Consider the following 72,089-nt stretch of genomic DNA (forward strand, 5'->3'; position numbering starts at 1 on the left):
AGTTTCCCTGTTAGTTATGCACAGTGGTTCCAATGAGCTGTGAACAAAGACTAATACAGTCACAGAGTAAAAATAACTGGCAATAATGGTCCATTTTAAGCAGTGGGTGAGCAGGCTGTTTTTGAAAAAGAACATATGCACTCAAAAATTATGTACAAACTCTTCACAGATGCCCACCCACACCTGAGGTTCAGATCAAATCATGAAAAATTTACAGGAGATATATGGATATACACAGGACATATTTAGAAGATATATCTATATTAGGGTGCCTGGGTGGCCCAGTCAGTTAAGTGTCTGACTTTGGTTCAGGTCAGATCTCATAGTTCATGGCTTCGAGCCGCATTTTGGGCTCAGTGCTGACAGTTCAGAGCCTTGAACCTGCTTCAGATTCTGTGTCTCCCTCCTCTCTGCCCTTCCCCTGCTCACACTCTGTCTCTCTCTCTCTCTCTCTCTCTCTATTTTCTAAAATTAGAAAATTTAGAAGATATATTTATATGTATATATCTTCTAAAAACAGCTGTGAAAGATGACCAAAAATGCATGTTTTTTATCTTCTCATATTTGTACTATTGCTTTAAGAAAATCAAACTTTTAAGTAGAAAATTTTAAAGACTAAAATTTTTGCCATGTTAATCTCATCATTATCTTATCTTCTTATATTATCTTTATCTTATGTTTAAACCTCATATAACAGGGTCTTGATTTTTCTTTCTTTTTCTCTTTTTAATATTTGTTTAAATTATTTTAAAAGTAGGCTCCATATCCAATGTGGGGCTTGAACTCATGGTCCCAAAATCATGAATCACATGTTCAACTGCTGAGTCAGTCAGGAGCCCCCCGGTCTTGATTTTTCCATCCAAACAATTACAGTCTTTAACTTTTATGATTAGGCCATTTATTACTATACATCAATTAGTTAATTTTAAATGTTTATTTTTTTCTTTCATAGTTTATTGTCAAGTTGGCTTCCATATAACACCCAGTGCTCATCCCAACCAGTGCCCTCTTCCATGCCCATCACCCCCCTTCCCCTCTCTCCCACCCCATCAGTCCCCAGTTTGTTCTCAGTATTCAAGAGTCTCTCATGGTTTGCCTCCCTCCCTCTCCCCAAATATTTTCCCCTTCACCTCCCCATGGTCCTCCATTAAGTTTCTCCTGATCCACTTATAAGTGAAAACATATGGTATCTGTCTTTCTCTGCCTGACTTATTTCACTCAGCATAACACCCTCTAGTTCCATCCATGTTGCTACAAATGGCCAGATTTCATTCTTTATTATTGCCATGTAGTTTTCCACTGTATAGATAAACCACATCTTGATCCACTCGTCAGTTGGTAGACATTTATGCTCTTTCCATGATTTGGCTATTGTTGAGAGTGCTGCTATGAACATTGGGGTACATGTGCCCATATGCATCAACACTCCTGTATCCCTTGGGTAAATTCCTAGCAGTGCTATTGCTGGGTCATAGGGGAGTTCTATTGTTAATTTTTTGAGGAACCTTCACACTGAGGGGCTGTACCAGTTTACACACTCACCAACAGTGTAGGAGGGTGCCCATTTCTCCACATCCTCGCCAGCATCTATAGTCTCCTGACTTGTTCATGTTAGTCACTCTGACTGGTATGAGGTGGTATCTCAGTGTGGTTTTGATTTGTATTTCCCTGATGATGTGTGATGCTGAGCATCATTTCATGCGTCTGTTGGCCATCTGGACATCTTTGGAGAAGTGTCTGTTCATGACTTCTGCCCATTTCTTCACTGGATAATTTGTTTCTCAGGTGTGTAGTTTGGTGAGTTCCTTATAGACTTTGGATACTAGACCTTTACCTTATATGTCATTTGCAACTATCTTTTCCCATTCCGTCATTTGCCTATTAGTTTTATTGATTGTTTCCTTTGCTGTGCAGAAGCTTTTAATCTTGATGAGGTCCCAAAAGTTCATTTTTGTTCTTGATTCCCTTGCCTTTGGGGATGTGTCAAGTAAGAAATTGCTGCAGTTGAGGTCAAAGAGGTTGTTTCCTGCTTTCTCCTCTGGGGTTTTGACGGTTTCCTGTCTCACATTCAGGTCCTTTATCCATTTTGAGTTTATTTTTGTGTATGGTGTGAGAAAGTTGTCTAGTTTCATTCTTTTGCACATTGCTGTCAAGTTCTCCCAGCAACATCTGTTAAAGAGACTGCCTTTTTTCCATTGGAAACTCTTTCCTGCTTTGTCAAAGATTAGTTGACCATACATTTGTGGGTCCAATTCTGAGTTTTCTATTCTATTCCATCGGTCTATGTGCCTGTTTTTGTGCCATTAAATCTTTAGATTAAATCTACCCACAGCTAAGAAGTATATCCCTTTGTTATCATATCTACCTCTTTTTGCCTTTTTTGCAGTGAGCATTTTTTTATGATTTCATTTTATCTCTAGTGTTTGCTTATTGTTATTCATGCCACTTTAGAAACACAAATTTTTAAAAATAAAAATTGATAGTGCTTGGGAGGTTGGCACACAACTATATTTAGTCTGTCATCAGAAATTGTGTTACTTCAGTGTAGTGCTAGAATATTCTCATTTTGTCCTTTTCTGACTATTGTCAAAAATTTTACACATACATATGGGATAAACAGATTGCCATAATTTTTCTTCAAATGTCAATTGTCTTTTAGAGAAATTACTACTAAGTACATACATTTTATATTTTCTTTGCTTTTTATCATATCAAGCCACATTTTTTATTGATTTATTTTTTTTGTTTCTGTCTCGTATTAAATTCCTTTAGTCCGAAGAACTTCCTTCAACATCTTCTGTCATGTAACACTTCAGATGATGGATTCCATTTGGGTGGTGGTGGCAATAATGGAATTAGAACAGCAGTCATATTAACTTTCATTTATTTCACTAGACATGTCTTTATTTCTCAGTCAATTTTTTTAGTGCATAGATTTCACATTAGAGTCTAGTGACTTGTGTTCTTTCTGATAGCATGTCTGTTGGAACCCTTAGCTTTATTCTTCTGTACATGATTTGCCTCTTTTTCCCTGGAAGCCTTTAATATATTCTATCTTTGTGTTCCTTCAGTTCAAATAAGATGTGTCCAAGTGTGTTCTGGGGTTATATTAATTCTGCTCATTGTTCTCTGAAATTTTTAGCTCTGGAGGAATTGATACCTTTCATTATTTTTGAAAAATTTTCCACAAATATCTCTTCAAATATTACCATACCATTTTCTCTCCTTCTTCCTTCTGAGATTACAAATATACCAATGTTAAACAGTTTAATCACAAAACTTCTTTATTCTCTGTTCTGGATTTCTACTCTTTTTCTCTTTAGTTTCATTTTGATTGATTTCTGTTAACTCACCTCTGAGTTTACTAGCTTTTCCTCAGCTCTCTGGATTCTGCCGATGAGCCCATTAAAGACAATTCTCACCTCTATTACCATGTGATTTTTTAAAAATTTCTAATATTTCCCTTTGTCTCTTTCTCATTTTATTCTCTCCGCTAAAATTACCCATTTGTTCAAACAAATGTCAATTTTTTCCCACTAAAAGATATTTAATATCTTAATCATAGTTGGTTGAAATTCCCTGCTAGATAGTTTCAACCCCTGAGTCACATATGACTGGCTCTGCTGCTTTCTGTGCCTCTTATTGTTTTGTGTGACTTATAATTTTTGGTTGAAAGCCTAACCCATGTGTAGGACCATAGAAACTAGAATGAAGAGTGTTCATGCTCAGAAGCAAGAAGGGAGAAGGTGAGACAATCTAGTCAAGGTTTGAGCTGGTTTGTTTTGTTGTTGCTATCATACTTTCAGTGTATCACTTTTGTGGTTAGGTTGTAAACAGGACTGCTGGAGACTTCTCAATGATTCTCTTCCACCCTCAGCTTTAGTATTTTTTCTGTATCAGCCTGTGCAAAACTGAGGGTCTCTCTATGCTTTTTCTCTTCCTCCATTGTTAGAAGTTTGTTATTATCTGAGGATTTTAGCCTGGAATAGAGAGATAGGGTCACCCTCTATTGTCCTGGTTCACCCAGCTCTGTCAGGCCTTGCCTCACTTCAGCTCCAAGTTAGCACTTTATCAGTGACTGCATCCCCTGCTAAAGGTAAGGATTTCAATGATCTAAATTCAGGTTGATTCTCTGCATCTCCAGTGGGGTGAGAATGTTTTTTTCTGGGCCTTTCTCCTAGCTGCAATAAGGCAATTGGTCTTGCTGATTCTCTACTAGTAGATTAAGGATTTTGTACCATTTGGAATTTAGCAATGTTAAATCATATTTTTAAAGTGGAAAATTTCCATTTTTCAACATGATTGAATAAAAGCATTTTTGCCTACCCTATTCCCTAGCGAAACAGAATTCATTTAGGAATGTTTTTTAATGGAAAACTTTCTGATTTTTCTGACACTAGGGTCTACTTAAAATCACACCACTTACTATAAGAAAGGAATCTGACAAAAGGAGTGAAAATAAACAAGAGAGAGAAAAAGGGACCAAGGAAGAAGACAAAATAATGAGTCTTTCTTATACCAGTAAAACCTTTATTAATTGGCAGTTACAGAAAAATTCCTGGACCCTCACTGATACCACAATCTGTCAGGGAGGGAAGGACTAAGTAAGAAAACACAGCCATGCAATCTTACCAAATGTTACAAAATTTAGGAGACAACGTTTCAATAAATCACTAATTCTACAGATTGAAATAAATGATTACTGAATAGTACAGTATTATTCTAATTATGCTATGTTTGGGAGGGAAAGGAATTAATATATTATCCCTTACCTGAAATGATTTATGACTTAATGAAGAAAAAAGGATAGATAGAAGATAGTTTGTCTTTTTTATATATTTTATGCATCAAAAAGTTTATTTCATTTAATACACACAAAAATTAGTTCATTCAACAAATACTTATTTGTACTTGCTATACAAGAGGCACTGTCCTTGATGGCAGTTATGTAGTAACAGAAGAAATAGAAATCTGTGACCTCATGGAGGTTGTATTCTCAGTAATGAATTGAATAATAAGCAAACCTCACAGTATTAGTAAATATTAGTGCAAAGAAAACCTAATAACTTAGGAAAGAGTGATAAGGAGTGCTGAAATATATTAAGCATATTAAATTTTAAAAAGTTCATCAGTGAGGTCTTGCTAAGGAGGAGGTAATTTCAACAAAGATATGAAGGAGAAAGCAAATGAGCCTTGTGGATATCTGGGGTAAGACTATCCCAGGCACAGAGGAAAAACAAGCACAAAATTTAGAAGTTAGGAGCAAGCCTGTACACTTTTGGAAGAGCAGAAAAAGACCATTAAAAGAAGAAGATGAATAGAAGTAGGAGATATAATTAGATGCAATAATGCACTTTGGAGGCCAAGGGTTAAGACTCAGGTATAAAGGCAATTTATGTAACTTCTGTAGTTCATTGTAAATACTGTTGTTGTTTTTTTTAACTTACAATCGGACGGAGAGCAAAGAGAAGGATTTTGAGCAGATGAGTGACCAAATTAGCTTCTCTAGTTGAAACTAAACTATAGAGGTAATGGGAAAATAATAAGGGGGCTATTGTGATCATCCAGAGGAAATATGCTGTTATCTTGGACCATAACAGCAATGGTAATAAGTGATAGTATTCTGGACATACTTTGAATATAGTGCCAATATGATTTGTTAATAGATTGAGTGTGAAGTGTAAGGGGAAAAAGGATGTTATAATGATTCCAAGCCCCTCTTTTCCTTCCCTTCCCTTCCCTTCTCTTCCCTTCCTTTCCCTTCCCTCCCCTCCTTTTTTTCCCTGAACAGTGCAAAATTGATTAGGGGAACAAAGCAAACAAGATGGGAACTGAGTATAGGAAAAGAGGAGTCATTGACCCGCATGAAGATCAAGAGCCTAAAAAACGTAAAGAAGGTATACCCACAGAGGTGGCTCAGTGTAGGAGAAGAATCTAAACCTGGCTAGAAAGGCAATTCCAGAAAGGAGAGGTCCAGGCAGAATTCAAGTAGTAGGAGGAGAGAATTCTTGATAAAGGCTATGTGGCATAGGATATTGGTGCCCGTATAGGGTGAAGAGGGTCTCCATACAAAGGACAAAGTTGTGGCGGAGATGACAGATTGATTTATGAAAGAAAAATTAATTAAATAAACACATATTCAAGGCTAATGGAAACCAAGTTTTTTCACTATTAGAGAAGGAAATTACAAATGTGAAAAATATAACTAAGATAACTCCTATGCTATTGGGTTAGAATTGAAGGTATTGGAATGAACTCATGGTTTTCCATAAATTAGATGAGATAGATGAGATGTCCTGTGAGTAGAGACATCTCAAAATGATGAACACATCTACCATTCAGATCTTGACTTCAAAATATCATTTTTCAGTAAATGAGACAGGATGCCTTAAAGAAATTGCTGATTATAGTAACCAGGCAGGTAAGGGAAAGATAAGTTTGGAGTAAGTTATTTTTCCAGAAAACAATGAAGTATTCTAAAATAGATGAATATATTGCCAAAAGAGGGTTCCACTGGCCAATACTAAGACAACGGAATGTTAAAATAAATAATACAGTATTAAAACCCTTATACATACCCATATATGTGTATGTATATTTATATATGCACATATAATTTATAAGTGCACTATATAATATATACAACATATACATATATAACATATAAACATAAATAAATGAAATATAACAAATATAAGTAACAAACATGAAACATAAGCAATAATAAACAATAAAATATTAATATGCTTATATAATAAATATTTTTAAAAAGGAGTGTGATTTTATCAGAGAAACCAGGCAGATACACCTTAAACAAATGAACAAAATGTATCATCAGTAATGAGATAAATTAAAATTGTATTCTATCTTACCTGATGCACTGAAAGAACACAGTATCAAATTAGGTGATATTTCTGCCAGGGAGGCATAACCTAAATCTAATTATGAATAAACATCAGACAATCCAAGTTGTGGAACATTTTACCAACTGGATGGCCTACAGTTTAGTGAAATGGTTATGGCAATGGACCAAAAGCAGTGAATTTAAGTGGGAGAAAATGTGAATCAGCTGAGTTGACTGTCATGGGCATGGGAAACTGACACTTCAGAGACATTCCTCTAGAGAAGTAGGAAGTGTTGTGCTACACTCCGTGAGGGAGAAAATGGCAGGTTCGAGCTTGCTTGGTAAAGATGATACTGTTGTGTATGGAGGTTAGGGTGGAGGCTCTGACTTACTGACAATTTTCTACAATCGATTTTGGAACCATAGTCCTTTATTGAAGTGATTTAGAGAAAGATGAATGTATACAAAATTTGTGTAGTTATACAAAATTCACAATCTCCTTGCAGCTGTGACTGCATTCTCTGAAATACTGAATATAACCAATGGATTTAAGTAAAATTTGCAGCAAAAAAAAAAAAAGAAGAAGAAGAAGAAAGGAAAAACCATACGAGTATGGCCCGTAGGCCTAATCTCATGTACTTTGTTTCCTATGAACTGATCTGTTATCAATTCAATTCAGCACATCAAGAGATCCAATACCTTTCCAAAAGAGTGTATTACCTCATACCTGGGAGTCTGGGAAGCAGGAAGTGGCAGGGGTCACTATCCGTATCCACTCTCTGTCCTTTACAGAATCTCTTCTTTATATTCAAGAATTGTTTCATATATATATAAATAATATAATATATAATAATATAATATATTATATATAAATAATATTTATTTATTTATTATATAAATAGTAATTTATATATAATAAATAATATATTTTTATATTATATATAATATATAAATATAATATATTTATTATTTATTTATTATATAATAATATAATATATAAATAATACTATTTATACTATAAATATAAAATTTATATAAATATAAAATTTATAAAATATAAATTATTTATAATATTTCATTATCCCATGTGTATACCATTTTTGACAGGAAATGGGATACCTCTGGATCAGATTACTGATTACTTTTATTTTTTTATATATATATTTTTTAATATTTTTATTTATTTCTAGGAGAGAGAGAGACAGCACGAGCAGGGGAGGGTCAGAGAGAGAGGGAGTCACAGACTGAAACAGGCTCCAGGCTCCAAGCTGGCAGTCAGCACAGAGCCCGACGCGGGGCTCGAACCCACGAACCGCGAGATCATGACCTAAGCGAAAGTCGGACGCTTAACCGACTAAGCCACCCAGGCGCCCCTACTGATTACTTTTAAAATATCTGGGTGCCAGCTCCTCATGCCCTAATTTCCATGGGGTGATATAATGGGGCCAGGTGCTCCCATCAGCATACAGTTGCACCACAGGAAAGGAACGCTGAAATAATAAGACTTAGAATTGATTTGGAGCAGCTGGCATATCAGCCCATCGTCTGTGGTCACACATGCAACAGAGAGAAAGATAAACCCCACCTTTACACAGAAGGGAAGGTTGGAGGCTGAAGTGAAAGAAAGTAAAATTTTTCTACAACATATTCAAATTATTTGCTTATTAGAGATTAATCATTTTACCGTAATTCTTTGTTTCACATCTCAAAGATAAACGCCTTTTCTACTTTGTTCACCAGGCAGACCACTGCTGATGCAGCATCAGAAATGAGGTTACTGCTCAATAAAGAGCTGCCAGATGAAGTCTGAGGCCTAGGGACGATTTTCAAATGGAGTTCTCCGTGAACTCACTGTATTATAATAAATGCACAACACATGCATGTAGAGAAGGGCCAGGCCCATGAGCCCCACAGCCTGTATATTATGAAGTATGGCCCATGATTCAGGTCACAGTGCAGGGGTTCTAAATCAATGATTCCTGAGACTTACTCCTGAGTCCTTGTTGACTCTCTTCTGAATGCAGCCACCACTGCTTGGACCACTTCACATGGACTCTTCCCTGCTTTGTGCATGTGCAACCTGCAGGCTAATTTTAGTCACACTTTGTATCTTGTACACAGTGCCCTGGGGTTCTGTGCCCGGGTTGCAATCTGGAACATCTGGAGGAACCTGTTTGGTACTCAGACTTGTGTAACCAGAATGGCAGGAGTTGTTACCTGCTGCACCGACCTTGCGTTAAAAAATTATACCTGGGATTTAGTTGATGGAATGTGACTGAGAAAAAAACAGAGAAGCTAATGTCATTGAAAGAAGAATTTATTGTTTATATTCCCAGAAAGAAGGGAGCATGCTAAGCCACACTGGGACTCATCAGAAACACCAGGATGATGTGGAGACAGATGACAGGAGAAGGCAAAGGCATGGTTTGATCTTTATTGGGACTTCCTTGGCAAAGACAAGACAGGACAGAGTAAAGAGTCCAGGATTGGCTTTGTGCAATAGGGGTGGCCTCTAGTTGCCTAGTCTCTGGCTCTGGAATGATTTAGAGCAGACGTAATACTGGCTTGGTGTATGAGTCATGAGATAGTGGGTGAGGGCACAGTCTTGGGTCCATCAGTCTATACATTAAAGTCAGGTTTCAGACTAGTTGTCCACCGTAACCAAGAATTAGCCTGCCTGAGAGGGGCAATCTCTCCCCAGGTGTGTAAAGCCCCAAAGAATGTCAAAACATCATAATATACAGAAAATAAAAGGGATAATTAATACAACTTGAACAATAAATGATAAGAGCAGATGCGTAAATGTCTCTCACTTCTTTATCTCAAAACCAAAAGTTCTAAGATGCTTATCAGCATGTTCCTCATATAACCCATGACATTAAGCACCCATACCTTAGTGGTGTTAACACAATTGTCTCTCCTTGTATTGCTTTCCCTTTTTACCTTCTGCCTTGTCTTTCAAGATATATCCCTTGAACCACATTCCCATATAAACTACCTGCATGTAAGTCTTCGGCTCAAATCTTGGTTAAGTTCAGACAGGTTGGATATATAAGGCTGGACTTGTACTTAGAGTAAAATGGAAAAAGGATTTAGATGTCAAATCTCACAAAAAATCTCTGCTGAATTTTATATGGAATTCTTTATTTTATATAGCTATGCTGCTAAAATTTCACCAATCAGAATCATTTGGATTAACAGTGATTCCCCTTGAAAAGTACAAATACCTTAGGCAAAAACATGTTACTTATTGTAGTTGCTATGAGAGACAAACAAATGAAGAAAAAGAGAGAGATCAAAGAGACCAAGACTTAATCATATTTCTCAGAAACTGAGGCATAATCTACTATCTGCAAACCAATCTGTTTGGGTGTATCAGGCATTCCCACCTCTACGCTATTATCCCTAGGAAAAGAAATGCCCTGGTGATTGACTTGAGATATAAAAAAATAATATAAATTCCTTCTCCTTTTTCTAATAAAATCCCTGCCCTATTTTCAATTCTCAGCTTCAGCACCACGGCTTTCCTCCCCTCCTGAGCTTGTGTAATCATTGGTTGTTTTTCTGCTTCTTTAACAAGAGCATTCAGTCTCTCAGTGGGGAATCCCCCCATGGAAGGAAAGTTCTGCTCAACTCAATGACTGTAGGGTAGAAATGGAAGTATATCATTGAGCTCTGGCTATTCCCTGAGAGGATGGGGATATATAAAATCTTAATTAACCAAATAGCAAGATATTTTACAAAATTTGTATCAGAAATGAGCAAAATATGGAGCACCTGGGTGGCTCAGTCGATTAAGCCTCAGACTTTGGCTCAGGTCATGATCTCACAGTTCCTGGGTTTGAACCCCACATCAGGCTCTGAGTTGAGCCTGGAGCTCAACATCTCAGAGCCTGGCGGCTGCTTCAGATTCTTTGTCTCCCTCTCTCTCTGCCTCTCCCCTGCTCACACTCTGTCTCTTTCTCTCTCAAAAAATAAATAAATAAAGATTAAAAAAATGAACAAAATATTTGTTGAGGATTTTTATGACAATATCAATAGGTAAGAATGACTCTTAAAATATATCAACTCTCTAATGTAATTAGGACAATTAGAAAGTGATTCCTTACATGCACTACATGAGTGGTTGAATGTTAATTATTTTAATTATTTTTCTGCTCTTCTTTCTTTTGCCTCTGCCTCCCATCTCTGTTTCTTTCTCCTCATTCTCCTTTAATTCTTTTTTAATCAAGAATTTCTGGGATTCCCCCTGTACACAGGACTTATCTGCCCAGCTCTGTCCAATAGAACTTTCTGTGATGATAAAAATATTCTGCATGTGCACTGTCCAGGATGGTAGTAGTAGCTAAATGTGGCCATTATGAACCTGAACTGACATTCTAAATTCACTTAATTTTAATTAGTTTGATTTTTATGTGGTCACAGGTGGCTAATGCTACTTTATCGAGTAGCAGCCCAGTAGTAGACAGTGGATATTCACTGAAGCAAACACTCAGTTGTCAACTTCTAAAGCCTTTAACCTTGTCATTCGACATTCAACACATGTTATTGTGATGCCTACAATGTGCCAAGATGAATTTGAAGCACTGGATGGTACATCTAAGAAGAAATATCTAAGGTGATATACAATTAATATACAAGTGCAAATAATATTAGATTCTTTTATCTATTTAAAATGTATATTTGATAGTTTCATATATGTTACATTCATGAAATATTCTCTACATTTAAGATAATAAACATGTCCATCATTCCTAAGAACTTCTGTTCCCTTTGGCGACCTATTCCTTTCGCCCTTCCCTGTATTTCCCATCCTTAATTCCCAATGAAAGCATTTGAGGGTTCAACCACATTGTTACATGTATCAATAAGTAATTTATTATCACCCAGCAGAGATCTTTTCTTTTTTTAATCTTTATTTATTTTTGAGAGAGAGAGAGTGCACGCATGATCAAAGGAGGGGCAGAGAGATAGGGAGGCATAGAATCTGAAGCAGGCTCCAAACTGATGCGGGACCCCAGCTTGCAAACCGTGAGATCATTACCTGAGTTGAAGTCAGTCACTTAATGGACTGAGCTACCCAGGAGCCTCACCTAGCAGAGATCATTACACAGAGAAGAAATGGAGCCAGTAAGGAGATACTGAGGTTTGAGGTAGAATGAAGGAAGTAACACTAAAGTGAAAAAGAGGTAAATAATTGGAAGGTCAGTTAGTAACTAGGTAATCTATTTCATAACCAAGTATCAGATGGAAATAAGACTTTCAGCTTTCATTTGGTGAAATTCATTTGGTCAGTGTAATTTTTTTTCTTCATCTAGTTTGAGTCAATTATTAATCAAAGCACTATGGAAGTTAATTATTGAAGGTTTTATGCTTTCCTTCAAAGAACTCTTGCAACATAATTGGTAAAGAATGACTGAAGGAGTGAAAGAGTGAAGAGTAAAAGGCCAAAACAAAGATATTGGATCAATGTGCAATAAGACTTAAAGACAAAGTTTCTCTAGGGAAACTTGGGAAAGGAAATGAGATTTGAAGTGAACTGTGAAAAGTGGGTATAATTTGGATCCATTAATGAAACAAGAAAGTATTGGAAACAAGATTCTAAGCAATCTCCAAAAGATATATAATAAAAACAAGGCAAGGAAAGTTTCAGACTTGAATTTTATTCCAGATTATTAGTTTAAGGAAAAGTCATTGGGGGAGGTTTGCATGCGTTAACAGATTTAATAAAATCTTTAATATTATTATTGACAAAGTGAGGACAAGCAGATCAAAAGGAAAAAAAATAAACTTGTGAGAAGCAGAGATGTAGAACTTGGGAGAGGAAAGGACCTAGTGAATGTAGAGGAAGGGACTGAGAAAGGAAAGGGGTTGTGGTAAAAAAACAAAACAAAATAAAAAACAAAACAAAAATGCTGAGCAAAGGGGAGATGCACACAATAATGAGTAAGGACTGGACTGCAAGAGAAGGTGCCGGAGGAAGTGAGGAGTCACGGCACTGCTTAGGTGGGAGATGGAAATATGAAGAGTTAGCAACTGTAGTGAGAATAAGCCAGCTACGGAAATGTATAGGAAATAACGGTTGAAGCGGGGGTGGTGAATTGGGCATAGAATCAGAAAATGACAAAAAGCATATGCAGGGAATATAGTAGGAGGGACAGACGCAAAATGGAATGTGGTAAGGGTGAACAGTTTAAGACATAGAAAACAGCATGAGGAAAAACAAAGGGGAAAAGGCTGGAAAAAAAAAAACCCAGCTAACATTTAGGAGCACATGCTTATTACACTGAGCACCTTCCATGGCTTTACACTTCTGAAAACTCACTGAGGAAGTTAAATTTAGTATCCCCACTTTTACAGAATAAAAAAAACCTGAAGCTTACAGAAGTTATTTATTCAGGGTCCCACAGAGAGGAAGTGATGGAAAGGAATTTTATTTTAGGCAAGTTGAGTCTAGATCTTCTATATTATGCATGAATGTTGTGACTCCTTCACTTTGAAAGCACAGAATAAATAATTAGTAAGTAGATGAGACAGGCATTACAGAGTTTTTTTTTTTTTTTTAATTTAAAAAAAAAGACCTGGGGGGGAGAGAGAGAGAGAGAGAGCGAGCGAGCGAGAGAGCATATCACTTTAGTGGTTTTAAAGAAAGAAAATAAACTCATATGAGAGATTGGCGGAGAGAAGAGTTATAAAAATGAAAGTTATTAGTGGGAAAGACCAGCACAATTAATTTAAGGAATAAATAAGTCTGTACATTCTTGCAAACACAATGGAATTTTAATAATATGGAAATTAGAAATGCACCTTAAAAAGATTCCAATTCTATACTTTCTGTCTTCTCTTGTTTAGGTGCATTAGCTGATCCCACACAAAAGACAGCCCACTCACACATCTGGGATCATATGTGCACCTCTGTGGGCAGCTGGTGGACCAGTCAGTCCATTGTAACAGTAAACACAAACTGATGCTCTTCTCATAAGATATCTATTTAACCTATAATCCCAATGAGAGAAAAATGAAATCTACTGTATTTATTTAAAAAGATCTATTTCCCCCAAACTTCTGAATATTTTCAGTTTTTGGTAGCTATTTCATTTACCATATTGCCTAATTTTGAAAATATCTATTGGCGGTGGCTTGTAACGCAAAACAAAAATGTTTGAAACCATAGGACATTAGAAAAACCTGTTTAGTGATGTTAACAAATTAAACCTGGTTTTAAAATCTAAATTTTAATTTACTAAAGCCTATATAAGTATTAGAATATTTTAAAGAAATTTCAGATTTTACAACTTCACATCAACACGGCTCGGGGTAAAGAAAGCATAGCATTCTCTAGATGAGTCATTAGTATTTTTTGTTCTTACTTATTGATTTTTATAAACTTTTATAATTTATTTTATAATATAGTTAATGCCTTTTATTTTTAAAGTTCAAAGTCTACAGGAAGTTATTAAATGAAATAAAACTTACCTTTTCTAACACTGCTTTTTCACGAACATAGCTAGGTTCCCCATCCAGTATTTTTCAAACAAAATTCAGTGCTCACTTCTGCAAATGAAATTAAATATACACAAGTGAATATCCAATGAATGTAAACAATTAAGCCTTGTGGTTTGCAAAAATGGGATTATGTTCTTTATATTGTTCTTTATTGATATATATCATTCTCTTAAAAAACACATAGCTTCTCATCAAATGGATTTCCATTATTTCCAGTTTTATGCTCTCACAGACAATGCAAAAGTGACTTTCCATGTGTATCTTATTAGATTCATTTATGGAGCTACTAATAGAGTCAATTAGTGAGGAAAACATCAGTGGCTTGGGTTTGACAAATAGAAATAAAAATAGTTTGTTGTACTTATTCTTCCTGCCAAAAATGAAGGGTTTATTAAGATTATTGTTTCCTCATAGCCACTAACATGAGTATCAGAAAACTTAAATTTTTGCCAGTCTGTTGTGTGAGAAAGGGTATTTCAATGTTTTATGGATTTACATTTCTGTAATTGTGATTGTATATATAGAGTGGCATTCATATTACCTACTTATGCTTCTTATAAGTTTGAATAAAGAAGCATAAAACTTAATTTTAAACATCAATATTAACTTTTTATTATAAAAAGTGCATGAACTTATATTAATTTTGCACTAATTAAATTAGTACAATTGAACTTTGTTTTCAAGCTTTCAACACTTGAAAAGGAAAATTAAATTTTGTCCTATATCTTTTTATGCCTTTACTATCTTTCTAGAAGCATTGTCTTTGGCTAGATAGAAGTTTTAGTAAGGTTCCAAGTTGCAAGAAAACTTTTTATAAAGATTTTGGGATTTATTTATCACCTCTTTAATTAAATGCTTCTGATAATGTACAATAAAATAAAAATCCAAAAGGGTAACTTTGAGCAACTGTACCTTTATAAATTAGTCTCTAGTTTGTTAAAACTTTGTTATTTTATCTGAATATTTTAATTTGAAAAATACTCAGTGACACTAATCATCAGAAAACTGGAAATTAAAACCATACTGAGATATCATCTCATCCTATCAGGACGGCTATTATCAAAAAAAGAAAAAAGACAACAAGTACTGGTGAGGAGGTAGAGAAATTGGAACACTCACACACTGAGTGAGAAGGCAAACTGAGGTGGTCACTATGGAAGACAGTGTGGACATTCCTCAAAATAATAAAAATAGAACTGCCATGTTACCCAGAAATCCCACTTCTAACTATGTATACAAAAGAATTGAAATCAGGATCTCATAAGATATTAGCACTTCCATGTTCATTACAACACTATTCACAGAAGCCAAGGTGTGAAAATAAGCTAAATGTCATTTGATGAATGAATAAATAAAATGTCACATTCATATACAATGGATACTATTTCACCTTTAAAAGAAAGGAATTCCATGATATGCAACAACATAGATGAGCTTTGTGGACATTATGTAAGTGAAATAAGCTAGTTACAGGAAGACAAATATTTCACGATTTCAATTGTATAAGTTATCTAAAATGGTTAAACTCATAGAATCAGAGTAGAATGATGGTTTTCAGTTGCTGAGGGGAAGGTGGACTGGGGAGTTATTAATTCCAGTAGAGTTCTAGAAGTAGAACTAATTAATGATACCATATTACATATTAGAAAGTTGCTAGGAGAGTAAATTTTTTTTTTTAAGTTTATTTATTATGAGAGAGAGAAAGTGCAAGTGGAGGAGGGGCAGAGAGAGAGAGAGAGAGAGAGAGAGAAAGAGAATCCCAAGCAGGCTTTGTTCTGTCCTGCAGAGCCCAATCCCACGACAGTGAGATCAGGACCTGAGCCAAAGTAGGTTGCTGAACCGACTGAGCAACCCAGGCTCCCCACCAAGAGAGCAAATCTTAAAAATTCTTATGGTAAGAGGGGCATCTGGGTGGCTCAGTTGGTTAAGCGCCCACCTTCAGCTTAGGTCATGATCTCATAGTTTGTGGATTCAAGCTCAGTGGGTTCGAGTTCTGTGTCAGGCTCTGTGCTGACAGCTCAGAGCTTGGAGCCTCCTTCGGATTCTGTGTCTCCTTCTCTCTGCCTCTCTCCTGCTCATTTTCTGTCTCTTTCCCTCTCAAAAATGAGTAAACGTTAAAAAGATTTTTTTCAAGTTTTTATGAAAAGAAAAGAAGATATTTTGTTACTATGTACGCTGATGGATGTTAACTAGACTTACTGTGATCAGTTCACAATATATACCAACATTGAATTGTTATGTTGTATACCTGAAACTAATATAATGCTATTGTAAATTATACCTCAATTTATTTAAAAAAAATTTTTTTTAATGTTTATTTATTTTTGAGAGACAGAGAAAGACAGAACATGAGCAGGGGAAGGTCAGAGAGAGGGAGACACAGAACCCAAAGCAGGCTCCAGGCTCTGAGCTGTCAGCATAGACCCCGACATGGGCCTCAAACTCACGAACCTCGAGATTATGACCTGAGCCAAAGTTGGATGCTTAACCAACTGAGCCACCCAGGTGCCCCAATTATACCTCAACTTAAAAGAAAGAAAGAATAATTCCAAGTCATCTGAAGGAAAAAACTCTTTCTATTGTCTTCCAGACCAAAGACTTTTTTTCACTTCCTTTCTGGCTTTCTAGCCAAATAGGTAAACCCCAGACCCGGTCATTCCCACGAGGCTCAGTGGAGGAGGATCATGCTATGGTCCTACCATGTTAGCCATTATACGGAGCTGCTAGGAAACATGGCCTGTGCTGTGAGTCATTTCTCCAAGGAACTGTATCATTTGTGTCACTCTCTGTTGCCATTTCAAACTTTTAATCACTGGGTGGAGATAAGTTATATCATCTAGAAGAGAAAAATAAAACACACATATGGGCTGGGATTTAATTTCCTAGTAATGTGGAAAATTTTGAGTTACCAGTTACCCTGCCTGCCTTCTTCTGTCCCCCAGCATCCAGTGGACCACAATCATAAGTCATAAATGAATGGAGAAGGCGCCTTGAGATGTGTGAGAATTTTAAACTTTAAAACAGAAAGTAACATGAAATAAAATAAAATCCAGAAGACTCATTCCATGTGCTAAGAAACTGAAGTCTAGTTCAGAGACATATTTGATTTGCCCCAAATCACATATTGAGTAAATAATATAACCAGGCCTAGAACTCAGATATTACAGTTCTTTATCTGGCATGTTTGTTTGCAAGAGACATATCCTACGTTTAAAAGGCTGAAGCGATGGATGAATCAGGAGAGCAAGCTAGGAATGTTTCTGGTCATATGGACCAAGAAACAGTTCTAGGGAACAGATGGGCCTTTCCACCAGCAGAGTGGCCAGATCAGAGAGGCCACCTGCTAGAAGAGGCCACACAGCAACCTAGACAGAAAAATACCTCTGTCAGCCTGAGGAACAGCCAAAATGATAAATGCTTACAAACACAGTCTGTATCAGGAAAACTACTTGTTTGAAGACCTTTTAGAATTTTAAGATTTTAAGTTGTTTCAATTTGAAGCTGCACAAGGAGGAGATAACATTTGCAGACTCTCTCTTTTTTAAAAAATAACACACCTTAACTATATATCAACTTCCATATGATTGAAAGTGTGGGAGTCAATGTAAACGTCCAGGCTGTTTAGGACAGAGTCCTATCAAACAAAGTATTCAGTCCTGAAAAATAACATGGGCCCCTCATACTGTCACATTACTAATAAAAAGTCCTAATAATATAAGATTATAGAGCAGAATAGAAGGAGTCTATGGCTAGATTTAAAGGTAGTTTGACAGATCAGCCAGAGTTTACTTCGGAAATCAGGGACCTGGACCACAGAAATCACAGAACTACTTGAGTGAAATAAAGAAAAATCAAGAGAGTATGTTGTACACCCACAATGAATATAATATCGCATGTCAAATGTACTTCAATTAAAAGGGCGCCTGGGTGGCTTAGTAGGTTAAGCGTCCGACTTTCGCTTAGGTCATGATCTCTCGGTTCGTGGGTTCCAGCCCCGCGTCGGGCTCTGTGCTGACTGCCAGCTCAGAGCCTGGAGCCTGTTTCAGTCTGTGACTCCCTCTCTCTCTGACCCTCCCCTGCTCACGCTGTCTCTCTCTCTCTCTCCTAGAAATAAATAAAACATTAAAAAAATAAAATAAAATAAATGTACTTCAATTTAAAAAAAAAAGAAAAAGGAAAACAAAAAGAGATTCTGAGCATAAAATTTGTGAAAAATTGACATGACTGGAGCCATCTTAAAATAGAGTTGGAGAGGCCACTGTGGAAAAACTGCCTTACTTATCTTTGTTTGAACTGGGCCAAAACCTTTGGACTGGGCAAAATGGCAATTGTTTTAGGCCATTGTGTGAGAAGTTGACAGGACATTGGGCATCCTTAATCATAAATCTGTTGGTTGTGGAAATTCTGAAGATAGAATACTTAAGGATTGCAGACCAGGAATAGTTTCATTTGTTAGCACCAACAGAATAGTCAATCTGTATGTAGCCAAAAGCGGCTCAGTTTTTTCCTGTTTCAGGATTCTTTAGCTCAATACCCAGGATTCATCATCTCGCCGCTAAGAAGAATGAACAGGTAGACACAGAATAAAATGGGCAAGAGGCAAACTTTATTAGAGTATAAGATCAGAAAGTAAGAATAGTATGGAAGCTCTCTTTGCAGAGAGGGAGCATTCAAAAGTGAATGCTCACTGACTATAAGCCTCTCTCCCTCCCCCCCGCCCCCCCCCCCCAGCCGCCAACTTCTTTCTCCCTCGTTCATTCTTGGGTCCTACCTTTATTGGCTAGGTAACTCTAAATGACTAGCCATTTCTTTTTGATCTGCTCTTTCCATTGTATGAAGGGCCATCTATGGCCATACTGTTCTTGAGCATACATTTTATGGTCTACTGCTTATGTTTAGTCAGTTCTTTTGTCAAATTCCTGAGGGAAACCTGACGGGGAGTAGGTGGTGTCTGTCATATTCTTAAGAGGAAACTTACATTTGAGAGAGTTTGGTGCGGTCAGATGGTCCCAGCATTGTTTCAAAAATACGTATTTTCCCCACTCTTAGGTCCTAACCTTTCCTTCTCTGCCTATTTTATCCCATTTTTCCCTATCATTCCGTAGTTGCCCTTTCCTCCTTTGCGTAAAAACTCCTTATTTTCTTCCCACAGGCTTCTGGGTTACTGTGGGAATCTGTGCATCCCATATTGCAATTCTTTAATCCCAAATAAATACTATTTTGCCTTTCATGGTGGCTCTTCATTTTCAGGTTGGCAGCTTCATAGATAAGAAGAGCCACCTCTCTTCTCTATCGTCCTCTGTTGATTCCTAGGGAATGTAACAGAACACCATCCTGCCAGAAGGGTGATTCAAACAATGATGACATTTCACTGTGAAAGACGATGAGACATAGTGAGACAAAACATTGATGGGAGCATTAAGCCTTAAGAAAAATCAGGCATTGATATGCACAAACCTTCAGTGGTCCATTTGTTTTTTTTACAAAGAATAATAGGAAGATTTCTTTTTTCTAATTAGTATACAGTGTTGATCTAAAACCCAACATTGTTTCTTTGGAAGGTCCTTTGCCAATATAAGGGGAAAATAACTTATAAAATAAATGGAATGAAAAGCACTCCTTCAACATAAATGTTTAGTTTTCACTTCTTTTGGAAAGAGACAACCAAATACATATACATATTTTCACTCTGGAACCAAACCTCCTAACTAATGTTAATTAAGCTAAGCAGGATAACAATTAGAAGACTATCATTATTGATGTGTGGTACTGATGTGTTTTAATGCATCATTTCCATTTGTCTTTATTACTTAAGGAAAGTCTCATTTATGCTTGGACACTAGAGAACTGAATATTTTTTAAATTTTTTTAAAATTTTAAGTTTATTTATTTATTTTGAGAGAGACAGAGACAGCGCGAGTGGGGAAGGGGCAGAGAGAGAGAGGGAGACAGAGAATTCCAAGCAGGCTTGCGCTGCCAGCACAGAGCCAGATGCAGGGCTTGAACCCGTGAAACCACAAGATTATGACCTGAGCCGAAACCAGGAGTCAGACGCTCAACTGACTGAGCCACTCAGGCCCCCTGAATATATTTTGCTTTTTTTTTCTTTTCTTTTCTTTTCTTTTCTTTTCTTTTCTTTTCTTTTCTTTTCTTTTATGTTTTTTACAAATAGTTTACTGTCAAGTTGGTTTCCATATAACACCCAGTGTGAATATATTTTACTTTTAAGGGAAACTTTGACTGGTCCAAGTGGTTGGTTGAACAGACTTTTTCACTGAATTCTCACTGAAATTCTAAAGGAAAACAATAATTAGGGAAATCAGAGAAAGATGATTTCTAGCAATATCTAGAAGACATGATATTGGTGAGTTTAACATGGTGAATGGCAAACCACCTATCAGTTCACCAGCCCACCTGGAGATTCAATTGGCAGTTTTCAGAAAGATCTGAAACACAATGAAGGTGCAGAGAATGCAGACAAGCCTAGTCTGAAGCTGGACAGGTGACGAGGGTGTAGCAGGATTCTCACACAGGGAGTCCTGACACTGAGGCTTCTCTTTCCAGGAAGCAACTTAATTCCTGCCAGTACCGGTCAGTTGGGTTCATACTCAAGAACTGAACCCCAAGTGCTATGTGGTGTAGTTTTTTAAAAATATTTTAACTACTTATTTGTCTCCTATATATGATAACACACAAACATGGAGTCTGATTAAGTGGTTTCATGTTAGAAGGTCATGAGGGATGTTATCATGTACATGCAGAGCCAGGTTACCTTGAGGTGGGTTTTTTTGTTGTTGTTTGTTTGTTTTATTTTAATTTTCTTTGAGGGGGAGGACCTACCACAAGGGAAGAAGGGAAAAGGAGTTTAAAGCTCACCATACCTACGTCTTATGGAGGTGCATAGATGCTGATATGTGGTCCATGGGCTATCATACCTATCTTGCATTTGGCCCAGGAAGTATATGAGTAAATGAAACCAATAGCAAATATTTACTTTAAGGAAAAAAACAAAGCAAAAACAAACCTAACTGTATACATTTAAGCTGTAAAGAATACAATATAAACAAGGTAAGATTACATCACTGCCTACTATTGTTCAGTACTGTTTAGCCAAAGAAGGAAGGAAAGAAAGAAGGAAGGAAGGAAGGAAGGAAGAAAGGAAGGAAGGAAGGAAGGAAGGAAGGAAGGAAGGAAAGAAAGAAAGAAGGAAGGAAGGAGAACTATATTTCTAACAGGTTTTCTTCAGCATTACTGCTGTGCCATGAGACTACTTTCCTTCCTTCTTTCCTCCAACTTTCTTCTTCATGGCATGCATTGGAAGTGCCCAAGAGGAGATGAATCATACATTACTGATAGAGTATCATATAAAAGTATATGTACAACATGGATCTATGCACTAACTCTGGGAGATAGACTCCCATATTGAACAATCTGTTTCTTTATCACACACTAAGAGTCTAGAGGAATGTGTGAAACAATTCTTGGATTCAGATTTGAATCACATCTTCAACATCAATATATTTCATAAAGGTTAGAGTATCTGAACTGCTTTTCTACCCTGTACAAACCATGCCCAGCTCCAAAGGGCTTGTGACTTTGGGTCTTAAGGCTACTTCAAAATAGACACTAACCCATTAATTATTATAAAATAAGGAAGCCTCCTTTCTGGATCCATTGGCCATAATTCCATATGTCCTGGATTCTTCTGCTTTCTCTGCATGCCTCTTCCCCTCAGCCTGCCCTCATACGGGTTGTCAAGTGTTCCATTTTACCCATTTCCAAGGACCTAGAATTATGGGTGGAACAGTGGGGAGCATGTAGGAACCAAAAAGGGCCTCTTCCTAGTAAAATTCCTAAGGGTTGTTATGCTGAAATTATCTCTGCCTCTACCTCTGATTTAAATTGCATTTCCTAAAGCTAACTCTTTATCCTAGATTGGCCCTACACTTGTTCCCAGAAAAAAATTAGGTATAGGAAAAATGGACCATAACCTGTTGCAAAATTCCTAATTGCAGGCTCTGGGAATGTCAGAACCACAATTTAGCAGATAGACTGAATCTCTCCATTGTACCTGAGGAAGAATCTTTCACATCTTGGTAGAAGACAGAGTTAGAAAGGATTCCAGGAACTTAATATGGAAGAAAAGACCCAGGTGAGAACAGGGTGGGATAGAAATGTTTGTGCCTTTAGGAAATACAGCAGATGTTTACAAAAGTATAGTTTCCAAGTGTTCCTGAAAGTGGTAGTGCTGTGGGTTTCCAATAGGAAGCACAGTATTGAGGAAAACATGGGAAATGGATATAGAAAAGAAGGCAATTTTGTGATGCTCCCGTGCAAAGACCCACAGGGGATCTTTCATCAGTACCAGGACCCTCACCTAAAGGCACCCGCTGGAAAAGTCTATTCACTTGGGATGGACTTACATGGAGATGACACCAAGGCCACATTGCATCAGAGACATGGTTCTTATGGTTCTTTTTTTTTTTTTTTTTTTGGAAATAAAGAAGTAAAACCCTCTTTATTTGCAGATAACATGATTTTGTACATTGAAAAAAAAATCAGTTCTACAAACTATTAGGATAAATGAATTCATTAGCAAGATTATTGAAGAAAAGGTCAAAGTATAAAACAATTGATTATATTAAAGCAAAAACTGGAAAGTGAAATTTTAAAATCCCAAGAGTTTATGAAAAAACTAAAAACTACAACACTTAGGAATAAATCTAACAAAAGAGGCACAAGACTTTCAGACTGAAAAGAACAAAACATTAAGAAATTAACAATTAAACAAATGAAAACATATTCTATGTTCAAGAATTGGAAGACTCAATTTTAACTTTCAGTTCTCTCTAGATTGATCTAATGATTCAATGCAACTCCAACAATATCAGAAGGATTTTTTTTAAAGAAAATTAACAAATTTGTTCTGCAATTATATGGAAATGCAAAGAACCTAGAATAGTCAGAGCAATTCTGAAGAACAAAGTTGTCAAAACCATATTACTAGATATCAAGACATGATACAAAGCTACTGTAATTAAAACAGTGATACACAGAATTGACAAACAGACCAATAGAACAGGGTCCAGCCAGAGACTTGCACATATATAGTCACATTTTTCACAAAAAAGTCTGACTGCAATTTAAAGCAGAAAGGATAGTCTTTTTCAACAAATGGTGCCTGAGGAATTGAGTATCTGTGTGCAAAAAAATGATTTTGACCCTGATACTACTAAATCTGTGGTAGTTTGTTATGGCAACAGTTGAAAACTATTACCGTAAGGAGACTGTGGAAATCAGAAGAGACTAAGGACAAATAGTAGCTAAATGCAATGTGGGATCATGTATAGGATCCTGGAAATGAAAAGGACATTAGTGTGACAAACTGGTGATATTTGAATAAGATGTGCTGTCTCCAGTATTGTTCCAATGTTAATTTCCTGATTTGATTACTGTCTTATGTAAGATGTTAACATTGGTGAGGGATAAAAAGAACTCTCTGTACTACTCTTGGAGACATGGTTCTTAAGATGCATTAGAACACACCCTCTCCCTACCCCAACCCCCTGCTTCAAATAGTCCCACAAAGGCTCTGGAGAAAGAAACCTATATGGTTCCTATCATAAACCCAACTCAGCTAAAACCCCAGGTCATATCAGTATTGTCAATAGACCCAATCAATCTGTCCTTTTAAATATTGGTCTTCATGGGGAGGAGTCAGAGGCAGGTAAGAGGTATGGCCACGCACAGCTGACCCAGGCAAGGACAATTCCATTGTATCAGAGCTTGGAGGAAAATGCCAACGGTATGCTAGAGATGAGCAGACACCCCTGAGCCCTTGAATATGCCTGCTTAGCTCCTACTCTAGCCACAGCTGAACTGACTTGTCTCTAGTGTTCCTGAGTAATTTGCAAAACTGTTTCTGGTCACTGCCAAGAGCAGGCTAAGTTATGTCTTGCCATGAGGTATTGGTAAATAATGGTGATCATCTCATTTTAGTGTGTAAAGGTATGGAACATTCCTAGAGGATGATCAGGAATCTTACATCTTGCTTAGATACAGAAAGCTCTCCTGTGTATTTTTCCCAATCAGAAGAATCTGACCAAATCCCACTCTTTCAGCTTCTGAAGATGTTGAGCCCTGACTGTTGTATATGTATAAATATTGATTTCTGATAAATCTCAGATGATTTATTGCTCACCTCCAAATTTCTCTTGAAGGAGGGTACAGGATAGAAATGAAGATATTATAGGAGCTACTATTTTTATATCTCAAGGAAATATGTTTTAAATTTTTATTAAGATGGTACATATTTAAGCGTGCCTAGGTGGCTCAGTCGGTTGATGTTCAACTCTTGATTTTGCCTTAGGTCATGATCTTGGGTTGTGGGATGGAGCCCCACATCAGGTTCAGCATTGAGCATGCAGTCTGCTTAAGATTCTCTCTCTCTCTGTTTCTCTCTCCTTCTACCCCTCTTCCCTGCACACACTCTCTCTTTATAAAAAAAAAAAAAGACACATTTTTAAGCAACCACAAGGATACCAGATGATTCTGTGATATTATAGATTTATTTAATAAAATATATTATCATCTAGACATTATATCAAATAAAAACATATAGATCACACATGTATATATTTTCTATTTTAAGGCCCCCTCCTTTTTTTTTAACTTAAGAAATATTATATGGTACAAAACTTACATTTGTTGTGTATAGTGGCATGGCAAAACAACGTTTGGTAATCCATTTTCTTTGAGATTCTCTGTGAAAAGTAAAGATTTATTTGCTAACATCCTTAGAGAATATAACTTTTTATATAGTTGTTTAACTATGTGTTGTGTTGTGTTGTGTTGATATTAAGTGTCTTGGGACATTAGGTATAAACCTGAAAACAGATTAAAAAAAAAAAAGAGCTAGGGTGAAGACCACTTCCAAAGAGAAATCTCCACGAACTTGGCGTTTTCCGCTGCAAGGCAGATGCTGTGGGTTCATCACTACAAACATGGTTTGATTATGTAAATCCATTTCCACTAAGATATTCAACAAGGCCTAATGCATCTGGGATATTGTCTTCTTCTGAAATAAATTTCAGCAGAACCACATCTGGGCTTTCTTTAGAAATCCTTCATCATAGAGTGTTTTTGTGATACCTCCTCCAGGAATACAGATATAAAACTTAAAATCATCTATTTCAGGAATGCATGGGCTTTTTTCCACTTCTTCCCAGTTAAGGGTCTCTATTTTATGCTGAAAGCTTTTTTTTACACTGAAGATGTAAGCAGGTATCTGAAGGGAGTCCTACCAAGCTGTAGATTATTACAGTGATATGAATGACTGCTTGAAAGAATAACTTTAGCGCAATTACTCATCCAGGAAAGATTTTTTCACAGAATGACTTTGATTTATACTTAATAAAAATGAATCTTAACTGAAGAGCTGCTAGCTTATTTGAAGGCAATGAATATATTTCAGCATCTCTACTGAGTTCTACTGAATTTTCTTCTGCAGTTGCATATGGACGGTTTCCAACCATCTGCCCAAGGAAAGCGGTGTAAAAGTAACCAATCTTACACATGTGCAGTATAGACATACTCAAATCTATTACAAACTGGCCAACATTTCCAACAGGTACTGCTGGCATTAGGACAGTAAAGGCCCCTGAAGTCAAAGACTGATTCTCTACAGTGAACAAACATGATTGCCCTGAAGTGGATGGAAGGGATGAGGGGGAGAAAGAGGGTGTCTCCTCCCCAAGGCCCCGGAACTTTAAAGCCTCTTTACAAAAAACCTCAACCTTCCTTGGACACAAATGAATTTATATTAAAAAGTATCTCAACTTTTAAATGTTGCCACTCAATCAGTTCCATTAGCTCTTAGTTTACCTGTGCCACAAATATCTGTAAGCATTTAATACAGAAATTAATAATTAAACTAATTTGAACAAGCTAGAGTAGCATCTCTTTTTCACCTGAGAAGGGATAAATAATATGTCCACATATCATAAAGTATCATTATTTCAAGGAGAAAGAACTTTATGTACAAGGCATCTACATAATGCCAAGAAATCACCACTTCTCATGGTTTTTTTCTCCTTGCTAATAATATCAAGATTTGAAAGACCTCATCAAACTGGAAATGTATGAATATTAGACAGATTCTAGGCTTCTAGAGCATGGTATGATGAATTCTCTAGATGTAAAAGCTCTTGGCACATGTCTACGACTCCAGGGACAAATTTATTGATCACACACATTATAAAATATTATTTCTGCAATATAAATATAAGTTGCTACTAAAAATCATCACATGGTGTTGAGCTTGATATAATGTCTAAAAATATTCAAATCAAATATTTTTTATATAAAGCTGTCTGGTATCACATTAAAATTGTGCAGCACTGTGTAGAAATGATAAATGTTATTATCCTGCTGTTACAATTCCCACAATGATAAAAGAGAACAGTATGACTGCATGGTGTCAAAACATTTGGTGGGACCAGAGTGGACAGGTGGATTCAGAACCAGGTTGACTGGTCAGCTCTGTGCCCTGTGGTTCCCTCTCTCTTAATCTAGCTGCACATTGTCAAGCAGTTCTAGTGTGCTGTGGGATAAGTGGGTGTGTCCTCAGGAAGGGCCCCAACCACTTATCTACTTTACACTTCATCTTTAATAGCAACTATTTATTTCCCAGAAACTCACAGACCAAGACTATTGCAAACCTCGAAGTCTGGCTCATTTTATACTGCATCTGAGAGCAAATGCCTATTTTCTACAAGAGAATGTGTGCCAGTGTTTGTTAATTTTTAATGTTATTATCAACAACAGCACTGGAAAGCTGGTTTCTTGAATATTGAATGAAATTATCCTCTAAATGTGGGCTATTTTCTTACTGGGTCCATAAAATACATAAATATGTAATTACAAATATATTGCCAATTTATGAGGCCTATTTAAAGATGCATTAAGCAAAATAAAACATCTTCAGTTATTACATAGGGTGAAATGTGTGCAATGACGAAATTCTCTTGACTATTACCAGATGGCACTATATAACCTTAATATAATATATTCTCTCTCTTTTTTTTCTGTTCACTGTTTTAGATTCTGTCCAAATGGCATCTTAATTATTGCAAGTCTAGTATAATTAATATTTATTTAATGACTTCCATAGACACTGGTCAAATAATATTGTATTATCTGAATGACCTTAGACAAGTCACTTATCCTTCCTATCCTCAGCTTCCTCATCTGTGAAATGCAAAGAAGTGTACCTACCTAGCTCAGAAGAGTCATTGTGATGTTTAGGTGAGCAAATAGATGTAAGCATTTAGAAAAGTTCTTGACACTTTGTAGGTTAGTTGTTATTATTATTTGTGACATTCCACCAAATACTTGTATATAAAATGTGTATATATGTGTATGTTTTCCACAGTTTAACTTTCCCAAGATCAGAAATGAGACTTGAACTAATATCTGCATGACATTAATCTCCATTCCCATAGTTCCTCCGTGTTCTGTGCTGGGGCTCTTTATGCATTCAATCTCTATTCACCACTCAGGTCTTCAACATTTATTAAGTGCCTACCATGTACCAAAATGGTGGTAGGTTCAGGGGATGTTTTTAGCTCCAATGGAGAGAGGCAAGTTCTGGGAGCAAGGAAAGTGGGTGGAACAGAACAACTCTTGGGCAGGCCGCTATGAGTGGCTGCACATTCCTCCAAGAATAGTTCTGTTTGTTTTTTTCGTATAGACACTGCCTTTAATCGAAAAAATGCATGGATCACTAGTATGAAATTTCAAAAAAGCCAAGAATATAGGACATCAATTTTAGAGAAAGAGTAAGGCCTTCTCATTTTCCTTGAAATCTCTCCAGATACAGGCTGTAGTCACATGGTTCATTTGCCAGCACTTCATCATCAACATTCTCCTTCTTAGAGAGCTGCCTCCCTTTCCAATTAGGACACATGGTTTGAATGGGAGCGGTTATGTTACTTCAATCTGATCCCCAAGCCCCCACAGTTCCTGTGATATTAACTCATTCAGAATTAGGCTCCAGATGCAGGCTGGGTCAGTCATAGCATGGTGGCCTCTTTGCCTTGGCTGAATACACCAAGGGTAAGCCTATGACCTAAAAAAATAACTCAATATCCTTCCTTGAGTTTTTTTTTTTTTTTTTCCAAATTAGAATTAGTAACAACCAGCCAGCGCCTCCTGGGAGAAGGAGCAGCAATAGCAAACAGAGCAAGAAGCCAGCCTCTAAGTGGGGAAAAAACAAAAAAAGAAAGGAAAGAAACTGAAAAACAGAGAAGCAGAGATAAGAAGCTAGTACAGAGTCAGTGTTCACGTCCCAAGGATCGATTAACAACACTTCTTTAGTCACATTTGACAACAAGGTGTCCCTCCACTAAGCACCCCCCCCCACTTTTCTTCCCAGCTTTTTTTATTTGGATTATCGTCACTTGAACCAAAGGAATTCTTACTAATCCAGGTAGTGACTCATTCTGTCCTAAGTGTAGCCAAGGAGTTTCAGTTGCCACCTCATAATCCGTTCGGGTTTAAAACTTACAGTATGTGGGTGTAATAGCAAAAGACACCTAAAAGATAAAACAAGGACTTAATATGTTCAAAGCTTATGGTTCATTAGGATGAATTCGAACATTGAAGGGTTGCGCCCCTCTGAAATGCCAAGCACTTTGCAAATGGGTACATCACTTCAGTCCTAAGCTTGCAAGGCTAAGCACTCCAAACATTCTGCCCCTTGTAATTTCATTAGTTTTAGACTTCAGGTGAGTGGTATGACTTCACTTCAGTAATTTATAAAGGTCCTGATTCAATGCCTGTACACCAATTAATTAAACATCATATTTCCCAGATATGAACACTCAGAAATTCAAGACTAAAGGGATTTCAGGACACTTGGTTCTAGCGTGAAATCCTAGAGCAATAAACCAATTCAGAAGATCTCTTCCTGTGGTTCTCCCTCCCTCTCTCTCCTTTTGTCTCAATGGAAATAATGTAGGATCTTGAGATTCCATTATACCAATGTGTTGCCTATGAAAACAGAGTCCTGAAATGGGGGCATGACTGGGGCATAGGGCTAGACAGAAACTGGGGTCTTATTTATTAGTTTTATGCCTCCTTTAGACACAGAAGGAACATACCCTAAACTAATTTGGAACAGTATGGGATCATTCCTCTACTAATTAGTATACAGATCAAATTACAGCTCGTTGATATGTTTAAGAACAATATAGAACATAAAAAAACAAAAGCATAATTTGAAAAGGGCAATTTTTTCTTAGTGAAAAATGACCTATCCATTTACCTGTTGTGGGGCTATTGTGGGTCTGTAGGTTTTCCCTGGTGTCCTCAGTCCAGGAATATTGCAACCTGGAGACATGCTTACCCTAGAGACATGACCCACCCCACCCCCACCCCACACACTGCAGTGTTACTTAATGCAAATCAAATTTACTTCCCCATTTCTCCCTCTGTGGGAATGGAACCCATATATGCCACTTCTCAAAAGATCACAGTATTAGGAGTGTCTATGAAATGCCACGTCCCCCCACCAGGTATAGTTAATTCAGCCAATTTACTTTTTGTCCCATTTGATTTTACTACTTTTTCTTTAGTTTCATAACCATTTTCCTAAACTACATCCCAGTGATCAGATTGAATAATAGAAATTCCTGGTTTATTCTGATTTTGTCTTCCTGAAATTTATTATGCTCTGTGATTGTCAGGTAATTTCTACTCTTTCCTTCAAGTATCCATAGGATATGCTTATGGCTTTCATATTAAAATAAAGCTCTGTTTTGGTATTTGAAACCTCCATCAATTCTTTCTTATTTTTCAAACTCTTATTATTTTCATTTATTCATCCAAGTAAGACTATTTATATTTGAGTGCTTATGAAAACTTCTGTCCTGGGTTCTAGGGATATAGCAGTATAGAAAAGAAAGCTCTACCATCATGGAGCTCCCACTCCAGCATAGGAAGGCAGACAATACACAAAGAAACTAATACAGCATATGACGGGTGGAGATAAGTGATATGAAGAAAAAAATAAAACAAGATTAAAAAATAGACATTGTTGGGGCGCCTGGGTAGCTCAGTCGGTTAAGCATCCAACTTCGGCTCACGTCATGATCTCATGGTTCGTGGGATCGAGCCCCACATCAGGCTATGTGCTGACAGCTATCCTGGAGCCTGCTTCAGATTCTGTGTCTCCGTCTCTCTCTGATCCTCCCCTGCTCACACTGTCTCTGTCTCTCTCTCTCTCTCTCTCAGAAATAAATAAAAGATTAAAAATTAAAAAAAAATAAAAAATAGAGATTGTTGAGTGGGTGCAAATTTATACAAAGAAGTCAAAGAATATTCTGACAGAGCAGGTGACATTGGAAAAAGACAAGCAGGAAGTGTAGCAGTGAGGCAGGCAGTGATTTGGGTGAAGAGCATTCTATAAAGAAGAGAAACAATGTTCCAAAAATCATGAGTCATGGGTGTGCTTGTAGTGTCTGAGGAAGAGCAAGGAGGCAGGTGTGAAAGGGGAGAGTGGAAGGGGAGCTGGGCAGAAGGAGTGAGGAATCCAGATCCTCCTGGCTGCGTGAGCCACGTGTGGCTTTTGCTCTGGGAGAGATAGCAAGCAATTTTAAGCTTGAGCAGAGGAGAAACATGATCTGACTTATAATGGAAATAATCCCTCCAGTCATGATATGAACATTACTTACATCACAAAGAGAGCTAGGGTAAAAAGCGTTTCTTTTTGCAGCAGTTAGAGGATAGGTTTAGTGTGTGGATGAGGTCTCTGGCAACCTGCACATGAAAGCTTCATTACAGCCCTGGAAGTCACAGTCTCCTGACCAGAGTAGTCTCTCTCCTACAACAGAGCAACTTGACCTTTAACCATTCATTATCAAGTGAGGACCAAAGGAGGAGAAAGTTAGTGTGTAATTGCTATAAAATTGTAGTCAGTGAAAAAACACAAAATGACAAATTGGGTATATATTCTATCTGCCAGTTCTGTTGAATGAGTTTCAAAAATTTTAGTTGACTGTCGGTATTTAATTTTAAAATGTTCTGGATTTTGGTTACAAATCAGCAAGACATATTGCTTTAAATTTCATGAAATTAGATTACATAGGATAACAACAAAAGAGCCATAGAAATTTAATGTTTATTTATTGATTTCACAGTGATTTATGATAGTTTAGTATAATTTTACTTACATCCGAAATATTTTAAGTATTGATTACTTTAAAAATCAAGAATTATTAATTGGGTATAATCATCATAGTATTAATTTAAATTTAAAGTTGGAATTCATGGATAAAATTCTAACAAAAGAGCACATATCAAATAAATCAGAAATAAGAAAACTATATGGTTATGATCATATTAAAATTTTGAAATTACTGTTTCTCAACAAATTAGAATTGCTAATTATTAGTTGATTAATTAAACATTGGGAATACCCAGAAATGTTGGATTAAAGATTTCAAGCATTATTTCAAAAAGCTCTAGAACTTGCTTTCTTACATCCTGTGTCTTCATTAAAAGTTTCCATCCAGTCAATGATAATACACCTGGAAAACATATAAAGTTATTACATGTAAATTTAAATTTATACACAAATATTGAAATATTCATTTTAAAGAAAATTCTATGTACTTTGCATATAAAAATTATTTTCTCATTACATGACAATTACACACATGAAGTTTTAAAATTTATAATTCATTAACCAACTCTTCATATAAAAATCAATAAGAAATACAAATAATCAGTAAACTAAGTACACAAACATGTTCAAAGAGTTGAACTTCACAACAGTGAAGTAGCATTTTCTATATAAGCTAACATGAGTTATAGAAATTGCTATAAGATAAAGGGTTAGAGAAAACAAGAAATGTAGTTCAGTTTTATGTCAAAATGTAACTCCTGAAAATTATTTTAAGTGCCACTCAGTAATATATGACTCATCGATCTTAGTTCATTTTCTGTCTACAAATTTATTGGTAAAATCATAAATTATACCAAGAAAAATATACATACAATGGCATTGTTGCATTATTGCCAATAGCTTATAACAGAAAATAATGGCTCGTGTTATTAATTTATTAAATGAAACATTACATATTCTTTAAACAGAATGAGTTGGATCAATATGACCTGATATCAAAAGAGCTTCAAGAAAATTTTCTAGTAAAAAAAGTACAGTGCAGAGGCACCCGGTGGCTCATTCAGTTAAGCATCTGACCCTTGATTTTGGCTCAGGTCATAATCTCAGGGCTCTTGAGTTCGAGCCCCTCATGGGGCTCTGCTCAAACAGTGAGGAGCTTCCTTGAGTTTCAATCTGTTTCCCTCTCTCTCTCCCCCTCTCACACTCTCTTTCTCTCTTAAAAATAAATAAACTAAAAAAAAAAGTATAGGGCAAAGCAGTATGATTTCATCTGTGCAAACTACACAGGTTTTATTTATTCACATTGTTTTATATATAAACAAATTATATAAATTTGCACCACTTTTGAAAATTGGGCACAAGGCCAAAAGATATAAATGAAGTGGTGAGAAGATGACTTTTATTTTTATTTAATGTGTTGATACACTTAGACTTTTTAAGTTTGAATATATTATATACACTTTAAAACAAATTACTAATAGCAACAGCAATTAAAATGCTTTTTTAGCATTTTAATAGACTAATATTAAATAGAAATTTAATATTAGTAGAATATTAAATTCTACTAATAGAATAGTAGTAGAATAGAAAAAAAATAGAAAATAAATAAGTTCCCATTTTGAAAACGGTTTTTGAAGAGAAGAAATATTTCAAATTAGATCTGCTAACATGCAAGAGGTAGTAGTTTGAAAGTGTCCAGAATGCTTGGTCCCAGGCATTTTCTTCCTATACTCTTTGGGGATGGGAGGGAGGATAATGCTTAATTTCCATGAAGAGCTATTCTCATAAACATCTTTTTCCCATTTCCATGGAGATAGAGCGTGTTACCTGATTGGTGAGTGAGAGCATTTGGTTCATTTCTCAGCTGGCTAGAGCTAACCTATTATAAACCTATATAATCTTTCTATAAAGTCTCAAGACCCAAGGATAGTGCTTTTCTTTTCTTTCTATTTAAACTAGTGAGAAGATTGGGCTCCTTTGAAATCTTCAGATTTGATTAATGTTTGAGTCAGTCAACACACCCAACAAAAAAGCAAAGGACTGATGCTAGATTTCAGACTTATCTAGAGCATAAGTTTCAGTATAAAGGAGGATGATGTGTTAAGGAGAAAGAGCACAGGCTTTAAAATAATATGCCAAAATGCAAATCTACTGTCTCATTTACCAGCTAGTGAATTAAATAAACTTATAAAACTTCTGTTTCTTTATTGGTAAAATGTTGGCATTAAAGTTTTTTTACACCAAAGAAAAATTTTAGTAAAGCATAGATTCTGGTTATTTAAAAATGCATGGGAAAAGACAAACATACAAAGGCATTATTATACAAATGATTTCTAAACTCAATACTTCTGAAATACAAAATAATGATCATTACCTCCAAAAGTCAGCTTAGTGAAAGAAACTGATTTTTAAGTTGGTCTATAACTCTCTTCAGTGTTTTGTTTCCAAATGTTATTAGGTTTTCCAGTTTCATCTCAAACCAGAATTTGTTTTTATGACATGTTTACTTCTAAAAATAATATGTAGTTATTTATTGGAGTCAATGCCGGTGAATATGAGAAGTGAAGAATTTTCTAAGTGAAGAATTCAATATGATTGCTGCTTTGGAACTAGTTACCAGTTTGGCTTATCTACACCAAGACCCATGTAGGGAAAGGCAAATATTAATGGGCAAAATACAGGGGTTGAGAGCAGGAGGGAACTTTTTTTACTGGGGCCCTGCTGTAAAAGACTCCATTATTTACTTTGGTGCTGTTTCTGGAGAAGTGCTTTCTGCCAGACCACAGGTCCACTACATACTTGTTTATTTTATTTCCTTTTCTAAAAAATGTCAGACTTTAACAATTCAATTGATCAAATAAGCAGAGGTCTCTAAATTACCATATACTTTAACTGAGTGAAATAAATTATTTTCATAACTGGCTTAGCAACCTTGTGTCTGGAAAGGCAGCAAAATCCACTTTATTCCAAAATTAGAAGGCTGATTTGGAGGCTGTTCATAAGATGCCTGGTGTCAGCTAACACCAGTCATAAGGTGATCTTCATGAACTCAGTAACTTATTAATGTAAAAATGACCTCATCCATCAATACAATGTTGAGCCAACAAAACCAACAAATGTAGGGATTGCATAAAACCAAAGAATATATTTCCTCTTATATGTATGGTAATAAAATCAATCTATAATAAACTTGTAAAGGGATGATTCTGGTTTATGTATAAGTCTACTTAAACTGATCATGTGTAAGTGATTGGAAATTTTCTTCTCCTAATATAATCCCATTCATTATAAACTAAACTGGTCTTAGTTTCTCTAAATATCCATTTCCTTGAATTTATCTACTACACCCTCGCTGTATAAGCATTTAATTTATAAGCTGGGCCTGCCCGGCCTGTCTATAAAGCTTCTCTTCAGAAGGATTCCAGCTGCACTCAACAGAGGCATCTTCTAGTACAAATCTGCACTTTATAACAACACATGAGGGAACAACAACTGGCCCTACAATGAAAATACCTCTCATTTCACATTATCACAGAAACAGTGCAATTTACTAACCATTCATTCCTTACAGAAAACTCGGTACAAGAAATTCTGTTCAATTCAAAACATTTCAATACTCATTAATTCTGAAGATCCAAACACCATGTAACTTTGGCATTCTTGGAATTCACAACTCAGGAGAGAAACTATGGTTAGGATGAAGTAAGTTGGGTCAAACTTTGTATAGAGACATGCCAGGAAATATAGAATTATTGGAAAAACTGTGCAAAACTTCTGTGAAGATGGAAATTGCACTCCACATTCCAGTTGTTCCCAATGAACTAGGAGCCTTGCTTCACCTTTGCCAGGAGTTTCAAAAGGCACTCTTTTTACTGCATCCAAAAAGCCCCAAACATCCCCAGAGTGTGTATAATATTTGTTAAGGTGCAGGCAACAGAAACAATGAAGAAGAGAATACTGAGGAAGACAATATGGAGCCAGCCAGCTCCCAGTGTTTATGTCGGCCACATGCCCTGGCTGCTTATTATACAGGTACTTGGACCCACCTCACTGTGGGCAACTCCAACATTCATGTGTGTTCCACTGTTTTACTCTGGGCCCGGGGCTGAGAGCAGGAGCAGGTCCGTGGCAACACGGTCTCATCAGGACCGAATGTCAGTGGTCAACGCCAGCCTTGGCAATAATATTTTTATGAAAGTATTGTAGTGACATTTATATATGATGGTGAAAAAAAAAAAGCACCTGACACAATTCAGGCACATGGTAGGTGTTTAATACATATGAATTCCCTTCCACATGTTAACCTCTTAACTTTACATTGCACCCGTTGTGTACTTTCAATTTAATGCAATAGATTATCAGATGAGAAATTTAGTAAGTTTTTTTTAATTGAGCTATAATTGACATATAACATTGTATTAGTTTTGGGTGTACAACATAATTATATATATATATGTATATATATATATAAAAAGAGAGAGAGAGAGAGGGAGAGAGAGATCACTATCTCAAAAAGATATATGCAGCCCCACATATATATGAGTGCATATATATATATATACACATATGTATATACACACATAACTACCACAATAAGTTTAGTTAATATCCATCACCACATATAGTTACAATTTTTTCTCTTGTGATGAGGACTTTCAGGATCTACTCCCATAGCTACTTCCAAATGTACAATATTGTTAACTACAGTCACCATTCTGTATATTTCATTTCCATGACTTGCTTATATCTGGACGTTTGTAATTCTTGATCATCTTTGCCCAGTTTACTCACCCTCTTTCTCCTGTCTCTGGCAACCTCTAATCTCTTTTCTGTATCTATGAATTTGGTTTTTTATAAATTCCATGTAAAAGTGAGATAGTATTTTTCTTTCTCTGAATTATTTCACTTAGCATAGTACCCTCAAGGTTCATCCATGTTGTTGCAAATGAGAGGATTTTATTCTTTTATGGCTGATAATATTCCATTTTATATATATCGACACACATGATGTATGTATACATCACATATTCTTCACCCATTCATCTATTGTTGGACACTTAAATTGTTTCTATGTCTTTGTCATTATACATAATACTGCAGTGAATGTGGGACTGCATATATCTATCTGAGATAGTGATCTAATTTCCTTCAGATAAATACTCAAAAGTAGAATTCCTGGATCATTACTGGCAGTTCTATTTTTACTTTTTTGAGAAAACTTCATACTATTTTTCATAGTGGCTATACCAATCTACTTTCCCACCCGTGGTGCATGAAGTTTCACTTTACTCCATGTTCTTTTTAAAATATTATTAAAAATTTTAATGTTTTTCATTTTTGAGAGACAGAGACAGAGTGTGAGCAGGTGAGGGGCCAAGAGAGAGAGACAGAATCTGAAGCAGGCACCAGGCTCTGAGATGAGCTGTCAGCACAGAGCCCAGTGCAGGGCTCAAAGCCATGAACCATGAGATCATGACTTGAACCATAGTCAGACTCTTAACCGACTGAGCCACCCAGGCACCCCTCCACATTCTTATTAACCCCTATTACTTCTGTCTTTTTAATAACAGCCATTCTAACAGGCATAAAATGATAATGGATTGTGGTTTTCCCTGATCTGTGCATTTCCCTGATTATTAGTGATGTTGAGCACATTTTCATGCACCTGATGGCCATCTGCTTGTATTCTTTGGAAAAATGTCTATTCAGATCTGCCCATTTTTAAAAATCAGATTGTTTATATTTTTGGATATTAATCTCTTATCAGATATAGGATTTATGGATAATTTCTCTCAGTTCATAGGTTTTCTCTTTCCTTTTTTTTTTTTTTTGATGATTTCCTTTGCTTCCTTTTTATTAGATATAATCCCACTGGTATTTTGTTGTTTATTTCCTTTGCTTTTGGTGTCAAATCCAAAAAATCATCACTGAGACCAATGCCAAGGAGCTTATTCCCTGTTTCCTCCTAAGGGATTATAGTTCCAGGTCTCACTTACAAGTCTTTCATTCATTTGCATATGGTGTAAGATAATTGCCCAACTTCATTCTTTTGCAGGTAGCTGTCCAATTCTCTCAGCCATTTATTTAAGAGGATGTCCTTTCCTTATCACATATTCTTGGCTCCTTTGTTGTAATTTAACTGATCATATATGTGTGGGTTTATTTCTGGGCTCTCCATTATGTTCCATTGATCTATATGTCTGTTTTTACACCTGTACTTTTCTGGTTTCGCTAAATTTGTAATATATCTTGAAATCTGTAAGTGAGATGGCCTCCACTTTTGTTCTTCTTTCTCAAGATTGCTTTGGCTATGCAGATAAGTTTTCTGCCCTTTCTCTCTCTCTTCTATTTCTCAGACCTTGTAACACAAAGATTGGTCCACTTGATATTGTGCTATAAGTGTCTTTAAGCTGTCTTCATCATTTTTCATTCTTCTCTCTTTTGGCTCTTCTCATTGGATAAAATCCACTGCTTTGTACTCAAGTTCCTAATCCTGTCTTCCACTTCATCCAGACTGCAGTTGAACCTCTCTATTAATTTTTCAGCTCTGTTTTTATATTTTCCAGGTCAGTGATGTCAGTTTGGTACATTCTTATATTTTATATTTCCTTGTTGGAATTTTTACTTTGCTAATGAATTCTTTTCCTGACACCAGGGAGCATCTTTATTACCATTATTCTGAACTCTGCATCAGGAAAATCACTTATCTCCATTTTATTAAAGTTTCATTCTGAGCTTTTATGTTGTTCTTTTGTTTGGAACATATTCTTCTGTGTCTTCATTTTCCTGGCCTCTCTGTGTTGGTTTCTATGGGTTAGATAAAATAGCCATCTCTCCCAGTTTTGAAAAAGTAGCCTCTTTTTCAAAGATAAATCTTATCATTCAATGCTGCCCTTGTTCTTTGTTGTCTTTCAATCCTTTCTGATTGTCCAAGCAGGTTTCTTTGTTTTTAACGGCCCCAGTAGTTGAAGGTGTGCCAAGACCTGTCAGTGTACCAAAGAGGCAGACCTCAGTCTAGATGCCAGATGATTTTAACCTGGATCCTAATGTAGCAACTTTTGTTTGTTACAGTTCTATGGAACCCATGAATTTAAGCTCTATGGGACATCAGAGCCCCACAATCAAGGGGTATTCTCTGGGGGACAACTGAAAAAAAACATGGCACCATATGTGTGCACAAGTTCCTTTCCAGGAGATAACTCCGCCCTGAAGTGAGACAGGGAGAGTGCAAACATTGCACCTACTATGTCCTCGCTTTCTAGAGAGTATTGTAGTACTAAATTGGAAGACTTCTCCTCAGTCCATAGCTATTAAAATAAATAAATAGCTTGTTTCATGAAAATATTAGGTATATTTCAGTTTGCTGCCTCAGCTTTGGATCCTTGGGAATTTGCCACAGCGAGTCTGCACAAGCCCTTTAAAAGCTGTCTCCTAGTTGGCTATAGGCTTCTGGATCTTGTGGATGCAAGCCCTGTCGGCTTCCAAAGCTAGATGTTCTGGGCACTCATTTCTCTCACATGGAAGTCTTAGAAGCTGATGTGTCAGATGTGGGATTCCAAACTCAGCACTCCTTAAGGAGAAGCTGGGAGTTGTGAGATCCCTCCCGGTTGTGTGTCACCTCACCAAGGCTGGGGTTCATGGCAAGATAGTGTCTCAGCCTTTCTTTCTTGCTTCACTGTGGATTTTTCTCTCATTTTTTCAAAGAGTAAGAGTCATTTCACTAGATTCAGGATTTCTTTCAGAATGAATTGTTCTGTATGTAGCTGTAGATTTGGTGTATGAATGAAAGGAGGTAAGTTCAGGAGCCTCCTATGTCACCACCTGCATTGAAACTTCAGAGATGCCCAAACTAATTTCCTCCGACTTCTTTATACATCATACTTCTGCCAACAGTTGTCCTCATTCGAAGAAAGGAGGAAGTAGCGATCAGTGCAGCAGAAGAGTAGAGAGTAACAACCTTCTGGTTACGTTCGGGGCAGCAAAAGGGGTGGCTGGCCTCAGGCTTGAATCTTGAAACTTGATAAGATTTTTAAAGTATTTTAAATTATATTAACATGAATCTGCCCCTCCCTGACTCATGTGCATGTGCAAGCGCACCTATGTGCACCACTCTCTGTCTCTCTCAGAATGAATAAATAAATAAACTTAAAAAATATTAATGAATTTAGCTAAGGGTTCTTGTGGGAAACACTTTTGGAGACTAAAAAGTAGCTAAATGACACTTTGAAACTTTGCTGCAAGTGTATGCATATATTTCTACTGAAGATAAATTAAAAATGCTCATTGTTGAATTGGTTTTTCACTAATGCTTTTTTTCAAATCATCTGCTTTCCCCATTCTCTGCTTACTTGAACACTCCAAGGCCTTTGATATTGTGATTGAATTCTGAATGTCATTGGGAACATTGAGAGTGGTTTCCATGAGAATGACGATTAGATGATAGTAAATGCCTCGTTATACAACATCCACGCAATTATACTATCAAGTGTCACCAATTTTTCAACAGTAGTTTTCAACATTTAAACTCCCATTGTCTTTCTTGTGGAAGTAATTAAAAACTGCCTGATCTATCCAAAGCCAAATTTCAGTAAAACTGAATCTTATAATAATAAAATCTTGTAGTACGGTACTTTCAAGCTTTAAATGAAATAATTACCAACTCTCCACTCAGTTTGTCATCTTGTACATCGTAAGAGGAAAGATTCAGTTTCTACAGTGCTGGATCTGTCTCTCTCTGTCTCTCCATCTCTCTCAAAAGTAAATAAATAAACTTCAAATAATCTTAGAGAAAAAAAAAAAACAGGGACGTCTGGGTGGTTAAGTTGCTTAAGTGTCTGACTTCGGCTCAGGTCATGATCTCACAGCTTGTGAGTTAGATCCCTGCGTTCGGCTCTGTGCAGAGCCTAGAGGCTGCTTCAGATTCTGTGTCTCCCTCTCTCTCTGCCCCTCCCCTGCTCATGCTCTTTCTCTCTCTCAGAAATATATAAACATTAAAAAAAATAAAAATAAAAAAGACCATTATATAAGGTTTTTAAAAAAGGAATACTAACACAACAGCAGCAAAGGAATATGTCTCGGTTTGTAGATGAAAAGTGGACTTGAAGTAGCCTGGTGGCCTTATGAGTCAATAAAGATGCATAAGAAAAGATAGTGCGTGATTGGAAGGATGAAAAAGTATGGAATGGATACCCACAGGTAATCATGACTTTCTTTAAAGTATGTGTTATAACGATCTTTATATCTGATAAAATCATTGTATCTTCTTTTATTCAATGAAAATATGAGTTTTCTTCAAGTTTTTGTTTATAAGACCCTTACCTGGAGAGTTATTCATTCTGGAAAGAAGATTTAGAACAAGCAGGACAATGTTCTGAAAGTCAGTAAAGTCGCTGATGAAGGGGGCTCTATCTCCATTAACAAGCATTCGTGGTGGCAGCCCCTTCTGGAATTCATTTGTTCTAATCAGAGTTGTAGGAAAGAGAGTTGCAGCTAAATATTTCACAGCCACACACCAATTTCTTCCAAAATTTGCTTCTGGTTTAGAATAATACTCCAACCTAAGAGACAAGTGGAAACATGTACAATTATAATTAGTCCACTAATTTCATCCCCATTATTTTTTTCTGTTTTTAAGTTTTTATTTAAATTCTGATTAGTTAATATTTAGTGTAATATTTGTTTCAGGAGTAGAATTTAGTGGTTCATCACTTATATATAACACCCAGTGCTCATCACAAGTGCCCTTCTTAATACCCATCATCCGTTTAGCCCAGCCCCCACCCACCTCTTCTCCAGCAAACCTCAGTTTGTTCTTCGTACTTGAGTCTCTTATGGTTTGCTTCCCTCTCTTTTTTTTTTTTCCCTTCTCCTATGCTCATCTGTTTTGTTTCTTAAATTCCACATATGAGTGAAATCATATGCTGTTCGTCTTTCTTGGGTTGACTTATTTTGCTTAGTAAAATATGCTGTAGCTCCATCCACATCTTTGCAAATGGCAAGACTTCATTCTTTTTTATGACTGAGTAATATTCCATTGTATGTATGTATGTGTGTATATATATATTATGCATGCCACACCTTATTTATCCATTCATCAGTCAATGCACATTTGGGCTTTTTTCATAATTTGGCTAAAGATCATCTTCTGCCAACAAATTAATAATGTAGTTCTTAGTTTTAGAATGTGATGGTTTGGGGTGCCTGGGTGGCTCAATTAGTTAAGTGTCCGCCTTCAGCTCTGGTCGTGATCTCATGGCTCATGAGATCAAGCCCCACATCAGACTCTGTGCTGACAGCCTGTTTCAGATTCTGTCTCTGTCTCTCTCTGTCCCTCTCCTGCTTATTCTCTCTCTCTTTCTCTCTCTTATTTAGAATGTGATGCCTTGAGCCCCTACCTTTGATGATATAAATATAGGTAATTAAAAATTTGAACTGGTGAAGGATGATTTCATCAATTGTTTATATTTTATTTTGACTTTTTATGTCTTTTAACCAAACACCTTATACTTATAATTGAATATCATATAATGATCAGATAGATAGATATTATATCATGACTAAGTAATACTCTTTAGAAATATGCAGATAAAAATCAAAAGTTCCAAAGTAAAATTTTTGCTAGACTGAGATATCTTTTGTAACACTATTGATTTCCTGAAATTAGGAGGCCCTTGAAACATTGGGCATCGTAGAGAAGGTGATGACTGATCTTCTAAATAGGTGGGATTTTTTCCTACAGAAAAAATATTCTAGGAAGCCAAAATTTCTCACTTATTTGGGGAACATACCATTACAGTAGAAAAGGTAAGGGTGTAGTAAATAGTTTTATAACTATATAATTCATGGCTCCTGTCCTCAACAGCTGTCTAAGTATACTGAACAACTTGCAGGGTTTTTTTTTTTTTTTTTTTTAACAGAATCATTCCCCTTGTCTACTTCTTGCTTTGCTGTCTACACCTGTCTTCACCTACATTCTTTTTCAAATCACATCTTAGATGTTACCTCCTTCACAAAGTTTCCTCCTCCTCTGTATTTCCAAAGCACCATTTCATTCATGTATTTGAAAGCTACTGTCTCATTAAACTATTTTCTAATACTCTGTTTCCACAACACATATGTTGTGCCCCTTCTCTGCTACATTGGGAGGAGGTAGGAAGGAAAGAGGTCTCTGACTCCAGCTCAGCCATATGATTTGATTTGGCCAGTAAGATATTAATCAACTTGATACAGTATAAGCTTGAAATATGTTTTCACAATTTGGTTTCTCTCTCTTGACATTCTGCCATCACTATGGGAAACACTCAAGTTTGCCTGCTGGAGAACAAGAGAGCTGAGCTTCTCCATTCAACCCTGTGATGCTGATCAAAATCTCATAATATGATGTGAGCCCAGAAAAGATCAGCAGACCTTCCCAGCTGAATCTCAGACATGTGAAGACTAAACACTGCTTTATGACACTGAGGTTTAGTACTTACAACTGTGCTGCATTCTTGTGGGAAAAAAACTAAATGAAATACAAGGCAACATACCTAGTAAATTATAGACTTTCAACAGTAAAAATGAGGCTAAAATTTAATGAAGATATGCTTTCAAATATCTTCAGTATTACCAGCTTAGATTTCTGTAATTGTCCAAAGCCTAAGTAAAAAATCATGATAGAATAACAATATTTTAAGAATACAAATTACTGGGGCGCCTGGGTGGCTTAGTCGGTTGGGCGTCCGACTTTCGCTTAGGTCATGATCTCGCGGTTCGTGGGTTCGAGCCCCGCGTCGGGCTCTGTGCTGGCTGCCAGCTCGGAGCCTGGAGCCTGTTTCATTCTGTGACTCCCTCTCTCTCTGACCCTCCCCTGCTCACGCTGTCTCTCTCTCTCTCTCTCTCTCTCTCTCTCTCCTAGAAATAAATAAAACATTTAAAAAAAAAAAAAAAAGAATACAAATTACGTCTCATGCACCAGTTCTGAATTGACTGGTATATAAGTCCTAACAAACAAAGTAATCCAGGAAAGAGATGTGGCATACTGGAAATGGGTGATTCAACACACACAAAAAAGTGATAAAGAGAATCCAGTACAAAGTTATTAGAGACCTAAGAATCATATCTGACCACCTGGGCAGAGTAGAGCAAGTCAACAGCTCTGAAAGAAACCTCTTCAAGAAGAAGAAATTGATATAATTCTGGATGCTTTTGGGCATCTTGAGAAGAAACTTTCTTGGTGTGCCAATTTGAAGTAATTAGTGTTGGGTACAATAGAAAAAGAATCAACTCTAAAGGGAATAAGATAATGAGGAAAAAGAAATACTATCAGTTAAGTACATGTGATTGTGAATAGTAGTTAATAGTTAAAATAATGTAAGCATTGAACACTGACCTAACCCAAATCATTAAACAATTATACAGAGAAAGTGAGAAGTAGGAAGAATTTGTGTGGAGTGAGGGTAAGGGGAACAAGGTGGTAATTTTCTATGGTCGTGAATAAAGGCTGATACCTAAATATTCAAATCAGGAAGTGTTTTAGAACTTTTTATTTTTAGAACTATAGTGCTAAATACCAAAGTAACCGGTGGTTAAGGTGGTATTCTCCCTTAGATACAACCCTTTTATTTATGTATGTATTTTTGGTGGGAGAGATGGCAAAACCTTGTAAAACCAACTGACTCTTTAAATCAATGACATATAAAAGTGGATGATATACAAATTAAAAATAATCCAAAACAAAAAATAAGAGAGAACAGCCGAATTCAATATATAAAATAAAGAAGAAGGAAGGAAGGAAGGAAGGAAGGAAGGAAGGAAGGAAGGAAGGAAGGAAGGAAGGAAGGAAGAAGGGAGGAAGGAAGGGAGGAAGGAAGGGAGGAAAAGGAGGGAGGGAGGGAGGGAGGGAGGGAGAGAGGATGGCTGAAGAATTCCTGAAGTAGCCATAGCAGCAGCTGCAGGAAGACTCTAAAGACTGTCTATCCACTGCACTAACTCCTAGGATAGGGAGGTGCTGATCAAACCCACTTGCCTTCTAACATACTTGAGAGGAGGGGAGAAGAGGCATGAATGATATTTTGTTCACTTAGGTGATCCTCCATGTGACTCACCTCTCCCCAGGATTTAAAGATTCTTCATAAAAGAAGTGAATATTATATTTTATTTCTGTTTTATTATACATTGAAAAAGTGGGATCATATTTTTTTGTTTGTTTAATAGCTTTTAATATCTTTTCAAAGGGGAAGAAGCACCTTGGTAGTTACTGACCTTGTAAAACTAGTTTGTAAGCCACATACATTGCAAGCAGTGGAGTTTACATGTAAGAGGATGAGCTATGGAGTCACAGGAAATTTAAATACTAGCTCTGCCATTCACTAGCTGTAAGATTTTAAGCAAGCTACTAAACAGCTCAACCACATACTTATGATCTAGAAAAAGGGGCTATTTTGAAGTGAGATGTTACATTAAGATACTTAGGGAAATTTCTTTTACTTATTGTACTTGAGAAATAGTAGCTTTAAAAAAAAACTCATTTAAGAGAGTCATTTGTTGACATCTAAATAAAAGGTCAAGTAAGAAGGATAGAATTTCAGAGTTCTAAAAAGAGTTAATGAAAACAATTTTCTTATTATAATTAATGAGGAAAGTGCTTCTGATACTATCAAAAAAATTTTAGGTAATATTCTTGTGACCAAAATAGTCCTATAACTATTTAAAATTATTCACCAAAAAAATTCATATGCTCTGTGATCTTGGAGCAGCTTTTAAATAAAGTTGGTCTGTTAAAAATGTGATATTCTTTCAAAAGTAGTTCAATTACATAAACAGGAATAAATACAATAAGTTAAAATGTCTAAAACCACAAGAGACAAGAAATTTACCTATAAGAAAAAAAACTTCTACGATCTCCTTGAATTTTAACTAGAGTCCTCTTATGTTTCTTAGGCACAAAGTTGCATTCTATGCTGACTTATCCTGGCATATGAACCTGGGACTTCTGTAAATTAAAAAATTAACCTAGAAAGATGACTTGCTATCAGTCCAATTTTGAGGTTTGCAATCCCAGCCCCAAATCCTTGTCTGATAATCTCATTTGTATTTCCTGTCATCAGAATAGAAAGAGCAGTTGATTTACAACAGTTGTGGGGGCTGCAGCCTCAAATCCTATCACAGATAATGCCAAGGAAGAAAACTCCATTGCCCAATTTAATACCTAGTTCTTGAAGCCACACCAATAAGTAAAGGAGGAAATCTGCTAGTGGGTGATTAATTTGATTAATTTACCTTACTGAATGACGGAGTCAGTGGGAGAGACAATTATGAAATAAGACGTCCTCACACATCCTGCCTGGATTTACCAATCTACTTATACAATACCAAGGACCTTGATTTTTTTTGTTCCTGTCTTTTACCCATACCCAGATTTCTACCCCCTATCTCTCTCAAAGTGGTTGATTTCACCCCCAGATAATGTCCATCTTGCGGTGTTTCTGTGAGAGTTTTTTTGAAACTTCCATTTTGAAATCAGTTGACTAAGTAAAACATATTGCCTTTCATAATGTGAATAGGCCTCATCTAATCAGCTGAAGGCATGAATAGAACAAAAAGTTGACCTACCCTAGAGTAAAAGAGAATTCTGGCTAATGGCCTTCAAAGTGGAACATAGGCTCTTTCTGGTTCTATAGCACTGTCAACCTTTAAACTCAAACTGGGCATCAGCTCTGTATATGATGGATTTCCTAGCCTCCATAATTTCATGAACAAATTCCTTGTAATAGGTGTATCTGTCTGTCTATATCTCTCTATCTCTCTATCATCTATTATCTATCTATCTATCTATCTATCTATCTATCTATCTATCATCTGTTATCTATCTCCTACTGGGGCTGTTTCTTTTTTTTTAATTTTTTTAACGTATTTATTTATTTTTGAGACAAAGAGAGACAGAGTACGAGCTGGGAAGGGGCAAAAAGAGAGGGAGACACAGAATTTGAAACAGGCTCCAGGCTCTGAGCTGTCAGTACAGAGCCTGATTGGGGCTTGAACCCACGGACCGCGAGATCATGACCTGAGGCAAAGTTGGATGCTCAACCGACTGAGCCACCCAGGCGCCCCTGGGGCTGTTTCTCTGGAGAACCCTGACTAATACAGTGTCATTCACAAATCATTCTTCCACCTTCACATCTAGGTATATAATAACCTCTTGATGTGCATGTGCAGTGGCTTGATAATCTTTTCAGCTATATTGTATGCTAACCCTGATGGTAGTTGATCTTTTTCCCTAATTATATACCTACCATATTATGTGTCTGTGGTCAAAATAATGAAGATAATTTCTTTTCTTTTATACAGAGAAATTGGTTGTATGTTTATTTGTTTAATTGGCTAGCTGTTTCATTAGTTATTGGTTGATTAGTGCAAGATTTTTTTCCTCAAAAATTTGCCCCTTTCTTAATAAAACATTTTTAAAGTCTAATCATTCTAAAATATTTAAGCCTCATCATTAAAGAACCCAATGGCTAATATTGTTTAATAAGAAGATTAACAACCACTTTAGAAGAATAAAAAGGAATAAATAAGTTCAAAATCATTTACCATATTAAATAGAAATGATTTGGGATCAATTCTTACCTATCTTCAAATAATTTACCAGCATTCTCCAAGGTTGAGACATGTGCAGCCCAGAAGTACTTCAACAGGTCTTCAAAGCTACTAGAAGGAGACTGTAAATGCTGTGGCAGACGAGAAACTTTTTCATATATAGGAAAATATAATAGTTCCTCTCCCTACAATTTTATCTTACTCCCATTTATAATTTCAAAATATTCTACATGAGAGAATTTTGTTTCTAAGAGTTTTCAGTGACTAATAGTCCATAATAAATATCTATTATAAGTAATAATATTGAATGCATCTATAATAAATGAACTGCAACAATTTTCCTAAGATCCAGTATTTTATACTGGTCAAAAGGATTTTGGTTTTGGATTGTCATTTGTTTTTCTGCTATCAGAGTAGAAATTACTACAAAATTTTAAGATTAAGAAAAGGTGGAAATTTTTATTAGAATATTTAATTCAATCATGTCTAAAATGGTGAACTAATAATCTATAGAACTCATAAATCTATCTTTTCAATTTGAATCTAATCCTATGTCTATGCCTAGCTGGTTTGTATTTTGTTCATTGAATATTTGGTTTTGATTGCCACATAAGTATTTAGTTCTACCAATATATGATCACCTGTTAATTCAGTTGAAATAAGTTAATTGACAGCTCTAAAAACCAACTTCATAAGTGTATTTCTCCCACTAGTTAATCCTTGGTTGACATAGTTAACCAGAACTATCTTTTCATTCAGTAAGATATCTTTTGTGCTCTCACATCTGTGTATAATTTATTTGAAATGAGTGGATAGACTTTGTATTAATACTGTGTTGGTTTGGAGGATATTAATGCCATGTAGTGCCCTGTTGCAATATTATAATACAATTTGCATAACAATTTACATTTTTCATACTTAGGAGAATATTATATAATGCACACAAAAAACCTAGATGAAAAACACTGTACAAAAAAGGACATTCTCTTACCACCTCCTAAGAAAATAAATTATAAAATTTAAAACAGCAACCTGGTAAAAGGCATTCCACTTGCTCATTATTTCAGGAAAGGATGACTGACAACTAGAAACATTAAGACAAAACTTTGTCTGATCCTTGGGCGGTGGCAAAAGCATGACATTGTCTGATGATATTCCCAATATGCCAGAGTCAACCGCAGCAAGGAAGGGTAATGCACACAGAAAGTAATTCATATCTGAAAGAGCAAAGTACTTTTTATTACCACAAGCACTAACAAATGTGATAGAGAATATTTTCAAGTAATCTATAAACGATAAGCAAATACTCACAGAAACATAAGAGTTAATCACTAGCAAAGAATATAATAATAATAATAATTGAAAATCTCCCTAAGGATCATCTACATAAATTAAATATGCTTGTGTTAATAATCCTACAACCATAAATAAATATAGACTCAGGCAGTTGTCTTTAATTCTTTTAATAAAATTAATTTTAACATTTAATATTTATACTATCCAATATTCTTTTTTTTCAAATCATTAAGTAAAAAAAGGAAGAAAGTTATCTACTTGTGCACAGAATGATACACCTCTAACTGAGGTTTTATCATAAAATATAATTTTTAAACATTTTAATGTAGTTATAGTGGTAACATTTTGTGCTTTGTATTTAGCCAAGTTTAATGTGTAACCATGGTATCACAAAGTCTTTGGTCTACATTAGGTCTTTAAAGCAAACATTTTGCATTAAGTGTTGACAATGGATCTTTGGGTAATTAAATTGACAATGAATGAAAGGGTTTTTTAAAATTTCTCTCTAAACATAACCAACTCCAGCAGATTTAAACATTATACTTTAGATGGCTATAAAGCTTATACTGATTCTCACTGGTGAGGTGGAACATTTTTTATCATAGACACACGTTTATGAATGCAGTACTATGCCTCAGTTGAGCAGCTGATACTCCAAACTACTAAATCAATAAAGACGCCTGCATTCTAGTGCTGGGGCCACGGCTATTTGTGGGTCTTTGTAAAGAACAAGTCAGTGCCGTATTAGAAAAATGCATAAAGGTGTATGTGATGTGTGTCACTCTAAGAAAGTGAAACAATATATCCTTGTTTCTAGCATTGGAAAATATCTCTAAGAAACTGTATAAATTAGTTTTATTATTAAAACATAAAATAGAATTAAAGTTAGAAAGTGTCTTGTAATTATTTTAGTATTAAATATCTGTCTGAAGTCTTAGATTACTGATGTGATGAGATCATTTGTAGTAGATCTCTCTGACATGTTTATGGTTTAAACGTTAAACCATAAATGTTTGGTTTGAGCAAAATAAGAAGAAGCCCTATTTCCTTGTTCCCTCATTTCTCATTGGGGACTCCCCCTCACTCATGGGACCTCTCACCTCACTTGCCAGGGCTGGGCTTTCAAGGGCTGTGGGTCTTTGCAGATCCTTGCAGTCCTTCTATTAAAGGTGAACATGCCTTAAGGAATAATTATTGACATTGTAGCTGTCAAATTCTAGAATGTGGCCTAAGGGCCACAAGGTGCATGATGAAATAGATTCCTTCTTACAAAGGAATAGTATTCTTTTGTCTCTGTCCCAAGATTTTGGGTTGAATACTTTCCTTGGGGTAAGGTTATTACCTATTTTGCCATTTAAATCAACCTACCAGCCCACCAACTGTCCACAGAGATACACAAAAGATCTCCAGATTCATAGCCACAGTCTTTCCTTCGGCTGGGATCAGCTAATCTTCCTAGAAGAGAGAGGGTGCAGGGATTATTTATTATACACTAACATTAATTCATGAATATCAATAAATATTTTTGCTTTAATTTGGTCTTTTCCTCTTTCATCAATCTTCAAAAAGTCTCTCCTGCTCAATCTCTCTCTCCTTACCTTTTGCTGTCCTTTTCTTAAACACACACACACACACACACACACACACACACACACACACACTGCACTGAATCGCATGTGCCTATACCATGATGTTTCCAGGTTCTGTCCTTTGGCCTAATTCCCACTACTATTAAATTAGAATAGAATACTCCTTGGTGCACCTAAATATTGTTATTTTTTAACTGGGCAGTTGTTTTCAATATCCAGCCAAGCCTGAGAAGCACTGCTTTAGCTCCTTCTTTTATTTCCTAGTAGATTTCATTTCTATTTCCACAGTAAAATTTCATCCAGATTTCAAGTCTCAGTTTAAATTCATTTTTTCCCTGATTACTCCAGCTGACTCCACTTTGCCCCTTGTTTTGAACTTTTAACTTTTATCCAAGAGTTGTTGGTCATTGTTTTCCATTTAATTTCTGCTACCTTTCCTGTTTCAATTGTGTTGGAAATTGTCTGTCTGAAAGTATTTATTCACACCCCACCTCCCCACTGCTCTTAGCAAATACTGGACACTTATAAGCTCATCCCTGGATGAGTTTAGTCAGGCTTGATCCTGATGTGTGAATGGAACGAAAGAGTAAAAAGCGCATTAAACTAACAGCCTGTTTAGGCTCCATCTCTCTACTCTGAGGCTGGTATGCCTCCCATAGCAGGCTTTATGTTACTGATGTCTCCTGGGCCAGGGTTCTTTTGACCCCAAGGAAAGCCAAATAAATAGGAGTAGCCTTGGGTCTCAGGACATTCTCTGACAAAGATGGATGATTTGCCAACCTCAGTGGCTCCTGAATATGACCACTGCTCAGACCTAAGATAAACCATAATGTCCCTGTATTTTGTTTTCCATCGGAATAGAACAAATTTCTTTATTGGTGCTGTTATCAGGATGGAGGAGGCAGGAGACACCCCTCTCCTTCATGAGCTTCTTCAGTCAGCCTGGACAAAAGTATCTTGTAAATTTATGAACCCTTGGCCCACAACGTATCTCCTATTTAAACACCAGAATGTATTTTCAAGAGGAATCAATAATTTGCAGAGAAACATGCTAATGAACAAGATGCCTCTCCTTGTCTATCTGCCCTTTCTTCATGTTTAGGTAACCACACCTGGAACTTCAAAAAAATTCAAGCTATTTTGACATCACCTTCTGTTTTTAATGTATATCCTTTTGGTTGTTTTGCTCATCTAATGGTATGTGACACCTAGCAGGAGTTCAATAAATACTTGTAGAATAGTCAATATATTTTATATGAAGTCTTTTTTTTTTTTTAATTTGGCAGCTATGTCTTATGCCCCACTGTGGTTTCTAGTCAAAACAAAAAACACATAAAAGAAGGATTTATGAAGGAGAAGAAATAGAGAAATATGGTTATGAGGGGGAAAGAGAAAAAAGAAAAGAACCAAATTTCAAAACCATAGTATGGTATATATAGAATCTTATTTCCCAATTACTTCATGGTTATATTGGTAGATCATTAGGATGAAAACAAGAGTCATTCTTACCTGTTCTAAATTGCCAGCCATTCTGGAGAGGTAATCCCCATAAAATATTTTGTTCATTGTCTGCTACAAGATTTTCAAAATAACTGGCTGTCTTATTCACTAGGATTTTATACATCCCCATTCTCTCAGAGTATACCCAGGGATCAATAATGTACTTTCCATTTTCTACCCTGTAGTCACTGAACTGACCAGCACTCTTCACCCACAGAGGGGGATACAGATCTGACAAATCAGACCCTGCTAAAGAAACAGACAAGAAACAAGCTAGTACCCAGGCCCAAGGGGGAAGGAAAGCCATTGCTCCAAAACTGCAGATTGAGATCGTGGCAAGACTTTTATTGGGAAATGGAGGAATGATTTTTTTTTTTTTTTTTTTTTTAGTGCAGGCCAGTCTTTCTGGAATAAAGGCTATGTTTTTCTCTCTCACTTACAGCAAGGTCTGCCATGTGACTAAGTTCTGTCCAGCTGATAGAAAGCCAAAATGTGATGTTGCAACTTTCAGGAAACCTACTTAAATGACAGTTTGACTTTTCTTATTTGTTCCTTCTTCCTTCTGCTGGCTGGATTAACTTGAGGCTGACAAACCCTCTTAGATTGTGAAGTAGCAAGAAGGGTGGCAGAACAATAACACAGAAGAACCTAGGTCTCTAACATTCATGGAGCTCTAGACTACCGACTTCTGGACTCCTGTTGTTAAAAGAGAAATGAAATTTTATTTTCTGCAAGACAAGTTTTTTGGCAGGATTTGTTGCTACCTGGAGAGCCTAATCTGAACTGACACTGTCTTTTGGTATCTCTCTTCCTCATTTTCCTTCCTTAACTGTATTGTAGAAATAGTGTTACATACTCCTAAATCCACTAATTATTACTGTTTCAAGTTGTTTGAAATTTGTGTAATAGCATAGAAAATTTGGATAAGACTATTTAATGGAAAATTTGCATTTAACTCCAAAACACAAACACTAAAGCAACTCCATCTTTATTTGTGTTTGAGGCACATGCATACATGCAGTAATTCAAACTCCAAAAGATCAATATGAGATGAGTACTAACATCCTAATTCACACTATGGACACTGAGGCTGATCAGGATCAAGGCACTGATCCTCGGGATGCAGATGGAAAAGCTTGATCCCAGGTGTGCGTGAGGTCAAAGCCAAGGATTTTGTAGGCTATGCTATATCATGCCACAAAATAATGATGCAAATAATATTATAAAAAGTAACTTTTTTAGGAAAGAGATTGTGTTTAAACAACTCAGCATTTTATTAATGTCAAGGCATTCTTTGTCTGTAATGCTGATTGAAAGTAGGCCAGGGGCCAGGGTAGTTTGGTTGGTTAAGTTTCTGACTTCAGTTCAGGTCATGATCTCATGGTTCAAAAGTTCAAGCCCTGTGTTTGGCTCTGTGCTCATAGCTCAGAGCCTTAAGCCTGCTTCAGATTTTGTATCTCCCTCTCTCTTTGCCCCTTCTCACCCTCATGTTCTATCTTTCTTTCTCTTTCAAAAATAAATACAAATATCTTTTAAAAATTTAAAGAAAAGAAAGTAATCACCAGAAAATTAAAGCCAGAAGACATGTATCCTCATTTCAACCTTGCACTAGCAGTGTGAACTTGGACCCTCTAATTCTAAAGTTTTTCTTCAAAACAGGAATAACAAAACCATTCTCTGCTTCTGCACAGTCATTGGGAAACTTAGATGAGAAGACACAGACTAAATGAATAAGAGTATAAAACCATGAAAAATATAATCACAAAGCCATTTTTATTAAAACAAAACACCAATTCATTCTTAGAATTATTTATTATGTTAACAGAATCAAAACTCAGAATTAAATACTCCAGTAGAAACAGGAATATTTTCCTTGATAGTTTTGACATTCTCCTTCCTGTGATAATGCAAGTCCATAATCTCACAAACCGAACTGTGAGATCATGACCTGAGCTGAAATCAAAAGTCAGATGCTTAACTGACTGAGCCATCTAGGTGCCCTAACTTTTAAATGTTTAAATTTTAAATAAAAACTTTTAGAAATTTTTATTTAAGTGTATATTCTTCCTTTTAAGCATTGCTTTAGCTGCACCTCACAAATCTTGATGTCTTGTGCTTATTTTCATTGAATACAAATCCTTTCTAATTTACATTATGCTTGCTTCTTTAGCTATTTAAAAGCATGTTTTAAATTTTTTAATATTTGGGAGGATATTTCAGGTATCTTTTTATTTATTTTATTTTTTATTTTTTAAATTTCTTTCTTTAATGTTTTATTTCTGAGAGAGAGAGAGAGAGAGGCAGCGTGAGCAGGGAAGGGTCAGAGAGAGACACACACACAGAATCAGAAGCAGGCTCCAGGCTCTGAGCTAGCTGTCAGCACAGAGCTCAATGCGGGGGCTCAAACCCACAAGCCATGAGATCATGACCTGAGCTGAAGTAAGACGCTTAGCCAACTGAGCCACCCAGGCACCCCTCTAGGTATCTTTTTAAATTGATCTTTAATTTAGTTCTATTGTCTCTGGAATGAGTTATTGTAAAGAATGTATATTACATATTTTAAGTACTTTTATAGATCAACACTTGATTTTTTTTTTGATGACCATATGGTCTATCTCAGGGAATATTTCAATGGCACTTGAAAAGGACGTGTGTTCCTTCAGTGCTGAGTGTACTGAAAAAGACCTCAGCAGCAGCATAACCACGTGTACCTCACGGCTAAGAACTTCTGTTTGTTCTTTCATCCAGCTCACTAAATGTCCCAAGTGTAAAAACAGAGCCATGATTATTCATTAAAAGACCTGGAAGATATGGCCTAGGAATTCTGTATTTCTCTGTTAAAATACCAAATCTGACTTCTTGTTGTGGAAATGTTGAGTCTCTTTCTCCTTCTAGTCTGAACAGTTCTTCAAAAACACATGAATCAAAGCAAGCTCCTGAGAGGGTCTGCATTCTGCTTTGAGCGGTTTTCTCTGCTAGACACACAGATGTCCTTTTCATGTTTAGTAGCCAATGCTTTCGAGGAACAGCTGCAGAAAGCCCTGTAGGCCTTTTATTATATTGCTACATGCACTTCTACAAATCTCTCCATGTTCATTGTCCATCGCTTATCTTTATACTGAGAATAAATAGTATAATGAGTAGTAATTTGAGGTACAGTTGAATTTGAAGACCTCTTTGTACTGCACAGAGATAAATGACTTTTTAATTTTTAAGGCATGAAAATACTGAGATATATTGACAGTTCAGCTTGGTGAATTTATCCACATCTTCACAGTAATCAGAACTTCCTCAGTTGGACACAACCAGAGGACTGTCTAGGGCTTGCCACCTGCTGAGAAGCATTGACCTCTCTCGTACCAACTTCCCCCACCCCGCACCTGCTCCACACATGATATGCAGGGCAGTAGAGACTTCTGGTCATGTATGGAGCTAGGGAAAGAAATGACCCTGCAAGTTCCAGCATGCCCCAAACTTCAGGTCATGGGTTGGGTCTGTGCCTCCTTCTCACTTAGCCATGGTGAGACTGGGATCCTGGCTGGAGAGGTCCGCCCTCACAAAGACTTCATATTACTCTGGTCATACATTTTATTTCTACATGGGTTATAAAACACATCTACAGCTAATTATAATTTTTGCTTTAAACAGTCACTTATACTTTAAAAGTTTTTTTTTTTTTTTTTTTTTTTTTTTTTTTTAATGAGGAAGAATGTCTTCCATATTTTCTGCATGAATGCCAAGTCCAGTGCCCTTTCTTCTTAGGTACTGTTAAGCTTCAGCTGCCTGGAGCTGATATTGCTCAGCCTTTTGATGTCTCTTTATCTTATTCTTGCCTAGGTTGCATCAGGGCCTAGACTCCAGGAGACTGTATGCAGATTTCTGAAATCCTCTCGGATACTCTCTGGTGCAAGTGCCAGCTGCCTGGCCTCCCTAAACTGGTTTCCACCTGCTGCACTCAATGATTGCCATGCTCTGCTTGGGTTCCCCTTATCTACCCTGTGGTCAGGGAAGTCTGGGCACCTTGAGAGCTCTTCCTGTATATTCTGCTTTTCTCAGGGATAGCAGTTTCCTGGTGCTGTGTCCCAAACCATGTGTGCTGTTTATCTTGTTTTATTTCTCAGTTGTTTACAAAGGAAAGACAAATCCGGCACCAATTTCTCTAACATGGTTAGAAGATGATAGTGTTTAAACTTTGATAGATACATTTTATCAGTGTGAAAAATAGTTCCTTTATATTCTCAGTTTCTCAGTTTGAATTTTTCTTTTAATCATGAATAGGTGTTGAATTTTATCATATCTTATTTGTGCCTTTCTTTGGATAACTGCATGTCATTTAATCTATTAGTATGATAAATTGCAGGTGTGAATTTTTCCAATATTAATTCTTGCATTTTCTAGTTACACCTGAGTTGTGTTTTATCTGTTTTTAACTCCTATTTGACTCAATGTGATAATGTTTTCTTTAGCATATTTGCATCTATAGTCATATGTAAAATGGGTTTTTTATTTTACTTTCTCATGATAGCTTTTTCTGTTTTTGTTATTAGGGCTCTGGTCTCTAAAACAGCATTGCCCAATAGAACTTTCTGTCATGATGGAAGAGTTCCATTATCTGTGATGTCCTGTGTGATAGCCAGTAATCAAAGGTAGTTGCTGAGCTAACAATTTAAAAATGTGACTGGTGCTCAGTCAGCTGAGATCTGACTCCAAATCCCAGGGTCATGGAATTGGGCTAACAATTTAAGAATACATCTGGGTGGCTGAGTCAGTTGTGCATCTGACTCATGATCCCAGAGTCATGGAATTGGGCCCCGCTGAGCAGGGAGACTGCTTGGGGTTCTCTCTCTGTCCCTCTACCCCTCTTTCCCGCTTGCTTGCTCTTTCTCTCAGATTAAAAAAAAAAAGAAAAGTAATATTTTAAAAAAATAAATAAAAAGTTAAAAATGTGATCGGTGTAACAAGGGAAATGAATTTGAATTTTGTTTGATTCTAAATAGTCACATATGGTCAGTAGTTACTCTATTGGAAAGCACCAGCTCTAACTGGCTGTATTTCTACTTATTCCATTATTCCAGGATAGAGCTCAAATAAAGTCAGATTTATATGCTTCTTAAAATGTTTGCAAAACCTACCTTTACAATCTGTTTCTTATGTTTATATACTTTTTATATCACAAAATATACTTCATCTTAAGTAAGTTCCGTTTTTTTTCTATGAATTTATCTCTTTTATCAGTTTTCCAGTTTAATTGAATATAAATATGACTGTCTCCTATCTTAATAATAATTTATGCTATAGAGATTATCTTACCTGATATTATAGATACAGAAGCACTTTTGTTTCTCTATTTTTATCATTTTCATTTTTTATTTCATTTTTGTCACATGTCACCAAAATTTTAGACTTCTCTCTGCTTTAAAAATATAGCCTCCCTCAATCATATATAAACTCATTCTCCAACCCCTCCAGCCTCCATCATGTTGATATTCTCTACCGTTTTCATTTTGAATATATATTTTTAAGTCATGTTTATACATAAATATATGGTATATAAAAATGTGCATATGTACAATTGTACATTTACAGTATACATTATACACATACATACTTTCATCATTTATCTTTGACATTTTTCCAAGGCAAATTTTCTAAGAAATTTTACCAAGGTGTTTGATTAATTTTATTCATCTGATCTCATGAACTTCATAGATCTCTTGCAACATCTCCTGGGTTTATCTTTTCTCTTGTTCAAAACACTTGATCCAAAACTCACTCAATGCTGGTCTTTGTGCAAAATTTTGAAGGCCTTATATTTCAGGAAAAAAATATTTAGTTATGTCTGGAAATTTAATTGACAGTTTGATTAGCTATAAAATCCTAGGATCTAAGGGTTTTCCTTCAGTGTTATGGAAACACTGCTCCATTGTTCCTTTGCATGCAGTTACTGGTGAAATATCTAAGATGTATGATTATTACATGTGACTTGATATTTCTCTGCAAGTTCTCAGAGAGTATCATGATATTTTTATATTCTTAAATTTATTATAATAGATCTAAGTGTGAGTGCCACTTTTTCCCCCTCCTCTTTTCCACCTTGCATTGTTTTTTTATAATTTTTAAAATTCTGGGGAATGTACATTTTTATCAAAATGTCTTAAAATATTCCTTTGGTCCCATTTCCCTGTGGATATTAGCACTCTCCATATTTCTTAGCTTTTATTTTGACATTTCCTTTCTCTGTCTTTTTTCATCACTGAAAGAGTTTCATCATCTGGTTTCCAATTTCATGAAATTCTTCCTCAAGAGTATCCATTCTGGGGGCTCCTGGGTGGCTCAATTGGTTGAACATTGGACTTCAGCTTGTGGTAGAGTCCTCTCCCTAAGGAATGTAGTGACAAAAGACCTCAATATAAAGTAAGGCAAACTGGATATGTGCATATGTGACATCCCCCATGACCACCCAGTCAGACTGTATGTTTATATGTTACCCATATATGGGAGACAATGAAGTAGAAAATGCATAAACGCCTACACCATGAGGTATTCGGGGCTCAGTTTTTCTGGTACAAACCTTCTGAGCCTGTGTCAGCATGGGTAAGGTTGCTTCCTGCAAAGAAAAGCCTCCGTGTCATGACTATCTGTGAGAGACTCCTACTACATTTCGTGGGGACAGTCCAGAATCAGAGATAGTGTGTTTCCACCTCTTTGCCACCAGGATAAGAACCTCAGAGCACCAGGAGAAGTGACCTCACCTGGCACTAGCAGACCACTTGATCCATAGGACACTAACTCCTTCTGATGCACCTGGGCGAGGACCCCATGTGAGCACAATGGAACCCATGAAGCTCAGGAGCCAGCTCAGGAAGTGCCGCCTGTCAGACTGGTAAGAACCCAGGTTCACTTTGGTAGTCCTGCCTCTAGGAGGCAGAAAGGGAACTGATCATCTCCCAGAGTTTCCCTAGTAAGGAATAAGTAACAAAACCACAACTCTAAGGTGCTGGGCACTGGGGGGGGGGGGGGGGGGTAAGTTGGAGTCGCTGTGTGACTGGATGTGGGGACATCTCTCTTAATCATTTCCTAGGTCAATGACTATGATAAGAGCCAACTGTCTCTGATTAGTCTACCTTAGAACGGGGACTTTAAGGAATATTCCCAAGCAGCTGCCCAAACTCCCTTTGATTCTGGGAAATTCCTTCTCTGGACTGACATGAGCTGCCTAATTCCACTAGTGGAAAACAAAACAAAACAAAAAACCTGGAGTCTGCTCCTCTGTCTGAGCTGACAAGATTTTAAACTGGGAATTCTCTTTCTCTGCCTTCTGCTAGCACCTTGCCTCTTCTGCCCTCCCTTCCCCCTCCGTCTGTTTCCGCCCCACCTGGGGATCAGCCTAACTAGCTCCTCAATGCCTCAGGCACCATCAACTCCTCCTCCCACCCTAAATGTCTAGGAGCCAAGACCACCCACTTCAGAGCTCTAGGTAAAAATAAACCATTGGGAAACAAATTTTCTTAAGTGGACCCAAGTAAAATGTATTCAGTGTTTAACCTCATTTCTGTTTGTTGGTTTGAGATAGACCTGTTTATCAACATTAAATTTAAAAATTTTTTTATTCTACCTAGGTTTTCTGAAGGTCATATAAGCTCATGTTATCTCTGTTCCAATTTATTAGCAAACAGATGATTTAAAGTAATGGTTAACTTTGTATGTCTCATAGTTTTCATGGGTAATTGTTAAGATAGCTTCCAAAGTCTCTGGTAAACTAAAATGTTAAACTTTTGTTTGCATGATAAATTGAGATTCAATTCATTGGATATCTAATGAGATAAGAGGTTAAAGCACTAATTACTAGATGTAGGTTTGTGCTTTTGACTTAATGCAAAAAGGACTATTTGTGTCTTCGAAATGTTTTTTGTGCTTTATTAAGATTTTACTATGGGAAACCTACTTTGTGCTTAATTGATAAATTTACCATCTAAAAAAAATTCTGATTTAACAGATAGTTCACAACTGGTTACTACTTAGCTTTCACTGGAGACTAAGGTTTCTAAAAGTTAAAATTCTGCAAATATGAAAATACATTTTTTGTTGAAGGTAAAAGAAAGTAATGTTGTCCTAAATGAGACTAGGTTTTTGGAGAAAAATGGCATAGGTCAAAATCTGGAACCAAAAGAAAGTTGTAGGTTTGTGAAGGAAAATCTTTAAAAGAAATTTTATATGTTGTCAGGACAGACTAAGGTTAAAATAAATGGATTTTAAAAGTACACTGATATAAGATTAAAATTCTGTTTTACCTTCTGTTAAAAAGGCAACAATTTCTTGGATTGTTGGTATGCTTTTGATTTTTAAAAAAGAAAAAAGGTAAAGAGAGGTCCCCCTTGCCTTTTTTCTGTTCAAAAAGATGGAGACAAAAATATGATTCTAACCAAAGGACAGGACAGCAAGATGACACACCATTTTGAGCTGTTTTATTCAAGCCTTGGTTAAAATTGTCCCTCCTTTAATCCAAAGGCTGGAGAGATGGTGATGATGTCCTTGCTGCCAGCCTCCAAATGCTCCACATTTGTGTTGTTTCTGTTTAGCAAAGGAATGGATGCCTGTGCCATGTAAGGGATAGATGACTACGATATATAAAAGGCTTTTACTGGAATACTTAGGAGCCATTTTGCTACCCTTAGCCCAGTGTATGCCAATTTGTAACGACCTAGATACTCTAAAATGGATATCCACATGGCTAGAACATATTTATGCGGGTACTGCTAGAAAAGGCAGGGGAAGAGACCTCGACTTTGGCCCTTTTAGAGCCTTGACAACCAATTTATCCTTATAAAAAATGGTTTTCACCAGACTTTTAAAATATATTTGTAAAGAGGATTACTTTGGGCCAAAATAAAATTAGTGCATCCTTCAACCAGGGAAGTCTTGCTTGGTCACAGTTGTTATCCCCAAAGTCCCACAGGCAGAAAACAGAGAAATAGGAGAAATCAGGGAGGACAAGGTCAACTCTCAGAGGTAGGGGTAAGCCTGGATAAGAGCGACTGCTCCCAGAAGCTCGTGAGACTGACAAAGCTGTTGCTGCCAATCGAATAGCCAGCCAAAATGCAGGGCCAGCAGATGAGACTTCTCCTGGATGACTATTGGGGTAAGGAGATGAGGTTTCTCCTGGCCAGCTATAGAAAATTGAGATAAGAGACTTTTTCCTATAGGTGGGCAATTCCTCAACCAAGGCCAATACTCCTTTGGGATGTTTCTAAAAAATGGGAATGATTTCGGGGTGCCTGGGTGGCTTAGTCGGTTAGGCGTCTGACTTTCGCTTAGGTCATGATCTCGCAGTTTGTAGGTTCGAGCCCCGCATCGGGCTCTGTGCTGACTGCCAGCTCAGAGCCTGGAGCCTGTTTTGGAGTCTGTGACTCCCTCTCTCTCTGACCCTCCCCTGCTCACGCTGTCTCTCTCTCTCTTTCTCCTAGAAATAAATAAAACATTTAAAAAAAATTTTTTAAATAAAAAATGGGAATGATTTTGATCTATAAACTCTCAAGAAAAAGCAACTCATTAATTATCATGGGCCTGGAGGTCCTATAGGAAACTTCTAGTTTCCTACTGGGGCCCAGGTAGTTCCATCCCAGATCCCGATTGGGACTATGATGACCATCCGACTGAGAAATAGTATCGCCACCACTTCCAAGCTGGTGTTTTAGAGACATGAAGAAGGTCTAAGGTTAAGCCCTTAGATTATGCTAAATTAGCCACTATTTTACAAACATACAATGAGAGCCCCATGGCCTTCCTGGGGAGAGGTTGAGGGAGGTTCTCATTAAATATATGGCTATCTCCCCTGACACGCCCAAGGCTGAGATGATTTTAAAGGACAAATTTAACAGCCCTAGATGTTCAAAGGAAATGCAAAAATTGGCTGTTGGCCTGGAAGACACCCTGGAGGAGTTCTTACAAGCTGCCAACCGGGTATAGTACAGCAAAGATAAAAACAAACACACGCATGCAAATGCGCGCGCGCGCACACACACACACACACACACACACACACACACCAAAAAACAAAAACAAAAACAGAAACAAAAACCAACCAGGAAGGGAGCTTGAGAAATACCTGAAGCCTTAATCGTGGCCTTATGCACTATGTCAGACCAGATTTTCCAAGGTCCTGGCACCAAATGCCTTTTATGTAGCCAGTCAGGGCCTTGAAAATGAGATCGCTGTCAGGAGGGACAACAGAATTCAGAGCACTGCAAGCCATTCCCTTTCTGTGGAGACAATCACTGGGAGTCAGAATGCTCTCCAGGACCTCTATCTGTGGTCAGATAACCAATGTTCCTGAAAGGGACTGCTGGAGCCTGGGGCTCTTTAGGGTAGCTCCTAAGAACCCACTGTCTTTTGGAAGCCTGGAGGAGCCTTCAGTAACTCTGGAAAACTCAGGAAACTAAAAGGCTGATTCATTACCTTCTTTTTTTTTTTAACTTTTTTTTTTTTTTAATGTTTTATTTATTTCTAGGAGAGAGAGAGAGAGAGACAGCGTGAGCAGGGGAGGGTCAGAGAGAGAGGGAGTCACAGACCGAAACAGGCTCCAGGCTCTGAGCTGGCAGTCAACACAGAGCCTGACGGGGGGCTCCAACCCACACACCGCGAGATCATGACCTAAGCGAAAGTCGGTCGCTTACCCGACTAAGCCACCCACGTGCCCCATTACCTTCTTGATAATGGAGCCACCTTTTTTGTCCTCCTTTCTACTCCAGGCCAACTACCCAAAAGCAGGATGATGACTAGAGACATCTCAGGAAAACTTATAATGAAATTTTCTTCCCAGCTCGTGGGGTGCATATGGGGAAGGCTTAATTTTTTCTCATTCTTTCTTGATAATACTGGAGAGCCTTACTCCCTTGCTAGAAAGGACATTATTTTTTTAAAGTTTTTTTTTTATGTCTTTATTTTATTTTAAGAGACGGAGACAGAGAGCGAGCAGGAGAGATGCAGAGAGAAAGGGAGACACAGAATCTGAAGCAGACTCCAGGCTCTGCACTGTCAGCACAAAGCCCGACGTGGGGCTCGAACCCACGGACTGTGAGATCATGACCTAAGCTGAAGTCGGACGCTTAACCGACTGAGCCACCCAGGCGCCCCTAGAAAGGGACATTATAACTAAATTAGAGACTATACTGCTACTAACTCCAGGGAAGATATACAATTATGTGAGTTTTGGGAAATTACTGGATATTGTAGGCTGTTGATACCGGGGTTCAGGAAAATCACTTATTCATTGTATCAATTATTAAAAGAGATTCAATCCCACCTACTCTCCCAAGAAAATAAACTGGGGTCTGACTCATGGACACTGTCTGCAGCCTTCAGAATTGTTACAAACAGAGCAGGGGCAACTACTATTACCTAGCTCACAGAGTTGAAAGATCATTAAAGCACTGCATTAGGGCGGCTGGGTGGCTCAGTCAGTGAAGCACCCAACTTAGGCTCAGGTCATGATCTCGCTGTTCCTGGTTTCGAGACCCCCATTCCAGCTCTGTGCTGACAGCTCAGAGCCTGGAGCCTATTTCAGATTCTGTGTCTCCCTCTTGCTCTCAGACCCTCCCCCACTTATACTCCATGTCTCTCTGTCTCTGTCTCAAAAATAATAAAATAAACATTAAAGAAAAGCACTGCATCAGGCCTTTCATTTAGGGGAGGGATAAAACTTACCAAATGGCCCAAAGTATGTTTACTGGGAAAAGTTTGTCAAGGACAGTTCAGTTCAGCAAATAGTATTAGCCTGTGAAGTCTGTCTTAGAAACAATCATCTCAACCACAAACTTACTCTCCAAGGAAATCAAGGAACTGGAGGCTCTCCAGAGAAAACTGGCAATTAGATTTCAGTCATATGCCAAGGTCAAAGGGGTTTCAACATTTGTTGGTATGGGTTGATACTTTTACTATTTGGGTAGAGGCCTTCCCTTGCAAGACAGAAGAGGTACAAGAAATTATAAAAGTTCTGTTGTGTAAAATAATACCCAGGTTTGGCTTACCTAAAAATTTGTAAATTAATAATGGTAAAGAGCTGCCTTGACTCTTTCTCTAGTAGGACTCCGGCTTTTGAAAAAGTTTTACACCTCAAAATAAAGCAAACTGTCTGCTTATACTCAACAAAACTAAAAAGCACCTCACAAGCATTAGATGCTTTAAATTAAAAAAAATGAAGTAAAGTTAGGGCCAAACTCTTGGAGAATAGAGTCACCATTGATTACTTACTGCTCCTCCATCACCTGGGTTATGAGAGATTCCTTGACATATGTTGTTTCAATATAACCAATAATTCTCAGAGTCTTAGAGCTGATAGATAGCATTTGGGCTTAATTGAACAAAGTCGGCATCTCTCCTGGATTGTTTGACTGGTTTGTGAATTGGGGACATTATCTTAAGATGCCATCATCTTGGTCAGTATAATCTTTACCTTGTGTTTTTCTCTATGTGTCTGCTAATGCTTATGCCGCCACATGCCTGCCAGCCTTCCTGTAGAACCATACCATGGGCCACATGACCGACCCTGGGGTAGACTCTAACCCCTACACCATCCCTTATCAGCTTGAAGAAGCCAGAAAGTTCATCGTCTCAATTCCCTAATGGTAGTTAGGGGCCCTATTCCAGGGAGACGAATGAATAAGGAAAGAGTTGACATTAGTCAGGGAGAAATAAGGGACCTTCAGGGAGGCAGACTGCAGCTGCAAGTGGGAGGCTAAAGAATCAGATGGGGTTCTCCTCTTATAAAATCCTTTGTGGGACTTCTCCCTCCATTATCAAGGGATAAGGGGGGATATAGATAAGATAGACAATCTAACCCTAAGGCAACAGATGTGGGCCCTTGGCTCTGCCCTAACCATTGTACACCACTGGCTTAGAGAGTAATTACCCCTTTAAACCAAGAGATGCTGCGTGAGTGAAAGAGTAGAATATCTAATCTCTAAAACCCCTCTGGAGAGGCCCATTCACTGTCATATTGTCCTTTCCTACTGGAGTAAAAGTAGCCGAAGTGTGTCCCTGGATTCACCACAGCAGAGTGAAGCTGGCATCTTGAACTGTGAATGCATTCCTGATCCAACAACACTGTGCAAGCTGACCATATGGAAGAATCAATCTGCAACTCCAGAGGTTCTGGGAGACTGCAGCACCGGTTTAATCACTCTGGAAACTGACTAATCTATGCACAACAGAAGCTTAAGGAACCACGGTCCAGTGGAACAAATAGACTATCCTTATCTTCTATATCTGTTTCCTTACTGTGATGCACTGTCACCCCTTGTTTCTCACTGTTATTGTGATTCTTGCTCTACTTTTCACCGCAGAATTGGCAGAGGCTGCCCAGGTTGGCTGGGAATATGGTGAGAGGTTTCTGTTAGCACTCACTTTCTTTTTGTGGATGGGATGTTTCGTTGGAACCAACATGGGGGATCAATGGGCCACGGGAGGCTAGAAAATTAGACCCTGTGAACTTTATAGTGGAATAGAATACCCCAGTCCTACTACCAGGGTTTGGATCCTCAAAACCTCAATTATTGGAGAAAATTGTCTTGCCCAGTAGGGAAGGAAGTTCACCATCTCTGTTGAAAGCTTAACAAGCCTAGACCAAAGATTTCATAACTCAAATGCCCAGAAAACCCAATGGTGGGGGACCCCAGATCACCTTGAGCCAGATCCCCACCCTTTGTCTAACTTCTCTGATCTCCAAGAGGCCTGGGACAATGTGGACACAGCCATCAAATGTGGGCCCCAGTGGACTATTCTGGATACGTGGAAGGCCAGCCTATACAGTACTTCCCTCAGGCTGGTCAGGGTCATGTGTACTGGGAACTATTCGTCCATCTTTCTTCCTGATCCCACTTGCCAGAGGGTAACATTTGGGAGTCCAAGTGTATGGGGACAAGGAGACTCAAAGGAAATGACGTGTCCTACAAATGGGCAACAGGAAAGATGATGATGGTCCCCTGAGCATATAATCCAATATTATGGCCCTGCCACCTGGGCAGAAGATGGGTCCAGGGGCTACCACACTGCTATTTACATGATAAACCTCATAATCAGGCTGCAAGCAGTTGTAGAGATTATAACCAATAAAACTGCTGGGGCTCTTAACTTACTAACCAAGCAGCAGACCAAAATGTGCAATGCTGTCTTATCAAGATCACTTGGCCTTGCTTCTGAGAGAGGAGTTTGTGGAAAGTTTAACCTGAGCAACTGCTGCATCAGATAGATGATGAAGGAAAAGTCATAGAGGAGATCACAGATCGAATGGGAAAGATTGCTCGTATCCCAGTCCAGACCTGGAAAGGAGGGGACCCCAGGGAATTATTCGGAGGATACTTTTCAACTCTCAGGGATTTAAAACCCTCATGGGATTTATCCTCTCAATTTGGGGAGCTTGCTTAATCCTACCTTGCCTAGCCCCCTGGTTGTATGATCTGTCTCCAGCCTCATTGAGGCAATGGTCAAAAGAAAAACGGTCACTCATGATGATGTTATGAAAATATAAACCTCAAAACCAGGATGATGCTCTTTGACACAAAATAGAGGGGTCTGAGCATCAAAGGGGGTAATGTGGTAGTGTGCCCTCCCTAAGGAATGTTGTGACAAAAGACCTCAATATAAGGGAAGGCAACCCAGCTATGTGCAAAATGTGACCTCTCTTACGACCCTGTAACATGAGACCACCCAATCAGACTGTATGTCTATACATTACCCATATATGGGAGACAAAGAAGTAAAGATTAAAGACTACACTATGTAGCATTTGTGGCTCAGTTTTTCAGGTACAAACCCTCTAAGCCCATGTCAGCACAAATAAAGTTGCTTCCTGCAGAGAAAAGCCCCAGTGTCACGACTCTCTGCGAGAAAATCCTGCTACAGGCTCAGGTCATGATCTCGAGTTCCATAGGTTAAAGCCCAGATTGGTCTCTGTGCTGACAGCTCAGCCTAAAGCCTGCTTTGGATTCTGTGTCTCCCCCTCTCTCTCTGCCTCTCTCCTGCTAGCACTCCATCTCTCAAAAAATAAAATAAAACATTAAAATAAAGTTTAAAAAAGAGTATCCAGTCTTTTTCTTATCTGATTTAGTGGGTTGTTTATTTCAGCCATTGTAATTCTCACACCCAATATTCTATTGGGTTCTTTTTTATATTTTCTTGTTTTATGCTTGTAATGTCCTATGCTATTCAGTATGTTTATAGACTAATTATAAATTCTCCTACCATTTATTCTAATGACTTCACTTCTAATGGAAGCTTTGATCCAATATATTCCTTTTCTTTTTTTTTTTTTTTTTTACAAATAGTTTATTGTCAAATTAGTTTCTACATAACACTCAGTGCTCATCCCCAAAGTGCCCTCCTCCATGCCCATCCCCCCCTCCCCCCCACATCCATCAGTCCTCAGTTTTTGTCAGCATTCAAGAGTCTCTCATGGTTTGCCTCTCTCCCTTTCCCCCACCATTTCCGCCCTTCTTCTCCCCCTTGGTCCTCCGTCAAGTTCCTCCTAATCCTCCTATACGTGCAAACATATGGTATTTGTCCTTCTCTGCCTGACTTATTTCGCTCAGCATAACACCCTCAAGGTCCATCCATGTTGCTACACATGGCCAGATTTCATTGTTTCTCATTGCCATGTAGTATTCCATGGTATAGATAAACCACATCTTCTTGATCCATTCATCTGTTGATGGACACTTAGGCTCTTTCCATGTTTTAGCTATTGTGGAGAGTGCTGCTATGAACATTGGGGTACATGTGCTCCTATGCCTCAGCATTTCTGTATCCCTTGGGTAAATTCCTAGCAGTGCTATTGCTGGGTCATAAGGGAGTTCTATTGTTAGTTTCCTGAGGAACCTCCACACTGTTTTCCAGAGGGGCTGTACCAGTTTACATTCCCACCAACAGTGTAGGAGGGTGCCCGTTTCTCCACATCCTCGCCAGCATCTAGAGTTCTCTGATTTGCTCATTTTAGCCACTCTGACTGGCGTGAGGTGGTATCTCAGTGTGGTTTTGATTTGTATTTCCCTGATGAGGAGGGATGCTGAGCATCGTTTCATGTGTCTGTTGGCCATCTGGATGTCCTCTTTGGAGAAGTGTCTGTTCATGTCTTCTGCCCATTTCTTCACTGGGTTGTTTGTTTTTCGGGCGTGTAGTTTGGTGAGTTCCTTATAGATTCTGGATATTAACCCTTTATCTGATATGTCATTTGCAACTATCTTTTCCCATTCCGTTGGTTGCCTATTAATTTTCTGGGTTGTTTCCTTGGCCGTGCAGAAGCTTTTAATCTTGATGAGGTCCCAACAGTTTATTTTTGCTCTTGATTCCCTTGCTTTTGGGGATGTGTCAAGTAAGAACAATATATTCCTTTTCTTTTGAAATACTTCTGCCCATTGTATTTGGTCCCATAGGCTCGCAGTCCCCTGGAAGTTTAACTCTTTTTGTTGCATAGTGTCAGACTGCATTTGTACCAGTGAGATGAGTAGGTGAGAAGTAGAAAAGCTTTTTAAGTAAAAAAGCTCCAATCCCAACAGAAAGCCCCAGTCAATCACATCTTATCAGCGAAACAACTCTTCAGTTGAGGATTTTATCCTTTGTTCCCAAAAGAGAGACAGACTATGGAAGAGGTTCTCTTTAGATTATAGCTGATCAACCCTGGTAACTTGAGGAAATGTAAAGACGTGACTTCCAATATCAATCTGTTTCCTCCTGTTCCTTAGCTACTCCTAAGCAGGGTTCTTGTATATTGCCCTGATTTCTTCCTCAGTAACCAGAAGAAGTGAAGTAGGTTCTTTTGTCTCTGCTTAGCTACCTCCTGCTCCAAGTGAAAGCCACCACCACCATCAGTCACCCCCAGGAATTTCTCTATTTTTCTACTTTTTCTTGATGTTTTTTTTTTTCTATCTATGGATTAATCTTAAAGGTGGGGAGCCAGGAATTATCCCAATTTGGCATTTCGGTGGGTAGAAAGAAAACTGAAATCTAGTTAGAACTTCCTCCAATTTCCCTACATGTCACTCTATATTATCACTCATGCTCAGTTGTGTCCCTTAAATAAATTCTTATAATTGGGATTTCTGGATCCAAGGACATGAACATTATTAAGGCTTTTGATAAATACATTCAAGTTGCTATGAAAATATCTGCAATAATGTGACATAGAGCTGGCATGACAGTGTCTATTTTCTCCCTCTAGGTCCCGCACTGGTCTGATAGTTTTTAACGTGTCTTCTCCTGATTTACTAAATCAAAAAAGTTTTAATCTTTTTTTCATTCTTGCAATGATAAACATTTTTGCAAATTTATTAGCAATTTGTATTTCGTTATTATTATGTTTTCTATCCCATCTTTTGCCCACCTCTCCTATAGGCATATTTAGCTTTTCTTATTGAATTTTATAATTTAGAAAGTAGTCATGCTGCTTAGTGATAATTTCTCTATTTCTTCAAGTTTGTCTCCACAACTTTATATCAGCAAAATAAGTGTATTTTTTAATATTCTCACTTTTTCAGGCATTTTTTTTTCATGTTCTGTAAGTGGCACATAAGTGTATAGATTTTACCAATTGTCCTAATGAGTCCTATTTTGTAAAATATGTTACGAGTTGGTCCATTGGGAATATTCTCTGCTTGACTTTCAAGTTGATGGTTGTCCTTTTTTCTCCTGCTTAAATTTATTGTAACTTCACCTTACATTATTATGTTCCATCCCTTGTAATCATTCTACAGCAATAGTACTCCATTGTATTTTGCCTTGGCTTCTCTTTGTGATACAGGAAATGCCTCCATGGTCTGTTGTATGGTTCATGTTTTCATAACCTGCACTGCCTGAAGTATCTTGTTGGTGTGAGGCACCATTACACGTACAGCAATATATTCTGCTTGTTAACTGATGCCACAAGCATGAAGCAGTGGACAGCTCATTTCAGACCAGGATTCTTTAAGCAATGAACTTTTTGGGTCTTTTGCTGATGACATCTGGGCCATTCTGCATTAGTGTAGGTCCGCATCCTTCGTGTATGCTCAGAGCTCCACGCTCCATCACCTCTGAATATCAGTGTCTTTACATCAGCTGTACTGTGTTTGTCACTTATTTAATATATCCTTGGCACTTCTACTATAAGCTGGCAGTACACTTGAAACTGTCATGTTAAAATCTACTTTTCTATGTTTGTTCCTTTATTGTGTTGTGTTTTTTTTTCTTACTTCATCCCACTTGTTCTTCAGCTTCAAGGGCTTTAGTTTTGCATAGATAATCTGCAAAAGAGAGAGCCATCTTTGTTTCTGGTTCAACAGCTCCTCTGAAACCTGTGGTATATTGTCTCATTTTTACTATTGTCATTACTGCTCAAACCCAGAGAGCTGTATTATGGGTCATATAATAATATGGATGGTTGAATATCATAGATGGCCAGTAAAGGTCTGGATATGTACATAAGATCATTTTGGAACTTTCTGTATCAATAAAATAGAGTATCATTTGTTCTGAATTATCCAAGATCTCCAGAGTATCAAACCACTCCATCTCCATACTGTACTTAGATCAGCTAATCCTGCCAGAATTTTCTCTTTAGTGCATAAAACCTCAGCATGCATTTATTCTATAATTATTACAGCCATGAAATGTTTTTGGATGTTGCTACGCTCACCTATAAGAATTAGAAAATAAATTATTTTATAGAGAAATAAACTGTTACCATCTACTTGAATTTAAACTTTTCTTTCTTGGAAGAAGTAGGATTCCTCACCTTCCTGCTTGTCTAGAAGGATAGTTATGGGCTCTGCTAGCAGACTCTCCTCTCTGCCAAGTATCAGTATGACCTTTAGGAGTTATGCAGTTTCACACTATGGATGACTTATTTCTGTGTCTTCTCAGTGGGAAACAAGAGCATCACCTTAGACCTGTCCCACTAGCCTCTCTCACACCATACCACATCAGAAGGCTCCCTTACAAGATTTCTTCCAGAACTTTCAGTCAGTTTTCCTAGTGTGCTAGAAAAACATCTCTCTATCGTTCTTTGGTTGCTCAGGTATATCTGAACATTTTTACAAATCTCAAAAACATAAAAGTTGAGGGACAAAAGAATTATAGCATGACTTGCTATTGCTACTTTTCTCTTCTTAAACATATACTGGGGTATGAAGGAAAGGGCTGCAGGATTTTTACTCTTTCTATATCATGTCCTGTTATATTTTAGCTAATATGGCAAGAGAGGGACTTTTTTACACTACTTACTAATTCAATGAAGTGAGGTTACCAAGATACTCCATATCTTGGTAAAAATTCAGGAGTTCTGCTTATGCTTAGGTAGAAGTGATGTGAGAATATCACGCTCACACTAAGAATCAAAAGTCATATAATCTAGAGAATCATAATTTTGAGCCCCTCGGAGAAATACAATCAAAGACAACTAGGTGAACTGAATTCTAGAAGACACCAAGCCCTCCCAAGACAAGAGGAGACACACAGTTCGCCTTTGGCAGAATACAGGGTAAAAGGTGACAGCCATAATGTGGATAAGAGGAGAACCCCTAAAATGTTAACAAATTCTTAAGAATTTTCTGTGGGCTAATGTGACAGTTTAGAATCTCTGGGTCCCTGACATGATAAGAATACAGATTTACTCAGCAACTCTTTTCCTTACACTTCATCATATAGCACATGAAAATGATTCAGTACTGACCAGGAGACCCATCGGAGTTCCCTCCATAGTTTAGAACTGCAGGTGGTGATTGTCTGCTGCTGATGGGCAGGTACAGTATCAAGCCATTCTCTCATAAGAAGCAGAAATCCTCTGATACTGCAGGAGGGCAGAAAACCCTCATGTCCCCAGCTCCCAGGAAAAGGCTGCCTGCTGCTGAGGGAGAAAAAGAAGCAAAAGACATCTGGCCTGCAAGAGGGGCAGAAACCTATTCGGGTACAAGATGTGCCCTGATACAAAGGAAAGTTCTGCTGCTGCTGGGGAGAGGCAGGAACCCCACTCCCATGTGAGACACTCTCCCCACCCCCACCACCAGAATTGGTGCAGCAACTATGCAAAAACAGTATGGAGGCTCTTCAAAAAATTAAACATAGAACTACCATAAGATCCAGCAAGCCCACTTTTGGGTATATATTTGAAGGAAATAAAATCACTATCTGAAAGAGATATTTGCACCCTCATGTTCATTGCAGCATTGTTCACAATAGCAAAGATATGGCAACAACCTAAGTGTCCATCAACAAATGAACGGGTAAAGACGATGTGGTATAGAGAGAGTGACATCACCAAGATGGTGACAGAGCTTGTTCTTGTTTTGCTCCCCCTCACAAGAACAAATAACAACTATTCAAGAATGAGATACCACTGAGAGAATCTTAGAACCCAGAGGTAAGGCTGAAGTACCCCCCTAAACCTCAGAGACCAAGACAGACTACCTTTGAAGGTAAGAGAAGTCGCTTCATTTGGACTGCACTGCCCCTCCCCCAGCCAGCACAGCACCACATGAAGAGGTGTTGCCTAAGCCTCCTGTTCCTCCAGTGGGAAAAGAGAACCAAGAGGTGACAGCCAGCACCCCCCCCCACCAATATTGGGGTCACG

At 37.3% G+C, this 72,089-nt stretch overlaps 1 protein-coding gene and 2 pseudogenes across 1 annotated transcript; all 3 read right to left on the reverse strand.

Moving 5' to 3' along the window:
• Positions 1 to 25,224: 25,224 nt before the first annotated feature.
• On the reverse strand, positions 25,225 to 26,047 carry LOC120247807 (annotated as a pseudogene).
• Positions 26,048 to 35,145: 9,098 nt separating this feature from the next.
• Positions 35,146 to 35,608, reverse strand: LOC120247803 (annotated as a pseudogene).
• A 2,809-nt stretch (positions 35,609 to 38,417) lies between these two features.
• Positions 38,418 to 51,803, reverse strand: LOC120247808 (protein LEG1 homolog). The gene is made up of 7 exons (XM_039255843.1): positions 51,506 to 51,803; positions 49,776 to 49,862; positions 48,144 to 48,328; positions 47,142 to 47,242; positions 40,854 to 41,092; positions 39,417 to 39,551; positions 38,418 to 38,518 (listed from the first exon to the last, which is right to left on the reverse strand). The coding sequence occupies exons 1-7, from the start codon at positions 51,801 to 51,803 to the stop codon at positions 38,418 to 38,420; spliced, it is 1,146 nt and encodes a 381-aa protein (XP_039111774.1).
• Positions 51,804 to 72,089: the final 20,286 nt, after the last annotated feature.

The sequence above is a fragment of the Hyaena hyaena genome, unplaced genomic scaffold (assembly GCF_003009895.1).
Source record: "Hyaena hyaena isolate Hyena2069 unplaced genomic scaffold, ASM300989v1 scaffold_549, whole genome shotgun sequence".
Lineage (NCBI taxonomy): Eukaryota > Metazoa > Chordata > Mammalia > Carnivora > Hyaenidae > Hyaena > Hyaena hyaena.

Bases quoted from the DNA above. Each gene is read 5' to 3' on its own strand.
- LOC120247808 (XM_039255843.1), bottom strand. From the start codon at position 51,803: ATGGCTTTCCTTCCCCCTTGGGCCTGGGTACTAGCTTGTTTCTTGTCT. The intron at 47,243-48,143 runs GTTGCTGTTTTA...CGTCTGCCACAG, and splicing joins AGTGGAATGCCTTTTACCAG to CATTTACAGTCTCCTTCTAG. The intron at 41,093-47,141 runs GTAAGAATTGAT...CTTGTCTCTTAG, and splicing joins GGTAAATTATTTGAAGATAG to GTTGGAGTATTATTCTAAAC.